This window comes from Capsicum annuum, chromosome 4 (assembly GCF_002878395.1).
Source record: "Capsicum annuum cultivar UCD-10X-F1 chromosome 4, UCD10Xv1.1, whole genome shotgun sequence".
Classification (NCBI taxonomy): domain Eukaryota; kingdom Viridiplantae; phylum Streptophyta; class Magnoliopsida; order Solanales; family Solanaceae; genus Capsicum; species Capsicum annuum.
Window position 1 is genome coordinate 131242377 of NC_061114.1, and position 72089 is coordinate 131314465.

Here is a 72089-nt window from a genome sequence, read left to right on the forward strand (position 1 = left end):
CAATTAATTGGGCTGGTCCATTTGTTATTTATTTGGGTCAAATATTATTGGGTCAATTTTTTTGTTTGGATTTGTAAGATGGATTGGTCCATCATGTATTAGACTGATGAATTATAAATAAAATTACAAATAAACCCAAAAAAAACTAATGATTCCTGACCTAATATTAATCTTTGGAAACCAATGAGAGCGTTGAAGCTGTTCAAATAAGTCATCAATTTTGGGGATAAGATACTTATTATTGATGCTGACCTTATTTAAATGTTTGTAATCTATACACATTCTGAGAGCACCATCCTTCTTGTAAACGAATAGGACTGGAGTACTCCAAGAAAAAACACTTAGCCTTAAAACCCTTGTCTAGGAGGTCCTTAAGTTGCTCTTTCAACTCTTTAAGCTCAGTGAAGGCCATTCAGTAGGAGGAATAGAGATAGGCTGGGTGTATAGAAAAAGATCAATTCCAAACTCTATTTTCTTATCGGGAGGTACCTCGGGTAGATCCTCTGGGAAGACACAAAGCATACTACTAATTATATTTAGGGAGTCCTCTTGATCTTAACGGGATGGCATAATATAAAACTAGTTCTAACACTGATCACCACCAATACTAGATAATGCATCCTGTTGTAGAGCTGGGTGACCTAACTGAGCTGCTGAAGTAGTGTATTGAGCCTGAGAATGAGCATCCTTGTTACCCATTTTTGAAAAGTGGAAGTCCCTTAACTTGTGGTCTATTTTCCCATATCAATAACACCCTATTCTAATATCCAAACACTCACTCTAATGATTTTTATCATATCTCTTGCAGGGTGGATAGCTAGGTTCCTCAGAAACGTTACTATAGTATCGAGAAATTTGTGTTCTACCCCACTGCACTTACTTAGTTCTTGGTGCAGGGGTATTGGCAGAAGATGGTGCAGGTGATAATGAATGACCCTAAAACTGACCGTACTCAAACTATTTGATCCTAACCTTCTTATTTTACCTCTTCATTTTCTTTAGTTTCTCAGCCTTTATCTACTGAGCATGAGTCATTATATGGGAAATATCCATATCCCTTATCAACATGATAGTCCTACACTCATTGGGTACTAAGTCAAACACACCAGTGACTAACTTACTCAAACAATCTCTAGAAGCTAGCAATAACCCTGGGGCATACTTATTTAGCTGAGTTAACTTGAGGCAATATTCCTTCACCGATATAGATCCCTACCTCATGTTTATAAACTTCTCTACCTTAGCCTTCCCCATCTTATGAGGAAAGAAGCTATCTAGAAAATCCATCTAAAACACATCCTAACTCATGGGAGCTGTATTCTCACCTCTACCTTCCTTTCTATAATGACTAAATTTTTGATAATTTATGTGAAATATTCATTTCTATATAATTTGACCATTTTATCCCTCCTCGTGGTTGTATTGTAGTATTTTTCTAGGATTAAAGATGCTTGGCATAGTTCCCAAAGCCTTTTAATGTTATATGTGTAAATATTATAGTTTTGGTGGCTTAAAAAGTTTTATGTTGACTTTGGTCAGCATTTATTGATCTGTATGTCGGATGGAAAAATGGACTATGCCAACAGATCCATAACATAGATTTTAGGTTGGTAGCGTGTTTGGTGTGGTTTTGCAGATTTTATATCTCATTTTGACCCTCAATTCAGAAAGTTGTGAAATTGGGTATTAGGGGTCAACATTATGAAAATGATGTTCCTTCAAAAATCTGATATCACCATTAATTATGGAGCATTGAATTTGATAGGGTAGCATAGTTCATTTATGTTTACGATATTCTGAATGAATCTCAAGGGGTCTATAGAGTCTTAGAATTTTCCATGTATCAGCTGGTGCACTCGCTTTTGCAAACCAGAAGCCGCAAATTCGACTGATCAGGTAGATGTGAGTATTTCATATGCAATATCTCAGTTATGATTGCAACAGTCGTATCCACAAAGGACAGGTCACAAATGTAATACCTACCATCAGGCTAGGTACTACGGATGTGACACCTAGTTGTGTATTAGATGCCTGGACTATATAGATAACTTATTTTTGCTATTTTCACCATTTTGAGGCTTGGAGTTTAGGGTTTTGTGATTTTGAGCAATTTCTTACACTTTTAAGCATGGGTAAGATCCTAAACACCTATTTCAATTGGATATGGAAACTCTCATTCTAGCTGGTTTGATTATTACATCCTCATATCATAACATTCATGAAATATTGGTACCACCATGAAAATATTAGAAAAACTTATATTAATTGGATATGGAAACTCTTATTCTTGTTGGTTGTGATCATTATATCCTCATATCATATACATTCATGAAACATTGGTACCATCATGGAAATATTAGAAATACTACCTTTTTTAATAAAAAATATGACATCATAAAACCCTTTATTAAAGGATATGATGGAGAGGAGTTATATATATTGGTATTTCATATTGGTTGCCTACGAGTTGGCGAACCCCCATGGGTCCTATATTGGGAAGCTTTATCTCTGCAGGTGTATACGAAGGTTGTGAGACAACCTTGGGTATCTTGATCATTATCACCATCTTTACCATTAAAATTATCATCATCATGTCCATTGTATTTGTGTTTACTTTGTTTATTTTTGTGATGTATATTTTACTTGATGTGATACCTATCTATGTGTATTTCTTCCTTCGTATTCGTATATGTGATACCTGTATACTTGTACTTTTCTTTTGTATTACTATTATGTTTGTGAATATTATAGAATTGTTAGTAAAGACGATGTTGTCTACCATTTAGGATATTTTCTGATTGTAGGTGACGTGCCCTTAGTGTGTATTTTATATACTTTATTTTCTAATTTTCTTAGACAACCTATGGTACCTCCCGAGTATAAGTGGACCATACTCACCGGTACTGCATCGTTTCAATATAGATCCAGGTTTGAGTGCACCTCACAATGGTTGAGTTCGGGCGATTCTTTGGAGCTATTTGAGTTAGTGATTGAATTCTTTCTTTCAGAGTCTACTACTTCCTTTTTTTATTTAGTCTGTCTTTATTTTGCATTCAGAGACAAAGTTGTTCCTATTTTTGGATATCTTATGTATTTTGATCACGAGTTGTATTAGTTATTCTTACATTGTGACACTAAGTTTTGGAATTATGGTATGATACCTTTGGTTATATTCTTCCATATTTATTATATTGTGCGGTTTGACTTCATTTTAGAAGCCTTACTTAAGGTTATTGTTATTATTTTTCCTTTTGTATCAGTTTGTGTGATAGGCTTACTTGTTAAGGCTTTTTGCAACAAGTGTCATCATAACCCTTAATTATTTTTAGGTCATGAAAAATTGGTATCAGAGCAGACAAGTTCATTGATCTCAATAGTGTAAGAACATGGTGTCTAATAGAGTCTTACGGATTGATACATAAACATTCATATCTATCTTTGAGAGGTTATAAGATGCCTTTAAGAAATTTCCCTTATTTTGTTCCTTATTGTGTAGATTTATTTCATACCCTGTGTTCTAAGTAAAATTTCACTATTTTTCATGTAGATGGTGATAATTTGTTCTCATGAGGTCAGAGATATGGAGCCTTTATCCAAAGAGAGAGCCTAGTCTAGAGGGTGAGTTATGATTCATGGACAAACTCAAGGTAATGGATGAGCACGTGGATCTACACCATCTAGGATTAGTGCTAGGGGACTTTCCCTTGAGTCTCGTGTTAAGGTGTTGGGGTTGTGGGTCCTACTTTGGTTCCATCAAGTTTTTCTACCCCAGTCTTAGAGGGGTTGTTGATTCTCTTGTTGACCCATTTGGAGGGTGTTCCTTTGAGTATTCCTTGTGTTTCCCCAACTCTGAGTATTATACCTTTGTCTATGTAAGAGTCTGCCTATGGTTTTTCTTTAGCCCCGAGTGTGGATCCTCCAGTAGTACCTACTTCTGATTTTGGTACTCTATAGAATTTGAGTGTTATCACTCTTTTAGAGCCTACATCTGAGTATGGTACTCTGAGGTTGGGAGTTTAACCTTTATCTATGTTTTCTTCTCAGGTGAGATCTCATTCTTCCATATTCACCATGCCTCTCATTATGAGTATAGTTATTTCCTCTAAAGATTAGAAGATATTTGAGAGGTTCACTCATTTGGGTCCTCTTTGGTTCAGTGATGCTGTGGGTAAGGATGCTTACGAGTTCTTGACTTAATGTCATCAAAATTTGCATAACCGTTGTTTTCTTAAGTCGCGTGGTATTTCATATAGCACTTATCTGTTGAGGGATACCATTAGAGATTGGCGGAGGTCACTTATTAGTTGCAGACCTCTCTATTCTCCCAAGATGACTTGGGATCAGTTTACGAAGGCCTTTTTAGAGAGGTTCATGCCTCACAGTCTATAGAATTAGATGAGGAATGAGTTTGATCACCTAGAGCAGGGATCCATATCGGTTACTGCGTATGAGGCATGCTTCCATGCCTGGTCTAGAGATTCCTATACCAGCATTGTCATCGAATCTGAAAAGATTTGAATTTTTGTGAAGGGGTTGGATGTTCTCTTCAGCTAGCTATGTCTTAAATGGTAGTGTTTAGAGAATCATTTTAGAGTATATTGGATCATGAAAAAATGACTGAGGGTACTCTTCGAGCATCTTAAGGAGGCACCAATAGGGTACGTCGGCTGAGCGAGTTTAGAGGTCACATTTCTTGAGGTAGGGATTATAGAGGTTTACATGGTTATTATGGTAGACCAGTGTAGTTATCCTTCTAGAGTTTAGGTAATGTGTCTTCTGGTTTAGCCATTTAGAATGGATGCTCCTATCCAGTCGTACCTCTTTCTATTAAATCGGGTAGTAGAAGTTGCTATGTATGTGATGAGACTGGCCATTTAGCCAAGGACTTTCCTCTTGTATGTTCAAAGCTACTCCTATTTTAGTTGTAAGGGGTAGAGGTTCTACCAAAGGTGCACAAGACAGAGGTAGTGGATCCCTTGGTGGTGGTCTCGAGGCTACTCAACCAGTTGGTGATCAAGGATAGTGCTATGCCATACCCGCTAGACCAGAGGTAGAGGCTTCCAATGTGGTTATCACAGATATCATCCCTATTTTTTCAGACCTGTATATGTACTATTTGATCAGGTATCAAATTTTTCCTATATGTCTGCATACTTTGATTTGGGTTTTGATTTAGTTTGTAAGCCTCTTGATGTACCTATTTGTGTATTTACCCCCGTAGGAGACTCTTTAGTGGTGGATTGGGTGTACTGATCTTGGGTGGTGACTTTTGCTAGGCGTAAGACCTGGGTAGATCTGATTGTATTAGATATGGTAGACTTTGATGTCATCTTGGGTATGGAATGATTGGCTCGTAACTATGTTATCCTAGATTGTTGTGCTTAGACTATGACTTTAGCTTCACCAGGTGTGACACAGATAGCTTGGTAGGCTGCGCTTTATTCAGGTCCCAAAAGGGTCATATCATATGTTCAGGCTCATTGCTTGGTTGAGAAGGGATGTTTATCTTATTTGGATCATATTTGTGATACTAGTGTTGCTTCACCTTCTTCTTTAGATTATGTTCATGTAGTTCGCGAGTTCATGGATGTCTTCTCTACGGATTTTCCTAGTATACCTCCAAATCATGATATTAACTTTGCTATTGATGTTGAGCCGGGAACCATGCCCATTTTTATTCCTACCTATAGGATGGCCCCAACCAAGCGGAAGGAATTAAAGGATCAGTTGCAGGAGTTGTTGGATAAGGGATTTATCAAACCTAGTGTTTCACCTTAGGGTGCACCTGTCTTATTTGTGAAGAAAAAGGATGGGTCTATGCGTATGTGTATTAATTATCGACACTTTAACAAGTAACTCTATATGGTCCTCTCTACTATGACCTTAGCTTGCCTAGAAGCAACCTTAGTTTAGACTTTGATAGCAGTACCATATCGCCTGTGGTGAATTATCTTTTATATATTATGTGATCATGGTACAATTTCATTCTCTCCATGCACAAAGCCGACAGTTCATATGCGCAGACACAAAATTCATCCATCTCAATCAACTTTTCAAGTCTCATCTTAACTGCATCACTCTATTCTAGATTCAACATCTGTAGTGCTTGCAACGCCTTATACTTAAGTTCAATAGGAAAGTAGGATGATTTTCCATACACAAGCATATATGGGGAAGAACTGTTAGGGGCCTTGAATGCTATACAGTAGGCTAATAGTGCATAACCTAATCTTTTTTCCTAATCTGTTTGGTTAGCATTTATAGTCTTTACCAAAATGGATTTGATCTCATAATTGGAGATCTCAACTTGCTCGCTTGTCTGATGATGGTAAGGCATTGTCACTTTATGCTTAACACCATATTTCTCAAGAAAGGCTTGGAATAGATGATTGCAAAAGTGTGAGCCCCTATCACTAAGATAACCCTTATTGTCCCAAATATGGAAAATATGTTCTTTCTTAGAATGTCGTGACACTCTTTCCTTCATGGTTTGAAAGCACAAATGCCTCCATCTATTTTTAAATGTAGCCAACAACCACCTAAATATACATCATACCACGTGATCTCACTAAAGGTCCAATGAAGTTGATACCCTATACATCAAACAACTCAATCTTAAGAATAGTTGTCATTGGAAGTTCATGCCTACGCGAGATACTTCCTTTCCTTTGGCATTGGCCATAAGCCTTTCCATAGTCATGTGAATCTTTATAAATTATGGGCCAATAGTATCCATGTTATAATATCTTGTGCACAGTTTATTCACCACCATGATGACCTCCAATTAGTGGCGAGTGACATGCCTCTAAGATACTTATCATCTCAACTACAGGAATATATTTGTGAACTACTCCATCAGCACAACTTTGGGCAAATATGGATCCTCCCAAAAGATCTTCCTTACATTAAACATGAGTTTCTTACATTGCTTAAATGATTGATCTTCAAAAACCACACCATATACCAAGTAATTTGCAAAGTCTGCATGCTACAAAATAACACTTATGTTGCAGCTAATGCTTGTTCGTCCAGAAAAGTATCATAAATCTTAAGATCACCCTTCTGTTTCAGCATGACCTCTTCTTCGAGGTGTGAGAAGCAATCAGCCACTTGATTCTCAGTCCCCTTCCTATCCTTGACCTCAAAGTCAAATTCCTACAGTAGAAGTACCCAATAGATTAACCTTTGTTTCGTATATTTCCTTATCGTAAGGTACCTAAGATCTTCGTGGTCAGTATGCACAGTTACTTCTGTACCATGGAAATAAGGTCAAAATATCTCAAACACGAACACTACAAATAACAACTCTTTTTTAATCACTATATAATTTTTATGAGAAGGGTTAAGCGCTTTGCTAGCATAGTAGATCGGATATAAGATCTTCTCTCACTTTTTGAATAGGACTTCCGCTAGTGCCACTCTACTAGCATCCCACATTACCTTAAATTAGACAGACCAATAAGGAGACACAATAATAGGGATTGAGATCAACTTCTCTTTCAGGAACTCAAATGCCTTGAGACATGCATTATCAAACATAAATTTCACCTTCTTCTCTAATACTTGCATAAAGAACTTGCAGTTTTAGAGAAGTCCTTGATGAACCTTTGATAGAAACCCACATGCCCAAAAAATCTACGAATACCCTTCACAGATATTAGTGGATCCAACTTTTCAATCACCTTAATCTTCACCTTGTCAACGTTAATTGCTTTCTTTGAAATCTTTTGACCAGGATAATTCCTTCTTTCACCATGAAATGGAACTTCTCCTAGTTTAAAACCAAGTAACAATCTTTGCATCTCAATAAATCATTAGCAAGATAAGACAAACAATCTTTGAGTAAATTACCAATAATAGAGAAGTCATACATAAACACCTTAATAGTGTCCTTAGCCTTATTAGAGAAGATAGCTATCATGAAATATTAAAGAGTTGTGGGTGCATTACACAACCCATAAGGCATCCTCTTGAACGTGAAAGTCCTATATGCAAAAGTGAAAGTGATCTTCTCTTGGATTCAGGAGAAATATAAATTTGACTGTAACCCAAACAACCATTAAGAAAATAGTACCATCCTCTTCCAGAAAGATAATCTAACATCTGATTTATGTAAGGCACTGAAAGTGATCCTTCTCATTCCATGCTTTCAACTTTCTATAGTCCGTGCACACATGCCATCTAGTGATTGTCCTTATAGGAATTAGCTAGTTCTTATGGTCTGAACCATAGTGACCCCACTCCTTTTTGTCATACATTGGACCGAGCTCACCAACTTGCTGTCTACAATCAGACAAACAAAGCCTGTATCTAACCACTTGATGATTTCTTTCTTCACTACCTCTTGGATTGGCGGATTCAATCTCCATTGATCCTTAATACTAGGCACACATTCCATCTTAAGTTGGATTTTGTGCGTACAAATTATAGGTATAATCATAATAATTTCAGTAACGGACCATCCAATGGCCCTCTTGAGACTTTTCCAAAGCCTCAACTTGGCAATCTATCAAATCAGCTGCAATAATAATTGTCAAAGTATTGCTAGCTCTTAAAAGTATACAATGAAAATGTGAGGGAAGATCTTTAAGCTCCTAGAATAGAATCTCCTTATTGGAAGGCCAAAATGGTGGGGTCACTTTATTCTTCAAATCAAAATCTAATGCATAATTGTATGAACCCCTGCCTTCAATTACGCTAACCATCTCATCATAACCCTTAAAATTCTGAATCATTACTTTAAGGGCTTCACTCCAAATCTCTCCTTAGTAAGAGCAACCAAGTAATCCTTGTTGACTATATCTATCATAGATATCATAGGAATATTGTTCATTTTCTTCAAGTACTGACATACATTAAAGGTAACCTATTTATTATTCAACTAAAGTTTCATATGCCCCATCTCCATATCAACCAATTCACGCCCAGTCACAAGGAATGGTCTCCCCAAGATAACGGGGAACCTCAAAGTCAACCTCGCAGTCAAGGATGGCAAAATTATCTAAAAGATAAAGGATGCAACTCTCTCCCAAATATCGCATAATATTTCCATTGACTTTTTTACAATTTGATTTGCCATGAAAAGCCTCGTTGAAGTAGATATGGGTGCCTCCAACCCTAACTATCACTAAATTTCTAGTAGCATCAAGTTAATGCAAGTATCCAAATCATATAAAGCTGTTGTGAAGTTTAAGGGCCCAATAGTTCATGGGAAGGTGAAGACTCCACGGTCTTCCTTCTTCTTTCAAAAGTATCTAGAGTCTATTTCACTACAATGGTGCACATTGTCAATGGGCTCATAAATCACCATCCTCTTTTTAGTCACAAAATCTTTCAGACACTTCACGTAAGCTGGTGTTTGTTCAAGTGCCTCTACTAGGGGGATATTCACTATCAACTCCTTCAGTATGAATAAAATTTTAGTACTTTCCTTCTTCAACTTTTTTCTTTAGTCTTTGCAAAAAAGAAGGGGATCGTGTGATGAGAGGTAATACTTTTGGGGCCTTCTTTTCTATACCTTTTCTTAACTTGGCCTCATGTTTATTGATTAAAGGCTTTTCAGATGACTTCTCATCCATCACCAAGACTTTAGATTGGGAAACTTTCTCATAATTTATGACCACCAATTCTACTTTATCATTAATAACCACTGGTATAGATGGATCTATGGTCATCTTGTGACTTCTAGTAGTGATATCCAATCAATGACTATCATTATTTGAATTTTGGATTGTGTTTCTTTGAAGTGTACCTTGTTTATGTTGATTTAATATTGCATAAATTTTGCCAAACGATCAAGCTATTTTATGGTGATAGTATTCAATTCAACCTTCTAATTCATCCCTAGAATATATGCCTTAATCTCCTTGAGACAGTCTTTTATTTTCTGTATCCTCTTTACAAACTTTGCAAGCATGTATTCTATCCTCAAATTGCTTAAACCAGTATCTCAGTTCCCAGGTGGAACATAAATTCCACTCTATCATTGTGTTATACTTTCTCCTCCAATAACCATCTCAATCCCCACTTTTATCTTTATACCTAGACTTATCATAGTTGTTGTCTTTATAGTAGTTTCAACCTTTATTTCCTTACCAAAATTTTGTATTATCTTGATTAAAAGCTTGGACCTTTACTCAAAAACCCGCCACCTCTTTGGTTAGATACTTTTCCTCCTCTTCAAAATCTGAATCTTCATACCTAGTAGACTTAACTTGTGCACCAACCACATTCACTTTATTCGCTCCCGCAGTAATAAATTATTTTGTAAGTAACTTAATCTCACTCCAAAAAGATTGTAGAAAGTTTAAATACCCACAAAGTTCATTATTTTCATATTCAAATCATTTGTAGATAGGCCTAAGAAATACCCTCTTCAAGTTTGACAAATGGATCATAGCACTAGTAATGTCAAACTTATCCTTGGAGGCAATTCTAGTGGGATGATAGAACCTGCCTGAATCAGATCCAAATAAACCAAATATTCTTTTGGATATTCATAGTGAGGGAGATACTATTTTAGAAGCTACTGATACTATTCCTTCTCTTCTTTTCTCTTTCATCAAACGCAGGTAGATGATTTCCATTATCTTTTCTAAAGATATCTTTCCTAGTTGCTCTCTCGGTAGCTTCTTGCCTAGCATTTTCATTAGTCACCAATCGACTAGTAATCTATTTTGTAGTTTTATAACCATCATGATGATATGGTGGCTGATTCAATATTGCAGCCTTACCATGAATGCCCTCAAGCAAGGCTCCTTTATCATGAACTCCTTCGTTTACTATTTTTTAATTATTTCTCAGATTTCTCTCAAGATCCGTATCAAGTGGAATAAAGGGATTGAGTTAACTCTGAGTATTGGGAATACATTGATGTGTACCCTAAAAACAACAAAAAATTAAAACCAAGAAGCAATGAATAACCAAACAAACACAATCAAATCAACTCCGTAAATGAATTCCTTGACAACGGTGCCAAAATTTGATGTCACTCAAATTATACCCTGTAGTGAAGAATAAAGCTGTCGCTATCAAATTTAGAAACCACTCAAGGTTGGGGATAATCCCCTAGGAAATAGTTCAAAACACTAGTCAATATATAGTTGAGGCAATCAATAATAATCTCCAATCAAAGAGGGGTATTTTTTAAATAAATAATTCAATAGTAACATTTGTTGATTTTTTGGATTTGTAATTGGTATGAGAGAGTCACTAGCGCTGTGTTTCCCAATAACATCATAACTCTGATAGGTTTTTTGTATTTCATAATCTCACCCAGTGTTCGGTATGAAGAATTAATAGGTTATGTATACTTAGTACTACTTTATGCTCTTATCTAAGCAATATCCTCAAGTAAGTTTTCTCTTCTCTTGAGACTGCTTTACCAACCCCTATCTTGGATCTTAGATAGCTATCCTAGATTATTGGATCAAGATATTAAGTGGAGGTGGATTTCTCTACGTCTTTGTTTTTCATTCCCTTCTTCCCATCCATACTCTCACTTTCATCCAAAGTAAGGATAAGGTGATTTCTAACATTATACACCACTAGAAGATAATCACACCTAAGAAAATAACAATACATGTATGAATGCCAATTGAGAATTACTTCATACTTTAAATATTGCTTCATCAATTTGTCATAGTTCCTATAATTCTAGTTGTTGTGTTTAGCTACTCATAATTGTAAGAAAACAAGATGAATTCTGATATGAAACCATAATTATGAACTTACACTAAGAATATAAAAAACTCCAAGAACTTACTTTGATATAAAACCCTAATAATTGATATATGTAATTCTAAGACCAAGAATGTGCCTTAGAATCTTTACAATAATGCAAAAATGTCAACTCATACAAAAGAACACAAAAGAGTATGTTTAGATAAATATAATACCTATTATAAGGATAACATAATTTTTGTGTCGGTCAGCTCAGACAAAATAGAAGGTATGATCGTGGTTTTATTCCACAACCGTCCTTGGTGCTCATGGTTTGGTTATATACTTTGTCATCGTTTAGTTTTCTCTGCTATAATCCTCTGCATGACTCTGTAACTTCTACCTATGATCGTACAATATGGTCGTTTAATCTTTCTATACTTCAACTCCTGCAGAATTGTTTTTTGAACATTCCTTCCATGACAAGTTGGTACAACTATGTTTTCTAGGTGTGGTCGTGGGATCCAGTCATCTAATCTTCTTCTTACTTAGGTCTTACAAATTTAATTTCATGTTGTCCTCCCCACCATTAGGTTGTATGATGTGACATCAACCTACGATTGTGGGGAACTTCAATCTAATTTCTTCTGAGACAAATCCTGTGCTTCTTCCAACAATGCTTGAGTACAACCATGGTTAAGTTCCACGGTCATGACATGGGGTCTTCGTATACATTATTTGTCTAAAATCCATCACTCCATTCTTCCAAACCTATTTGACTTGTAAATGCCCAAAAAGTTATTATATCCACATAATAATACCCTTATACTTGCATATATTTACCATATTAAGCATAAACAGTTTCATAAGTTCACGACATATTAGGATGGAAGAACCTTGAGCTTAAGAACATGAGGCTCCTTAATAGAAGGTCTAGTCGGTAGGGTCACTTCATTCTTTAAATCAAGTTTTAGCTTCTTTGGTACAAAAGTGTAGGAACTCAAATTAGCAAGTGCGCTTACCATTTTATCATAACCATAAATATCATCACCTTCTAAATTTATGATAACTGCTGCAAGTGTTTTGACTCCAAGTCTCTCCTTTATAACAGCTACTAATGCATCCTCACTGAACGTATCAACCACAGAGATCTCAAATATGTCCTTCGTCTACTTCATGGATTGGCATACATTAAATTTTGCTCCTTCATGATTGAATCAAAAATTTATTTTCCTAGTCTCCATATCAACCAATGCTCATCCAGTCACAAGAAATGGTCTCCCCAAGATAATGGGAACCTTAAAGTCAATCTCACAATCAAGGATGATAAAACAATCCCAAAAATAATGCAACCCTTACATAAACATCATATCAAATTCCCTTAGGCTTTGTTATAGTGCAGTCTATCATAAGGAGTCTCATCAAAGTCAATTTGGGTAAGCCTAACAAAAACTATCTATAAACTACTAGTGGCATCAGATTAATGCTAGCACCTAATTCACATAATGCTTTGGAAAAATTAAAAGATCCAATGGTACATGGAATCATCAAATCTCCAGGATCTTTCTTTTTCTCAACTAGAGATCGGGAAGCTATTTCACTATAATGGTGAAAGTTATCAATGGGCTCAAAACTCAGTCCTCTTTATTGTTACCAAATCCTTTATAAACTTTGCATAATCCGACATTTGCTCAAGTACTTCCACTAGAGGATATTCATCGATAATTATTTTAATATTAAGATGAACTTGTGATATATTCCCTCTTCAGATTTCTTCTTAATACTTTGTAGAAAAGGAGAAAGAGGTCATATATAGGACACAATACTTATGGTACATCTTGTTCCTTTCTTTTTTAGCCTTATCCTTCTTTTCAACAATTGGAGGCTTTTTAGATGCATTCACATCATCAGTTAGATTTTTAGATTCAATTTCTTTATCATTATTGATAATTATTGATTTCACATCATTCACTATCGTGGTCATAGGTGGATCAACAATCATCTTGACACACCTAGTTGTAATAGCTAAGCAAGAACCCTCATTTTATAGATTTTAGACAATGTTGCTTAGAAGTGTACCCTGTTGATGCTGATTTATTGTGGCTAGAATTTGTCCAAACTTCTACTCAAGTTGTTTAATAGTGGTAGCATATGATTTTACTTTCTAACTTATCTAAAAATATTTTATCTACACTTCTTGAGGCAGTCTTCAGTCTTCTCCGCCCCTTTTCCACTATAGCAAATATGTTTTCCATCATTAAATTACTTAAATCAGTATCATGATTCCCCGATGGAACATAAAGTTCACTTTTGTCTTTGAAATCATTCTTATTTTTCCAAACACCATCTCTCTCTCTACGCCTATCTTTGTACCTTGCCCTGTTATAGTTATTATCTTTATAGTAGTTTCAAAATTAGTTCCCTTGGCTAAAGTGCCAATTGTCTTAGTTAGACCCTTGTACTTTGGATCAAAAAATCACTACCTAATCTATCTAGATACTTAGCCTCCTTCTCAGAATAAGAGTCATCATGGCTAGGTGACTTGCTTTGTGAACTAACTATATTTACCTTTTTTGCCCCTGCTGCTACAAACTATTTTGTGAACAAAATAAATTTGGTCCTCAATTATGCTATCTCCTGGGTGATAGAATCATCAATCATTCAATGTTCTATAGATTCTCCTATCATATTATTGCCTACTATACGTCTACCTCTCGAGTGTGCCAACCCCAATTGGTTTTAGTAATTTTGTCTAGAATGTTAAAATCCTACTCCCAAGTAAAGCTCAAAATCACTCACCAGTCATAGTGTATTCCACAACCTTTTTGTTTGCGTTCAGAACTTTATAGAAAATTTCAAGTAAAGTTTGGCCCAGTATTGTGTTATTTCGGACATTCTTTAGCTTCTTCTTAAATCTCAACCAAGTTTTAAACAATGCTTTCAAATATAACTGCCGGAAGTTATAGATCTCATATTTTAATTACAATATTTTTGAAGGTGGGAAAAATCACTCCAAAATTTTGTGTCTTCAAAATTTGCTAAATTAGTGATTAATCGATCTGGTTACTCATACAACCATAAAGTGGCTTCTCCAATCAGAGAGAAGATAAAAACTACATTTTAATAGTATCCTAACTCACACCTGGTAGGTTGTAGGAAGTCTAAATCCCTAAAAATTTCATCAAATAAAGTTTCCATCAGTAGTAGGAAGGCCCATGAACACTACCTTCAAGTTCTATAATAATATTAAGGCACTGGTAATGTCGAACTTCGTTTTGGGTGGCAATGGAAGTGGAACAATGATGCCTATTTCAGTTACGTCAAGCATATCTAGATCATCCTTTGCATAATCAAACTAAGGAACATAATGCTGGCGGGGATATTCTCCTTCATTTCTTCTCTACTCCTTAAGTATGGCAAGAGAAGCTATTTTAGCTTGTCTAGCTCATTGTTTCCTTGATGCATGTTTGTTAGCTTCTTACCTTTCATTCTCTTTAGCATCTAGTTGAGTAGTTGTTAGCTCTAGAATCTTCTGATGCCCTAGATTCTACACAACTTAGTTCAAATCTCACTCATCATGAACTCCTTTGTTAACCATTCTTATTTAAGCTGTTAGAGTCCTTTCAATCTTAGGATAAAGTGGATTTAGGGATTCCCTTGACTCCAAGTGTTGGGCATGAACTAGTGTGCACCTCAGAAATAATAAAAAAAGTAAAATTAGAACAACAAAACCAATAGTCAGACAAATACAATCTATCAACTCCGTAATCGTATTTCTTGGAAATGTTGCAAAAATTTGATGTCGCCTGAATTTCACTTCTGATAAAAGTATAATATGGTCACTGATGAAATATAGAACCCAACTAGGTTGCTGTCGATCCCACAAGGAATATGCCAAAATTTATATCAATGTGTCTATCTAAACAGTCAATAAATAATTTTTTGTAAAAGAGAGGGGGGGGGGGGGTTATAATTCAGAATTTTAATAGTAACAATTACTGATTTTAGTGGGCTTTTAATCAATTAGTAAAAAAATACTAGGACTGTGTTCCCTATAACTTCATAAATTCATAGGTTCTTCATATTGATATCTCTTGATACTTGGTATGTACAATCGATTGGTTATTTTTATCTAAACAACTTTATGCCCCTATTAGATGACTATTCTCAATGACTTATTATCGTATTTTTGACTTTTGCACTACTAACCCCTAACATGGATCATAGATTAGCTATCCCATTTACCATCTCAAGCTATTAAATAGGAATTGATAGTTCCAAGTCTCATTGAAAATTCCCTTTTCCCATCCATTACACCTTTTTTCATTGTAAGGATAAGTGAGTTTTAATATTGCACACTATTAAAAAGAAATCAAATCGAAAAGAATAAGAATACAGTCACACACACCCTTCAAGAATTAGTTCATACTTTGAATACTACTTTGTTAATCCATCATGGTTTCCAAAACTCTATTATGGTGTTTATCTAGTCACAATTGTAAGCACAAAACAATAATTTTGAGAATAAATCATAATTATGAACTTATGGAGAAGAAAATGAAAACTATAAATCTCAGTTTGAATTAAAATCCTCAAAACTGATGTTTGTACTTCAAAGAACAATAATATGCCTCAAAAGTATCAAGAGAATATAAAATAATGCAATAATACTAATAAAATTATTTATATACAGAAACAAAACCTATCCTAAACACATTAGGACTTGCAGAGTCCGCGCCTCGAACGAAGGAAGGGACAATCGTTAGTAGACACCAAAGTCGTTCTTTCTTCTCATTGGTTGGTGGATGAATTTTGTACACTTTCAAATGTTATTAGAATGATATTTTTGATGAAATCATTATTTCAAGGGATTATTGTTACTTCCTCTGATTACATCCACCTTTGATTATTCACTTTGCAGGATAATCCTCCCACGATCTTCAGGACGAGTCCGTTATACCATCATATGATTGTAAGATCCTCTTCATATATATTCTTCTTTTTTTTACTATTTTATTCATCCAACAAACCTCATTGGATGATCGTTTCAGATCCAATGGTCATTCCTTAGTTCGTCTATGCCTTTTAGTTCAAATTTCTGCACTTCACTTTTCTAGATCCGTTCAACCCCAAAAACCATAAGAAAACATTATACGCACATATAATTTCCTTTTAAATAGCAATTAATCATTGAAGGTATCATAATTCCATGACACATCAATGGACCAAAACACCTTAAGTCACACTATCTCTCAAATAAAAATTCTACACATTTATCTAGATTCAAACTCTCTCTTTTCATGGGTTTTATTTGTAACAAAGGATTAAATAAGAATATAAATGCATATCATATCTGGTTCAACAACACTATTCATACAAATAAGGACATAATCTTTTGAATTGAAGCAATAAAACACATTAACAGGATCGTCTCAACGCTTTTATATGGTTTTTGAAGTGTCTAATGGTTTTAACTGAGAGCACAAGAAATCAAGGTTTACTACTTTTATTACCTCAAAGATGAGGCATAGTCAGGGGAATTAGGAGCAACTCTTGAGTCTACATAAGTTTCTTAGTATACATAGTATCTTATTTGTAGAAGTGTGGCCCTCACAATCATAAATGTTATCCTACTAACACGACTTTATCGAATCCCTAGGACACATAAACTCTGGGATCTGATATTATGTTTTCATGCCTCGAGTCTACACCCTATACGTAATCGTAATCTTGTATGGTATAATTTTAGAATGACATGCATGATATCAAGGTAGAATCTAAAATCATGGCCTAACTTTTGAAATAAAAATATATAAACTTTTATGGACTAAGACAATAAATCTTTAATACCTGGTTACTTCTGACTTCAACTTGCTTGTATGTCTATGAAGCCTCTACTATAATTGAATATGACAAACTTTGTGTTCACAAAAAAAATAGATAACTTGTTCCTATGAAAAATCCCCTGGAACAATAAGGACTCACTCAAGATGAAAGACGAAGCCTACTAAAGAGCCTATTTATGTACATGCATATCTGACAGTTGCATCAATGAGGATTTAGCACAAGGGGAATTTGAAAACTTCAATAAGATCTTGTAATTTACTAAATAAAAAGGGCAATATGAAAGTGGTATTATAAACCCTAATGAAAAACGTAAATTCATGAAAAAACATAGATTTTTAGACACGAGCATTAAAGGAAATCCTCATCAAAGTCCTACATACCTAAATTTGGAGAATTCATAAAGAAAAGCTTTGCTCTTAGAACCTTGGAGCTTGAACTTGAGAAACCCTTCTATGGAGTTCTTGAAAGAAGAGAGAAAGAGAATGAGAAATTAATTTAAAAATCTTGAATTCTCACAAACCCTAATTATTTTATGGATTAAAACTAAAATTAAACTTGATTATGGTGAGGACGGGGTTCCTACACTTGATAGATTTACTTTACATACCTTGGAGATGATGTTTAGGGAAGAATCTTTAAAAAAGATCCCTAACTCTTGATTATTCTTAAAACTTGAGATTGGTTGTTTGAGAAAAGAGAGTAGAGGGTATTTGAATGGTACAGTGATGAATTCTGATGAGTGGGGACATTTTTAGTGTAATAGGAGTAGTTTCTAAGAGGTTATTTATCAAAAGGGACATTAAAAGACCAAAGTTTGATGAAATTTTACATGACTGAGGGATTGTATAGTGCGCAACCTAAAGAGCTCTTTGTATAGTTCCTCACCAAAATTCCCATTACTATTTGGTCAAAACTTAAATTCATAAATGATCGGTGGTGCTAGAAAAAAACACTCAAAAAACTTTAATTTGGTAAGTAATAGACCACATAACTCTCTATATTCTAGGAGGAGTGATCAATTGAATTTGACCCTAGTAAGAACTTATACAAAAACTCAATCGACAAAGAAGTTTTCAACACAACATTATGTTTGGGGTTTCTTGTGACCATAATCATATTCAAAGCACTTATCATACTACAAAATTGATCTTAACATCTATTTACAACACTAAATTATTGAATTTAGACCTATACACATATGAAGAATGATTCAAACCTATAACTTTGGTCAAGATTCAATGATTAGGTGTCATATGACAATTTCATTAGTTTTATTAACTTTAAAATGTTATTTTTGGTTAAAAGAACCTTTAGTATAGATCTCATGAAATTCTAATGCATTTTGAGTAGTTAGATGGAAATGTTAAAGGTCAACGCTTAGAGTTGGCTTCGGTCAATATCCATTAATAATGACCTCCATTTGAAAATTTAGATTCCTATGAGTTTGGAATAACAATTTTGACTGAGTATCACAATTGATTTGTATTCATAGGGTTCCATATTGATTTTTGGGGTTCGTTTCATGAATTTTTATCTTATTTTGGTTATTGGTGCACCAGTGCTAGTATGGAGGAATTTGCCCTTTGCATTCATAATAGACCTCTTGTGATCATTACAGTCTATCTCCTCGTGCATTGCTATCACATGGTAGAGAAACACAGACAGGAAGAGTTATGTAATGGGTCTGGGTAAAATGTCGATAATAATAACAATAGGTTTGGCTGGGTCATCCTATAGTTGAGGTACAACTTAAGGTAATAGTTTTCCACTTATAGTTGCTTTTTTGATTCATGAACTCTCACTATGCATGCATGTTCTATGAGTTCTAGTAGAGTTTCTATTCATAGTCAATTAATTTTTATATTTGTATTTCAGATTCAGGAATAAGTTTCATGATTAGTCGCTCTTTCTCTTTCAGTCTAGCTCACCTTCAGTATTCATTTGAGGATAAATGATCCTAATGAGGAGATATTGTAACACCAACAATCTACTGAGGAGATATTGTAACACCCAAAAGTTTTCCATTCTTAAAATCAGACTTAGACCAAAAATCCAATTCAAAATTAATGTTTTAGACCAGTATTACTCACCACACGATCTGCATACTGAGATAATGAGTTATGTTATGAATCATGGTAAGCTGTCCAACATTTCCCAAAATTCCAGTCACTACAACTAGGGACTATACATCGTGGAGTAAAAGTATGAGTCATATACTGACTCATACTGATAAGGACCAGAGAGATGAAAGCTTCTCTCAAGGATCATGAGTCCAATCCAGGACTCGTGTATCCACATCATAAATCGTAGAGTCCAATCATAGCCCAAGGAAGAATAAGACTCCAGTAATAACGAGTCATGGGACAACTCATGCTATCAAAGTATGAGCCGTATCATTGACCGTGATGTTTGAAGTAGAACCTATCTAATTCATTCCCAGAAGTTATGAGGCACACCACAACTCGGGGACTTATAGTACGGGTCATAGATGTGACTCATAGAATGTATCTAGAAAATTTTGATTATAATTTTAAAGGGAAAAATATTCTTTTCTCGTTCTTTTAAGCCTATACTATGTTGTTTAAGGTTCTTTTAAGTTTTATAAAAGGTAAATCAGTTGACTTATCCCTTATTTACTCAATTATAATCACGTAAGTCAGAAAGAAAGAACGCTCTCAAGTCTCTCAAGCTCTAAGTCTAGGGTTCCTCTTTAGGCCTCTAATTCAGATTCTAGTTCAAGTTTTATTAGTAATTAAGTATCTAGGAGTTCAATAAGGATATCATTTCACACTTATGCTCGAAACCTCAACTTTTAAAGTATGATTTATCATGAACATATGATTCAAGGTTATATACATATATGCAATTCCATAATTTTAGTAATAGCATGTTACCTCATAATATTCAAGGTAATTTTGTATTATTTATATGGTACAAACTATCACAACTCGATACTACCCGCTAGTTACACCACGGTGCTTGGAACCACAAGTGATCCCAAGCAAACCCATTAACTTATATACTATTGAGCAACTAATTTATAATAAATTAAATAATAGGTTCTACTATGCATAAATATAATCATGACAAAATCTAGGTAAAAAAATAATGATAAAGTTTACAATCTAATAAAATTGAAGAGGGAACTGAAATTACAAGACTGACTTTGACTAGCATCTATGAAGCCTCTCCTATACTGAATATAGATAGTTGGAACATAAATCCAGCTTCCACTAATTAATACATATGAGTAATAAAGTTAAGTAGATAAACAACATCTAAATGAAGTCCTCAAAATAGGAGAACTCATAACATGCTGGATGAAACTACAACTGTCTGATCATGGTGTGTGGACTACAACGGGTACCTACATTATGAAACAATGTAGCTACACAGACATATATGTGGATTAGTACTTCTGGAACGTACTAAGTACGCGGAGGTGAATGGAATAAATAGAAAGATGATTTCATACATAATCTTAAAAGATGCATGCTAAGTGTAAGTAGACTCACAAGAAGACTGGAATAAACTAAAAGCTGAAATACCTTAAAACATGAGTAACAAACATAATCTGATAAGTTGGTGAATCACTACTCTTAGTTTCTTAAGACTTTACTTTTATAATATAAGTAGAACTTAAGTTGGAAGACAGTAAAAGATAGGTATTATATGAATAATGGGTCTGAAACTACGGAGTGGAAACTGACATAACTCAAGGATCTAAATTCACAAATATACTGAGCATGAATGCATGAAAAATATGATATCTAAGAATGCAAGACCAAGTGTATACCTGTTATGTCACTGAGATAAATTTGAAATTTAAAAGACTAAAATCTGTATAATTTAAGAATGCATGGCCAAGCATATAACATGATTCTAAAATATCTGTAAACTAAAATACTAAAATTTGGTTACGAAATAACTAATGAACTATATGCTATGGTCAAGCAAACCTGAACTGAATTCAGTACTGAATATTTAACAGAGACTGTGGGAGGTATCATCTAACTGACATGCCCCAATCTGAGCAAATGGGGATCCAACCCGTAACCCAAGTTGAAAGGGTGTCATTACCGTGCCACGGGTACTAACACATGCCAATGTGGATCCACTAAACTAATGCCCAAAGAAATAATAAGTCACCGTCAACTGGCAGTTGCTCTAATGAGATATGTGTTACCCTCAACTGGCAGGTAAACACCTTGTCAACCCTTAAATGGCAAGTTGATATATCTTACCTACTCTAGATACATAGTTCTGGAACTCAGGGGATACTACTAAAGTCACACCCTCTACTATCAAGTGATCCCCCATCCCTGAGTTCGCTCGAGCTAAATCCTACTTACTAAATGACACCAAAATAGTAACTGGTGCATGCACTGTTAATTGATAAGCTCAGGTCATAGTATTTCAAAAACAATACTGCATACAGATTATGAAGTAATTGAAAATACATAAACTATAAAGGTGATAATCTAACTATGAGAATAAAATCATGATTCTGTCTCACTCATTTCTTGAAAATGAAAATCATGTAAAGCACATAGGTAGTGGGTGTTCATAACACCATCACTGAATGAGTACAACATATGATATCAATCTTGAAATACTAAAATAAGTGAATATGGTTCTAAGACCCTAACATGGGCAAATAATCAAACACATGGGGATCATGACCTTGAAAATGGGAATATGATGTACATATGAAAAAAATAGGGGCGCATGACTAATTTCATAACTTGGGGATTTAACATGAAATCAATGGGATAGGACATGGAAACTTGCAACTCAAAGCATGAATAGATTATTTCACTTGGAAACACTTGTAGACATAGCAAAGTTCATAATTCGATATTATAACATGAAATTCAATTGGATATGTCATGGGAATCAAAACTTAAAGCACGCAATAACCTAACTTTTCATGAAAACATCCTTGGACATGAATTTAGGCAAATTATTGAGAAAATCATGATTTAAATTCATCTTGAACACATGATACTTCATAAATAAAAGGGAAAGTTCATATCTTTAATTAAATAAAAGCTTTTTGGGCTCCATGGGTGAAAGTTGACCCATGGATGAACTCCCACATACCTGAAACCCTTAATCTTGTTAAGGAAGCACCATTCTTGAAGCTTTCTTGAAGGTTCTTGAACTTGGGGAACTTGAATTCCTGGTTTCCTTGGAGTGAAAGTAATGAAATCGATGTTCTTGGAAGAGGATTAGGGTTTCTTTAATAGGAGAATTGGAGAAGAAGGCCAATTACGACCTAAAGTGTACCCCAAATCCTATGATGGACGATGGGGTTGAGGGGAAAAGACACAATTGCCCCTCAAAAAATTAAATTCGCAACATGAATGCAGTTTACAGGGTCACTGTGACGCAGTCTTATTGCGGTGGCTTTCTAGTTTTGACTAAAATTTTCATAACACTTCGCTCAGTTATTGGATTAAGTCGAAATTGGTATAGTTGGAATGATAATTCAATTATATACAATTTGGTGGGTCTTGAGCTAAAAAGTTCCACATATATCAAAAGTTATACACGTTTAAAGTTGACCTTTGTAGAATCGAATACCTAACTTTGGACGAATCAAAGGCTCTTAGCTCAACTTTTTTCTATGAGTTTCCTATGAGCATCACCTCATAAGTACTTCACACATAAGAATAAAGATCATGACACATGAATTCAATTATAATGAAAAACTGGGTGAAAACACCTTCACCACAATGCAATGCACGTGCCAAAGGGAATGTCACCGCGATGCATCCCTATCGTCGTGACTTGCTGGATTCATGATCAAAACATGCCTCAAAACTTGTTTGAAAAATCCAAAACTCCCCCAAGACATACTTATTACATCCCTGGACATGAATTAACTTAAAAACTAACGTCTCGGGGTCGGGAAGACCTAAATGAAAATTCTCAAAGTTTAGGGGTCTTGAAAATGACCAAGTCCCCTAAACTTAGTGAAACTTTTAAGACTTAAGACCCTTAAGCATGTAACTAAGTGCTGAATCGAGCTACGATAAGTATGGTGTATGATAATATCTCTCCCTCTTGGGAACAATCATCTTTGAATGAGACTGGTTAGACTGAGAGTACTGACTTGGCTGAAATTCTAAGGAAAGACTGAGACAATGCACAGGACAATTACTGACTGAATTATGAATGAAATCTTATACTCAACTATACATTCAACTTCAAAATTTCACTTTACTTGATGCTACTTAAAATATTCACATGGGCGCTGATAACTATGTCGACTGAAGTCTGAGCTGAACTAAATTCTATCACTATGTTCAAGCCTATTCGAATCTACAAAGTTCTCATGTAGCACGGTAATACTAGTCTAAATCATGAATTTAATACATCCTATGGTTTCACAACTTCTCATCTCAAGAATAATTTTTATTACCACTTCAACAACTACATTCAACCTCTTACAAGGAATTTACTAACGTTCAATGCATTCATCCATTTATACACCAACATAACATTCAAGCCTATCATTATAAACATATATGAACATGGGAAAACACCCATAAAGGAATCTTTTTCATATTTTGTAAACCTCTATCAATAACAATGTTCATGCACTACACCTAGAAAACACACATAAAATTTCAACTAACCATGGTATGAATTAAAAACTTGGTCTCAATCTTACTTCACACTTACAACGTTAGCTTAAAAGGAGCATACATTAATAATTCAACAACAAGAAATATTTACTCTCTCCCATATAAACAACTGTTTATCATCACTATCTTGACCTAAGGAAAGGTCACTGAAAGGTTAGAACATAAGGACCTGAAGCATGAAACAATACTATACATAAATTGGACAATTAATTGAGGCTTAAGAAATATAGTATCAAAAGGATGAATTCATCAAAGAGAGCTAAACTAAGGATATACATGACATAATCTGAATTTCGCTAATCATTAAGAGTGTAGCGTGAGTATCTGGAACTGAACATACTATAAATAATGAGAACATGAGTCATGAGCTGCATGACCTGAGTTGGGAGTTCATAAATTTGGTGGAATATGATTAGTACTACTGAGTGAACTGGAACTCCTCATACTAGGAACTGGAAGCGTACATGATTCTATAGAAAGTGCGTGAATATGAGCTATGATCATGGAACTTACATGTAAGGCATGCATAGATATCATAATTACTAAAGTATAACACTCTGCAGTGAGATAAGAATGGGTTGGGCATCATCCTCCCTTACTGCTGTTCTACAACATACTGGCACCACTACTAGAATATGAGAGGCTGACTTGGTTACTTACTCTATTATCTCCCTCTTAGCTTTAAGCCACAATTATAAGTCCGTAGGCCCCTTTAAATAAAATTTAAACTGAACTGCAACAACTTTATTCTAGAGCCCGAGATATAATAACACAGATAAATAATAAACTCAACCTGAAAGACTACATCTAAAAGTGTAGAACCCGCTACTAGTACTTCCTTCTAAGATACAATTCTTAACTTTCTATAGCCCAATAGCCATCATATAATAACTTGAACACTTACTAACTTAGAATATTTATGAGTATCACCTTACCCTGAGTTCACAATATCTAGAGTTTCAACTCTTATTTCTATTTGCTCAATCTTCAAAGATTCAAACTTAGATTCTAACTCTTAATATGGATATTTCCAAACTATAATTAACCATACTACTTCCATCATAGTTTACTAATATCACATCTCTAAACTTATATTTTTTCCTAAACCATGAGAATTATCATCACACCAGAACATCTAACATGAACAACATATAATTTTGAATCAACAAACTTAAATTCTTGCATATACTATTTCAAGCCTACTAGCTCACCATCTATACAACTAGCCCCATGGTTACATAATCTACTAAATTTAAATAAAACTATCCCCACTTTACTACTGCTAAACTTCTAGTTTCATGCTTCAAACTCTAGATCATATGCTATCATAGGATTCTGAAAAGAGATCTGAGGGTACATCTGACTTCTGCTCAATATATGATTTTTCATGAACATGAATAAAATATTTTAAAATTTAGAACATAAGTGCACTGATGGAATCCCTTTAATCCTATGTGTCATCCCTCATAACTGTCTATGGGGACTATCTGAGAAAGTTCTATCTGTAGGGATTTGAGCTTGACTATTTCTGTTACCTCTAAGTAATTTCCTTAGAGAACACTTCTACTGCATGATCTGAGACATGAAAGAAGGGAAATATTTTTTAAATGCCTTGTAGCCTCTCGAAGAAAATTACAGACATCTTCGTACTGTTCTGCAAGACTCTACTAGATACGGCATCATAGATAGCCTTAGTCGTAACACGGTGCTTGGAATCACAAGTGATACCAAACTAAATCATTAACATGCATACTGTTAAGCAACTGATTTATAATATTTTACATAACTAGTTCTACAGTGCAAAAATATAATCATTAAAAAATTTGGATAAAATAATACTTATAAAGTTTACAATCTGATAAAACTAAAGAGAGAATTAAAATTACATGACTGACTCTGACTGACATCTATGAAGACTCTACTATACTGACTATAGATAGCTGAAACATGAATACAACAACCTCTAATTAATACATATGAGCAATAAAGTAAAGTACATGAACAACATCTGAATGAAGTCCCTGAAATAAAAGAACTCATCACATGCTGGCTGGAACTGCAACTTTATGATAATGGTGTGTGGACTACAATGGGTACCTACATTATAAAATAATGTATCCACACAGTACTTTTGGAACGTACTGAGTATGCTGGGGTGAATGCAATAAGAAAATATTTTATTTCATACGTAATTTTAAAACATGCATGCTAAGTGTAAGTAGACTCACAAAGAGACTAAAATAAACTGAAAGCTGAAATATCTTAAAACATGAGTAACAAACATAATCTCATAAGTTGTTGGACCACTACACTTAATTTCATAAAACTTTACTTTTATAATATATGTAGAACTAAAACTGGAAGATAGTAAAACATGGGTACTGTATGAATACTAAGTCTGAGTCATGAGATGCATGACCTGAGTTTTGAGTTCATAAATTTCGTGGAATATGATTCGTACTACTCAGTGAACTGGAAATCCTCATACTAGGAACTGAAAGCGTACATGATTCTATGGAAAGTGCGTGAATATGAGCTACGATCATGGAACTTACATGTAAGGCATGCATAGATATAATGATTACTAAAGTATAACACTATGCACTGAGATAAGAATGGGTCAAGCATCATCCTCCCTTACTGCTGTTCTACAACATACTGGCACCACTGCTAAACTTCTAGTTTCATGCTTTTAACTCTAGATCATATGCTACCATAAGATTTTGAGAAGGGATATGACGGGACATCTAACTTCGGCTTAATGCACGATTTTTCATGAACATGAATAAAATATTTCAAACTTTAGAACATAAGGGCACTAATGGGATCCCTTTAATCTCGTGTCTAATCCCCCATAAGTATCTATGGGGACTGTCTGAGAAAGATCTATCTATAGGGATTTGAGCTTGACTATTTTTGTTGCCTCAATAATAAGGTAGAGTTGGTACGAATGGACTAATGTGAAAATATGCATAAGTTCCTTAGATAACACTTATACTACACGATCTGAGACATGAATGAAGGGAAATATTTCTTAAATGCTTTGTAGACTTTTGAAGAAAAGTACAGACGTCTCCATACTGTTCCGCAAGACTTTACTAGACATGGCTTCATACACACCCTAGAACACTTGAACTCTGTGTTTTGATACTAAGTTTGTCACGATCCAAGACTACCCCTAGTCGTAACACGGTGCTTAAAACCACAAGTGATCCCAAGCTAACCCATGAACTGGCATACTGTTGAGTAACTAATTGATAATATATTAAATAACTGGTTCTACTATGTGGAACTATAATCATGACAAAATTTGGATAAAGTAATATACTAATACATTTTATATTATGATAAAACTAAAGAGAGAACTGAAATTACATGATTGACTCTGACTAACATCTATGAAGCCTCTGCTATACTAACTATAGATAGCTAAAATATGAATCCATCTACCACTAATTAATACATATGAGAAATAAAGTAAAGTATATGAACAATATCTGAATGAAGACCCTGAAATCGGAGAACTCATCACCTTTTTGCTGGAACTGCAACTGTCTGATCATGGTGTGTGGACTACAATGGGTACCTACATTATGAAACCATGTACCCACACAAACATATATATATTTATCAGTACTTTTGGAACATACAGAGTAAACGGGGGTGAATGCAATAGTAAAAAACCAATTTCATATGTAATCTTAAAACATGCATGCTAAGTGTAAGTAGACTCACCAAGAGACTGAAATAAACTGAATGCTTAAATATCTTAAAACATGAGTAACAAACATAATCTGATAAGCTGGTGAATCACTCACTTAGTTTTTTTTAAAACTTTACTTTTATAATCTAAGTAGAACGAAAGCTAGAAGACAATAAAAATGGGTATTATATGAATACTGGGTCTGAAACTATGGAGTAGAAATCGACATAACTCAAGGATCTGAATACCCAAATATACTGAGAATGAATGCATTAAAACTGTGATATTTGAGAATGCACGATAAAGTATTTATCTGTTATGTCACTGAGATAAATTTGAAATAAAAAAGATAGAAAGCTAAAATATTTGAGTTCACATAATCAAGCATATAACATGATTCTAAAATAGTCTGTTAACTGAAATACTGAAATTTGATAATTGAATAACTGATGAATTGTATGTTGTTGTCAAGCAAACCTGAACTAAATTCTGTGCTGAATATTTAATTTAGATTATGAGAGGTATCATCTAACCAACATGCCCTAATCTGAGCTAATTGGGACCCTAGTTGGAAAGGTGTTAGTACCGTTCTATGGGGACAAACACATTGCCTTTTGGATCTACTAAACTAATGTCCCAAAGGATTAATAAGTCACCCTCAACTGGCAGTTGCTCTAATGAGATATGTGTTACCCTCAACTGGTAGGTAAACACCCTGTCAACCCTTAACAGGCAAGTTGATATCTCTAAACTACGCTGGCTATGTACTTCTGGAACTCAGGGACTGCTACTAAAGGTCACACTCTCTACTGGAAGGTGAGCCCCCATCCCTAGGTTCATTCGGTGCTAAATTCTACTCCCAACTGAATGACACTGGAATTATAACTGGTCCATGCACTATTAATTAATAAGCTCAGTTTATGGTATTTCGGAAACAATAATTCATATAGATTTTAAAGTAATTGAAAATATGTAAACTAATGTCTTTAATATGAAATAAAACTGGAACTTTCATTATAAAGGCGATAATTTGAATTTGAGAATAAAATCATGATTTCGTCTGACTCGTTACTTGAAAGCAAAAAAAATGTAAAACACATAGGTATTGGATGTTCATAACCCACCAGCACTGAATGGGCATAAAATACGATATCAATCTTGAAAAACTGAAATAAGTGATTATGGTTCAAAAACCTTAACATGGGAAAATAATCAAACACATGGGGATCATGAACTTGAACATGGGAATATGATGTACATATGAAAACAACAGGGGTGCATGACTAATTCATAGCTTGGGGATTTAACATGAAATCAATAGGATAGGACGTAGAAACTTGCAACTCAAGGTATAAATAGATTAATTCACTTGGAAACACTTATAGATATGGCAAAGTTCATAATTCGATATTATAACATGAAATTTAATTAAATATGTCATGGGAATTGAAACTTAAAGCATGATATAACCTAACTTTTTATGAAAACATCCTTGGACATGAATTTAGTCAAATTACTAAGGAAATCATGATTTCAATTCAGCTTGAGCACATGATACTTCATAAACAAAAGGGAAAGTTCATATCTTTAAATAAAGAAAAACTTGTTGGGCTCCTTGAGTTAAAGGGGACCCATGGATGAACTCCCACATACCTTAAACCTATAATCTTAGGAAGGAAGCACCATTCTTGAAGCTTTCTTGAAGGTTCTTGAACTTGGGGAACTTGAGGTTTTGGTTTCCTTCGAGAGAAAGTAATGAAATTGATGTTCTTGGGAGAGGATTAGGGTTTATTTGAGAGGAGAATTGGAGAAGAAGGTCAATTACAACCCAAAGTATACCCCAAATCATTTTATGGACGATGGGGTTGAGGGGAAAAGACATAATTGCCCCTTAGAAAATTAAATTCGCAACTAGAATATGATTTATAGGATCACTGCGACATGGTTTTATCGCGGTGGCTTACTAGTTTTGATAAAAATGATCATAAATTTTTGCTCGAGTATCGAATTAAGGCGAAATTGGAATAGTTGCAATGATAATTCAATTATCTACAATTTGGTGGGTCTTGAGTTGAAAAATTCCATGGCTATCAAAAGTTATCCACGTTCAAATTTGACCCTTGTAGAATCGAATACCAAACTTTGGACGAATTAAAGGCTCTTAGATCAACTTTGTTCTATGTGATTCCTATGAACATTCTTCACCTCATAAGCTCTTCACACACTAGGATAAAGATCATGACACATACATTCAATTATAAATCAAGAACTAGAAAAAATACCTTCACCGCAATGCGATGTACATGCCAAAGGAAATGTCACCACAATGTGGCCCTATCGCGGTGACTTGCTGGATTCGTGATCCAAATGTGCCCCAAAACTTGTCCGAAAAGTTTGAAACTTCCCAGAGACATACTTATTACACCCTTGAATATGAATTAACACAAAAACTAATATCTAAGGTTTGGGAAGACCAAAATGAAAATCTTCAAACTTTAGGGGTCTTGAAAATGACTAAGTCCCCAACACTTAGTGCAAATTTCAAGCCTTAAGACCCTTAAAAAAGAAACTAAGAGCTGAAATGAGCTAGGATAAGTATGGGGTGTTACAATATCTCCCCCTTGGGAATATTCATCTTTGAATGAGACTGGTTAGACTGAAAGTACTGAACTAAGGTAACTGAGATCATACACTAAATATGCATGACTTGAAATATGATTGCATAACCAAGTCTGAAATATGATACATAAACTGAATATCATGAACTAAACTGATTCCTTGAATACATGCAATGACAAAAGAATAGTTATAAGGCTGAGATAGAAATGAGAGATTCAACTTATGAGAACCCATTTACTTTAGGCTGGATCTGATTTAATGAAGAACAGCTGAGAGGTTTAGGACATGAAAACTTGGGGTATTACAACACCCCCCATCGGGATCGTTCATCCCCAAATGATACTGACTTGGTTAAAATACTAAGAAAAGACTGCGATGATGCATGGGACACTTATTGACTGAATCATGACTGAAAGCTTATACTCATTTATACATTCTACTTCAAAACTGAACTTCACTTAAGGCTACTTAAAATATTCACATGGGTATTGATAACTATATCGACCGAAGTCTTAGCTAAACCAAATTCTCTCACTATGTTCAAGCATACTCGAATCTACAAAGTGCACACATAGAATTGTAATACTAGTCAGAATCATGAATTCAATACATCCAGCGGTTTCAAAACTCCTCATCTCAAGAATAATTCTTATTCCCACTTCAAGCCCTATATTTAACCTCATACTAGGAATTTACTAATGCACAATGCATTCATCCACTTATACACTAACATAACATTCAAGCCTATCACTATAACCATATATGAACTTATGGGAAAACACCCATAAAGGCATCTTTCTCATATTCTCTAAACCTTTATCAATAACAACGTTCATGCACTACCCCAAGAAAACACAAACAAAATTTCAACTAACCATGGCATGTATCCAAAACATGGTCTAAATCTTACTTTACACTTACAGCCTTAGCTAAAAACATGCATGCAAGAATCTTTCATCAACAAGAAATATTTACTCTCTCCTATCTAAAAAATGTTCATCATCACTTTCTTGACCTAAGAAAAGGTCACTAAAAGGTTAGAACATGAGGATCTGAAGCATGAAACAATACTATGCATAAAATGGACACTTAATTGAGGCTTGAAGAATAGAGTATCAAAAGCATGAATTCATCAAATAGAGCTAAACTGAGGATATACATGACATAATCTGAATTTCTTTAATCACTAAGAGTGTAGCATGAGTACTTGGAACAGAACATACTATAAATCATGATTACATGAGTCATGAGTTGCATGAACTGAGTTTAGAGATCATAAATTTTGTTTAATATGATTCGTACTGCTGAGTGAACTGAACTCCTCATACTGGGAACTGGAACCGTACATGATTCTATGGAAACTACGTGAATATGAGCTATGATCATGGAACTTATATTTAAGGCATGTGTAGATATCGTGATGACTAAAGTATAACACTCTACGTTGAGATAAGAATGGGTCATGTATCATCTTCCCTTACTACTGTTCTACAACATACTGTCACTACTACTAGAATTTGAGAGCCTGACTTGGTTAGTTGCTCTATTATCTCCCCCTTAGCTTTAAGCCACAATTATAAGTCCGTAGGCCCCTTTAAATAAAATTTAAACTGAACTGCAACAACTTTATTCTAGAGCCCGAGATATAATAGTACAGATAAATAATAAACTCAACCAGAAAGACTACATCTAAAAGTGTAGAACCCGCTACTAGTACTTCCTTCTAAGATACAATTCTTAACTTTCTATAGCCCAATAGCCATCATATAATAGCTTGAACACTTACTAACTTAGAATATTCATGACTATCACCTTACCCTGAGTTCACAATATCTAGAGTTTCAACTCTTATTTCTATTTGCTCAATCTTCAAAGATTCAAACTTAAATTCTAACTCTTAACATGGATATTTCCAAACTATAATTAACCATACTACTTCCATCACAGTCTACTAATAGCACATCTCTAAACTTATATCTTTTTCCTAAACCATGAGAATTATTTTCACACCAGAACATCCGACATCAACAACATATAATTTTGAATCAACAAACTTAAATTCTTGCATACACTAGTTAAAGTCTACTAGATCACCTTCCATACAAATAGCCCCATGAATACATAATCTACTAAATTCAAATAACACTATCCCTACTTTATTGCTGCTAAACTTCTAGTTTAATGCTTCTAACTCTAGATCATATGCTACCATAGATTCTGAGAAGGGATATGAGGGTACATCTGACTTTGGCTTAATGCACAATTTTTCATGAACATGAATAAAATATTTCAAACTTTAGAACATAAAGGCAATTATGGTATCCCTTTAATCCCATGTGTAATCCCCCATAACTATTTATGGGGACTCTCAGAAAGCTCTATCTGTAGGGATTGGGGTGTGACTATTTTTGTTGCCTTTATAATAAGGCAGAGTTGGTACGAATGGATTAACGTGAGAATCTATATAAGTTCCTTAGAGAACACTTCTACTGGACGATCTAAGACATGAAAAAAGGGAGATATTTCTTAAATGCCCTGTAGCCTCTCAAATAAAAGTACAAATGTGTTCGTACTATTTTGCAAGACTTTACTAGGCACGACTTCATAGAAACCTTAGGACACTCAAACTCTATGCTCTGATACCAAGTTTGTCACGACCTGAGACTATACCCTAGTTGTAACACAGTGCTTGTAACTACAAGTGATCCCAAGCTAACCAATAAACTGGCATACTATTGAGTAACTGATTTATAATATATTAAATAACTTGTTCTACTGTGCGGAAATATAATCATGATAAAATCTAGGTAAAACAATACTGATAAAGTTTACAATCTGATAAAACTGAAGAGAGAACTAAAATTACATGACTAAATCTGACTGATATCTATGAAGCCTCTACTATACTGACTATAGATAGCTGGAACATGAATCCAGTTACAACTAATTAATACATATGAGCAATAAAGTAAAGTACATGAACAAAATCTGAATGAAGTCCCTGAAATGATAGAACACATCACCAGCTGGTTGGAACTACAATTGTTGGATCATGGTGTGTAGACTACAATGGGTACCTACATTATAAAATAATGTAGCTACACACACATCTATGTGGATCAGTACTTCTAGAACACACTGAGTAAGTGGGGGTGAATGAAATAAGTAAAACACTGATTTCATACGTAATCTTAAAACATGCATGCTAAGTGTAAGTAGACTCACCAAGATATTGAAATAAACTAAAATCTATAATATCTTAAAACATGAGTAACAAAGATAATCTAATAAGCTGGTGAATCACAAGACTTAGTTTCATAAAACCGCACTTTTATAATATAAGTAGAACTTAAGATGGAAGACAGTAAAACATGGGTACTGTATGAATACTTGGTCTGAAATCACAGAGTGGATATCGGCATAACTCAATGATCTCAATTCATAAATATACTGAGAATGAATGCATGAAAACTGTGATATTTGAGAATGCAAGACAAAGTGTGTATCTGTTATGTCACTAAGATAAATCTGAAATCTAAAATACTGAAAGCGAAAATATCTGAGAATGCATTACCAAGCATATAACACGATTCTAAAATTGTTTGTAAACTAAAATACTAAAATTTGGTAATTGAATAACCATTGAACTGTATGTTATTGTCAAGCAAACCTGAATTGAATTCTATACTGAATATTTAGCTGAGATGGTGGGAGGTATCATATAACGAATATGTGCAATTTGAGCTGATTGGGATCCAACCTGTAACCCCAGTTGGAAGGGCGTTAGTACAGTGCCACGGGTACAAACACATGGCTATGTGGATCCACTAAACTCATGTCCCAAAGGACTAATAAGTCACCCTCAACTGGCAGCTGCTCTAATGAGATATGTCTTACCCTTAACTGGAAGGTAAATACCTTGTCAACCTTTAACTGGCAAGTTGATATCTCTAATCTAAGCTGTCTATGTAGTTCTGGAACTCAGGGACTACTACTAAAGGTCACACCCTCTACTAGTAGGTGAGCCCCTATCCCTGGGTTAGCTTGGTGCTAAATCCCACTCCCAACAGAATGACACTGGAATACTAACTGGTTCATATACTGTTGATTTATAAACTCAGGTCATGGTATTTCTAAAACAATTGTTCATACAAATATTGAAGTAATTGTAAACACGTAAACTAATGTCTTTAACATGAAATAAAATTAGAACATTTGTTATAAAAGTGATAATCTGAATATGGGAATAAAATTATGATTCTGTCTGACTCTTTACCTGAAAAAGAAAATCATGTAAAATACATAGGTATCGGGTGTTCATAACCCACCAACACTGAATGAGTACAAAATACGATATCAATCTTGAAATACTGAAATAAGTGTTTATGGTTCAAAGACCCTAACATGGGCAATTTATCAAACACATGGGGATCATGAACTTGAACATGTGACTATGATGTATATATGTAAACAACATGGGCGCATGACTACTTTCATAAGTTAGGTATTTAACATGAAATCAATGGAATAGGATATGGAAACTTGCAATTCAAAGCATTAATAGATTAATTCACTTAGAAAAATTTGTAGACATGGAAAAGTTCATAATTTGATATTATAACATGAAATTCAATTGGATACATCATGGGAATCGATACTTAAAGCATGAGATAACCTAACTTTTCATGAAAACATCCTTGGACATGAATTTAGTCAAATTACTAAGGAAATCATGATTTAAATTCATCTTGAACACATGATACTTCATTTACAAAAGGGAAAGTTCATATCTTTCAACAACAACAACAAGAAGATATCCAGTATATTCCTACCAAGTGAGGTTTGGGGAGTGTAAGTGTATGCAGTCCATACCATTATCTCAAATGTGAGATAGAGAGGCTATTTTTGATAGACCCCCAGCTTAAAATAGAACAATCTAAGATAAAGAGCATTAATAATAAAAATAGTAAAAGAAAAAGACATAATAGGGATTATCAAACACAATAATACGATAAACAATATACTACAAGTAACACACCAAATAATACCATACCCTAAAATCTGACTAACCTTCTACCTAATCTACCTCCTCCACAACTTCCTATCTAGGGTCATGTCCTCGGTAAGCTGGAGCTGGTCCATGTTATTTCTAATCTCCTCCCTCTAATATTTCTTTGATCTACCTCTACCACATTTGAAACCATCCATAGCCAACCTCTCACACCTCCACACTGGGGTATCCGTGCTCCTCCTCATCACATGACCAAACCATCTCAACCTCGCTTCTCTCATCTTAGTTTCCACCAAATCCACACCCACCTTATCTTGAATAATATTATTTCTAATCCTATCTTTCCTCGTACACCCACACATCCACCTAATTATTCTCATTTTGTCCATCTTTATCTTCTGGATATGGGACTTCTTAATAGGCCAACACTCCGCCCCATACAACAATGCCAATCTAACCACCACTCTGTAAAACTTGCCTTTAAGTTTGGGAAGTACATTTTTGTCACATAAGATTCCATAGGCGAGCCTCTATTTCATCCACCCTAACCTAATTCGATGAGTGGAATCTTTGCTAATCTTTCCATTCTCCTGAATCATAGACCCTAGATACTTGAAACTATCTCTCTTACTTATAGAATGAGTACCAAGCTTAACAATCACATCAGACTCATGAGACACCTTGCTGAACTTAAACTCCAAATATTCTGTCTTGGACCTACTCAACCTAAACCCGTTAGACTCAAGAGTTTTCCTCCAAACTTCTAATTTAGCATTAACATCACTACATGTCTCATCATCAAGACTACATCATCCGCAAAGAGCAAACAATAAGGAACCTCACCTTGAATGTGCCACATCGAAACATCCATCACCAAGGTAAAAAGAAATGGACTAAGTGTCGAACCATGATGTAACCCTATTAAGACAGAAAAATGCTCCGAGTCCCCTCCCCCAGTCCTACTCGAGTCTTGGCTCCATCGTACTTATCCTTAATTGCCTTAATATACACTATAGGTACACCTCTAGCCTCCAAACACCTCCAAAGAACCTCCCTAGGAACTCTATCATAGGACTTCTCTAAGTCAATTAATACCATGTGCAAATACTTCTTCTTATCCCTATACTGCTCTACTAGTCTCCCGATGAGATGGATGATTCAGTACTCGAGTGCCCTAGCATAAATCCAAACTAATTTTTAGAAATAGTAATAATCCTCTGCAATCTCAACTATACCACCCTTTCCCAAACCTTCATAGTATGACTCAATAACTTGATAGCCTTATTGTTGCAATCCTTAATGTCGCCCTTATTCTTATATAATGGAATCATTGTACTCTACCTCCAAAGTTCAGGCATCCTCATGGTCATGAAAATTATGCTAAACAACCGAGTCAACCACTCTATACCTACCCTTCTTGTACATTTCCAAAAATCCACCAGAATCTCATCAGGCCCCGTCGCTCTATCTCTACACATCCTATGAATAACCCCCTTAACTTCCTCAACCTTAATGCGTGTACAATAACCATAATCATGAAACCTATCAGAATGCTCCAAATCTCCTAACATAATTCTAGTATCCCTTCCTTTATTCAGGAGTTTATGAAAGTAAGACTGCCATCTCTTTCTTATATAACCCTCCTCTACCAAAACTTTGCCTTCCACATCCTTAATACACTTCAGTTGATCCAGGTCTTGAGACCTCCTCTCCCTAAACTTGGCGAGCCTGTACAAATATTTATTCCTACCTTTACTATCCAACAATATGTATAAGCTCTTGAAAGCAGAATCCTTAGCCCTTGTGACTGCTAACTTTGCCTTTTTCTTAGCAATCTTATACCCCCCTATTCTTCCATTTATCTTCTTCATCCTTATTCTAAACCAACTTTGCATATGCCCTCTTGTTAGCCTCCACTTTCTCCTTCACCTTTTCATTCAACCACCAGTCCCTTTAGTGCTTGCCCAAGTGGCCTCTCGAGACCCTAACACCTATCTAGCTGTCTCCTTGATGCAATTGGCAGTCTCATCCCACATACTATCAACATATCCTCCACTCCCCTAAGACTTCCTCGCCATCAACTTATCCCCTATATCTAATGCACTAGCCAAAGTCAGACTGTCCCATCTAATACTCAGTTGATCCTCCACCCCTCTCCTTCTCTACTCCTTTCTGATATCCAAGCCCATCACCAAAAGCCTATGTTGGGTCGAAAGACTCTCACTCGATAAGACCTTACAATCCTTACAAATACCCCTGTCTCCTTTCCTGAGGAGCAAGAAGTCAATTTGAGTCTTAGACACCGAACTACAAAAGGTAACCAAGTGAACCTCCTTCTTGGTAAAGGTCGAATTGACTACCGCCAATCCAAATGCCCGAGCAAAATCCAAAAGTGCCACTCCTTCAACATTTCTTACACCAAACCCATAGCCTCTATGCACATCCCTATATCCTCTTGAATAAGACCCTATGTGCCCATTGAAACCGCCTCCTATGAAAAGCTTCATATTACTAGGTACACCCCTCACTATCTCTTCAAATCCTCTCGATAATATCTTCTTATTTTCATCATCTAGGCCTATATACGGTGCATACCCACTAATAATATTCCAACAACTCCCTCCAATAACTAGATTAATTGACATCATCCTATTATTGACCCTTTTAACCTCTACCACTTTCTTTCTAAGCTTGTCATCTACTAGAATACCTACACCATTTCTGTTTGTCACGCTTCCTGAGTACCACAACTTATAACCATCTACTACCCTCGCCTTAGTACTTATCCATTTGGTTTCTTGGAGATACACTATATTAGTTTGCCTTTTCCTAAGAATTTTCACTAGCTTTAATGACTTCTCCAATAAAGACCCTCTGTTCCACGACCCTACTCTCAACCTATAGTCATCCGTAGCCCCTTTACCCTTCCTAATCTTTGCGCCTTCCCCTGCCCTACCCATGTCCTAGTCCCCGCCCCAACTTCACCCCCGACCTAAGCCCCGCCTGACGGCTTGACCCTACGCCAACACCATCTACCACAGCTACCAGAGACAGTATAGTCTAATAACACTAAGGGCACAATGCTTAGACAACAAGCAAATAAATCAAGTACTATTAAGCCTACACTATGAAACTACTAAGAACAACAAAAATGGCTAAAACACAAGTAGAATAAACAAGTAAAACACTACTATGAAATACAGAAATAAATAAGTAAATCATCACCCATACACAAGATAGTCATCCAAGATGCAAAGAAAATGGAACAAAAATAAAAATAGTAAACAAGACAGCCTGTAGCAGCGACTAAAACCAATAAAGCTATACACACTACTAGTAGAGATGGAGTGAGTGTACCTGATCGATAATGGGTCAGTTTACTTGGTTAAGTTGTTGAATACCAGCAATTTGTGGTGGAATTGGTCACCAAAATTGTGTTGTCGCCGCTTAAGATGGTATGCTGGATCTGAACTTGTAGTACCTGGAAGGGGTTAGAAAAATAAAAAAGTAAAGAAAGAGATCGGTGGAAATGGGTCGTCGGAGCTGTGGTGGTTCAAGAAGGAGTCGCCGGTCATTTGGGTCTGAACAGAACCAGGCGGTGGAGCGGTTAGGTCTGATCGAAATCTGTTTTGGTATTGATTATTAGAAACCCACTGTACATCAGAGATTCATTGGAGACGGTAACTGAGAAAAAGATCAAAGGGTCGTCGATCGCCGGTCACTTGGGTCTGACCGAAATTAGGATCCCGGCTAAAATAGTTCAATAATGGGTGACAGAGAAACCCATGGATGAACTCCTACATACCTTAATCCCTTAATCTTCGGAAGGAAGCACCATTCTTGAAGCTTGCTTCAAGGTTTTTGAACTTGGGGAACTTGAATTCTTGGTTTCCTTGGAGAGAAAGTAATGAAATTAATGTTCTTGGGAGAGGATTAGGGTTTTTTTGAGAGGAGAGTTGGAGAAGAAGGCTAATTACAACCTAAAATATACCCCAAATTGTGTTATGGACGATGGGGTTGAGGGGAAAAGATACAATTTCCCCTCAGGTAATTAAATTCATAACTGGAATAGGGTTTACAAGGTCACCGCAACACAATCTTATCGCAGTGCCTTAATAGTTCTGACGAAAATGATCATAACCTTTTGCTCGAGTATCAGATTAAGTTGAAATTGGTATAGTTGGAAAGATAATTCAATTATATACAATTTGGTCGGTCTTGAGCTAAAAAATTCCTTGTATATCAAAAGTTATACCCGTTCAAAGTTTACCCTTGTAGAATCGAATACCAAAATTTGGACTAATCAAAGGCTCTTAGGTCAACTTTGTTCTAAGCAATTCCTACGAATATTCTTCACCTCATAAGCACTTCACACACTAGGATAAAGATCATGACATATGCATTAAATTATAAATCAAGAACTGGATAAAAACATCTTCACTGTGATACGATGTACGTGCCAAAAGAAAAGTCACCGTGATGCGGCCCTATCGCGGTGACTTGCTAGATTCGTGATCCAAACATGCCCTAAACCTTGTCCGAAAAATTTAAAACTCCCCGAATACATGCTTCTTACATCCCTAAACACGAATTAACTCAAAAACTAACATCTTGGGGTGAAGAAGGCCAAAATGAAAATCCTCAAAGTTTAGGGGACTTGAAAATGACTTAGTCCCCAACACTTAGTGAAAATTTCAAGCCTTAAGCCCCTTAAGCATGCAATTAAGAGCTGAATCGAGCTAGGATAAGTATGGGGTATTACACAAACTTTATTCAAAATCTTATGTCACGACCCAACAATCAAGGGCTTTGATGGCACTTGTTACGACAAGCCTTAACAAGTAAGCCAATCACCCAAACTAATAGAAAATGAGAAATCAATACGAAAACCCTAGGCAAGACCCCTAGAACAGAGTCGAACTACACATTATAGTAATAACCAAAATACATGATCAAAATACCAAACTAAATCCTAGAACCTTGTATCACAATGTAAGATCCACTGATACAACTTGAAGTGAAAATACATAGGATATCTAAAAAGGAACCAACTCCATTTCTGAACACAATAAGACATAATCTAGAAAAGAAAATGCATTGGCCAACTCTGGATGCACAGATCAACCACTACCACAAATAGACTACAAATGCTGCTTGAATCAGCTATTCATGCAGTGCACTTATACCTGGATCTACACTGAAAGGGCACAGTAGGGATGAGTACGGTCCATTTGTTTCAGTAGGTATTATAGGCTGACTGAGTAAAGTAAAAAATAAAGCGTATAAACACAAACTATGGGCATGTCAACTTTAATAAGAATATGTCCAAAATGGCAGCCCACACCATCTCCTTCAATAGGCCTACTATATATACAATTAACAAATACAAGTAGGGCAAAGAAGAAAAAATATACACATATAACATATAAAAGTATAAAAAATAGATGAATGGACAGATATAAGGTTACCAAAAGGGATACAATCATGGAATAAGCATAACATATGGAATGTAACAAAGATAATGATGATGATGAAGCATGAGGTCATCGCATAACCTCTTTATACACCTACCGAGCTAAAGCTTCCCTAAGTGAGGCCCATAGTGGTTTGTCAACCTACACCTATTAGACTCAGCTACACACATAAGACTCTAGGGGGTTTCATAAACTCGTATATAACCAATGTTCGAGACCAATATCCATGACTTCTGTCCAGCACATCCCTTAGAGAGGGTCTATAAGATCCAATATCCAATACCAATATTCATCACTCCTATCTGACACATCCCTAAGAGAGGGTCTATAATGATGTCACAAGCCAATGTTTCCAATGTTCCCGGTGTTTCTAGTATTTCCAATATTTCCATAATGGTACCAATGTTTCATGATCACATATATGACATAAGACACAAATCAAGCACAACATACAACAATAAAAGTTGTATAACATATAAGATGCAATGCTCGCAAACAACCATAATAAGAATAGCTGATAGCTAATCGATATACCAACCATGCGAGCCAAGAATCCACTCAAATCCACCAAACATACATGATCCAATATGATCCATAACCATCAAGTACAACCTACAAGAAAAGATCCATTGATACCACATAATTCCCAAAGTGTAGGTTGTTTCCCACTAAAAGAGTGTAACCAAACATACACATATCAATACCAGGCCAACAACAACATATAAGACTCTACATGGTCACACATAGAAATTAATGTATCAAAACCACCAAATATTATCCTCGTAGGCCTCTAAACGGGCGATTAAATCACCTAAATACATTTTCCATGGTGAAACCGCATACCCATAGCATGCTTTTACATTATTATTAACTACCCAACCCAATTTGAAGAAAGTTAATTCATAACCTACCTCGAATGTCAAAAATTAGATCGGACAATATTCTACATGGAACCTTTCCCTAAAAAATAGAGCTAAAATCAACTAAAATATATAAATATAATATCTATAGGTCAACAGAAAATAAATGATACCTATATTGGACACTTTCAAATTGGGGTCAAAAGGACCCTTGAAAATGAATTTTCAAAAGAGAAGGTTAGAAATGTATTTTTTAACCAAAACATATTTTCCAAGATTAAAGGAACTAGTAGGAGAAAACCCAAGTGAAAACAAATTGAAATTGGGTTTTGAATCAGTGAAATGCTAATTTGGGCCTTTCAAGCCAAAATTCCCAAATTTCACCTTTAATTATGAGTTTAAACAAGATTTAAATGATGAGCATCAAAAGAAAATAATTGTAATATGGATTTGGATCTTACCGAATCTTAAAAATGGAAGAAAATGCTCAAAAACTCAAGTCCTAAGCTCCAAGTGTCGATCCTAAGCGACTATCGGGTCACTTAGGTAGCTATCGCTTAAGCGACCAGGCATAGCTTATGCAAAGTCCGCCTTACCACGTAAGCAACTTGGCTATCACTTAAGTGCCAGGCGTCTGGCATGCCCATGTCATTTAAGTAACTAGGCCATCGCTAAAGCGGCCATCGCTAAAGCGGCCATTGCTTAAGAGGGCTTGATGTTGCTTAGGCGACATTTTGGCTATCAGGACAAGTCCGTAAGAGACCAAAGCTTTGCTTAGGCGACTGCACCAGCTGAGTGGTGTACCAATTAGAGACTTGGAGAATACCAAGTCTCTGCGGACCCCTCAGGATTCATTCAGAATCTCGAGTATGCAAATGAACTATGATACCCCACTAAATTTTATGCTCCAAACTCAATAGCGATATCAAATTTTTGAAAAAACATTGTTTTCATAAATTGACCCCTGAGACCTATTTTCACAACTTTTTGAACAGAGGGTCGAAATTATATGAAAAGGCTATAAAACTATTCCAACCATATTACCAATCTAAAATCGATGTTTCAGGTCTACAAACACAGTTTATTTTTCCATCCGATGTATACATCAAAAGATGCTGACCAAAGTCAACTAATAAGCCTTTAACACCATAAAAAACCACAACTCCGCAAAAGCCACACCGAAATGCATTAGGAATCATGATAAACATCCCCATACCTCAAAATTACCATAATGAAACCACAGTGAGGGTAAAAAATAGTCAAATCACACAGAAATAAATACTACACATAAATCACCAAAAATTAAGTCATTTTATCATCCATCACTAAAGATGTAGTTCATCCTTGAACTAATGACAAGAGAAATACCTAAGACTGCAAAAAGCTGGGGATAGCTACTATGCATATTAGACTCGACCTCCCGAGTGGACTCATCTATAAGCCAATGCCTTCACTGGACCATAACCATAGGAATAACTCTAGAATAAAACTGTCTAACATCTCTAGCGAGAATGAAGACCGACTCCTCAATAAAAGACAACTGCTCATTTAACCAGGTTGTATTCCAATGAATGACATGAGACTCATCTAGAATATAACACTGAAGCATGGAGACATGAAAAATTGGATTAACAACAAATAAATCTTGGGGCAATGCTAACTCATAAGACATATCCCTAATAGTCTAAAGGATCTCAAAAGGTCTAATTTACCTGGGGCTAAGCTTTCCCCTCTTCCCATACCTTATCATGTTCTTCATGAGCAAAATATGAAGGAAGATGTGATCACCAGCATAGAACCACAAGAGACAAATCCTACGATTAGCATAACACTTCTTTCTACTCTGAGCCACTCAATATCTATCCTAAATAACTCAAACTCTATCAAACGACTCACAAAGAGAGTCTATGCCTCGAGGTTTAATCTCAGAAATATCAAACAAACTAACTGAAGAGCAAAAATGCCTCCCATATAAAGCATCAAAAGGAGCCATCTCAATATTGAAATGGTAACTAATATTATATACAAACAAAACCAAAGTTAGATGCTGCTTTCACTGACCTCGAAAGTCCACCAAATAAGCGCAGAGCATATCCTCCAAAACATGAATAGTTCGCTCTAACTGACTATTAATTTAGGGTAGAATGTTGTACTAAGATCATCTCGAGTACCCAACTACTCCTGAAAATTCTTCCAAAAGTGAGATATGAACACTGAACCTTGATTCGACATATCCACACTAGAATACCATGAAGATGGACTATCTCTTGAATATAGATGCGGGCCAACCTCTTTGTATTGAAGAAAACCCGAACTGGAATAAAATAAGAAGATTTGGTTAATCAATCCATGATGACCTAAACACTATCAAAACCACAAGAAGTATGAGGCAACCTAGTCATAAAATCTATAGTAATCCATTCCCATTTCCACTCAGGATTGGGTAACCCCTGAAGCAAACCACTAGGTGTCAAATACTCGGCCTTTACCTACCGACAACATAGGCAATGAGCTATAAATCAACCACATCCTTCCTCTACCACCTCACTAGTAATGTTGTCTTAAATTATGATACAACTTAGTCACTTTTGGATGGATAAAATATCTGGAACAATGATCCTACTCCAAAATCAATCCAATCTAATCACACACTTTCGGAACACAAACTCGGCCAATAATCCTCAAAACAATATTTGGATCAAGTGAGGCTTTCTTAATGTCACCACTCAACACCTTATTCAAAATCACTCTTAGCCCAGCATTTTCAAAGTAATGAACCCGGATATGTTCCATCAAGGAGGACCTAGCCACCGCAAATACCAAAAGACTGAACCTCTAAGGCTAAGGGCCTCTCATGGGTCAAAATATACACCAACCTACCCATGCAAGTTGAATTCAACTCAAGGCATGTGCAACCATATTAGCCTCACCCGGATGATAAAAAGTAGTCGTCATAATCCTTAGGCAACTTAAGAAATAGGCGTTGCCTCATGTTAAGATCTCACTGGATGAAGAAATACTAAAGGCTATGATGATCCCAAAAAATCACACAACGGACTCCACTCCATCTTGGAGAACTTAGCATACAACTTCTCATCCCTCAATCTCTAAAGAACAATCTTGGAATAAACTAAGATATCATATATAAATACATAATAAAATAGTCGAAATACCTGCTTTATCAACTCCATTAGTGCAACTGGGGCATTGGTCAATTTAAAGGACATGGCCAAGAACTCATAATAACTGCACCAAGTATGACACTGGTCTCAATCTAAAGGATATCATGTATAATGAACTCATAATATAATTTGATCTACACAGATCTCATGCCTAGCAAAAGTCATGAAAAAAGATTAGTACACCTGATCCACCACTAAAGGGTCTCCTACAGGGATAGATACACCATTATGTAATTCAAGAGGTTCCTAAGCATAGTCAAAAGTCGAAGAAAAATATGCATAAACATAAGAGAAATTCGATCCTCGATCAAATAACAAATATACAAATTTAAAACAAATTGGGATGATACCTCTGATGATATCATCAAAAGCCTCTACCTTTTGTCTGGAAAGTATAGAATAGCATTGACCATGTCCACCACCTGACTGGGTAATCCCTTGACGACTACCATGGCAACCAATAACTCTGCCTATCGCACCACTAGTAGAACCTTTACCTTATATAACTAATAGAGTATCTCTGAAAACACGATAGGGGCAATCCATATTGATGCTGACCACGGCTCGCAAGTTGCCCTCTCAATTGGGCTCTCTCTTCAGATAATGATTTCAAATCTCTAGCCTCACTAGATCTAGTCCTCACCATTGTGCAGAACAGAGTGAAATATGACTTAGAAGACAAGGTATGACAGATCTGCATGATGTAAAATAAAATAAGAAAAGTTTTCTAAAGACATATTATAGCCTCTCAAAGATAGATATAGACGTCTATGTACCGAGCCACAAGACTCTATTAGACACCCTTTTCTTACACTGTTGAGACCATGAACTTGACTGCTCTGATACTAATTTGTCATGACCTAAAAACCAAGGGTCATGATGGCACTTGTCGCAGCAAGCCTTGACAAATAATCCAATCATCCAAACCTTATACAAAATGAGAAATCGATTCTAAAACCCAAGGCAAGACCCCTAGAATAGAGTTGAACCATAGATTTATATAGAAAAAGCCAAAATACATAATCAAGATACAAAACCAAATCCCAGAACTAGTGTCACATTGTAAGAACTACTAATACAACTCAAAGTCAGAATACACATAAGATATCTATAAAGGAACCAACTCTATCTCTGAATACAATAAGGCATTTTCTAGATAAGAAAAAGTAGTTTCCAACTTAAGATGCATAGATAAACCACTACCTCGAATAGATTTCAAATGCCACTTGAATTAGCTATCTGTGCAATACATAAATATCTGGATCTGCACCAATAAGGTGCAGTAGGGATGTGCGTGGTCCAGTTGTACTCAATAGATAGGATAGGCCGACTAAGTAAAGTAGAAAATAAAGCATATAAACATACTATAGGAACTTAACATACAATTATAAAATGTCCCAAACGATAGCCCACACCATCTTCACTGATAGTTTTACTATATACGTAATTAACAAATACAAGTAGGGGAAATAAGATCAACCATACAATTACAACAAATACAAGTATAAAAAGATAGACTAATAGACAGATATCAAGACACCAATATGGATATAATTATGGAATAGGCACAACATAAGGAATGCAATCACTATAAAGATGATGATACGCGAGGTCGTTGACAACCTCCATATATACCTACTGAACTAATTCTTCCCAAAGTAGGACTAATGAGAGGTTCATCAACCCACACCTAATGGGCACAATTGTAGATATAGGACTCATAGGGGTTCATCAACCCTTATACAACCAATATCTGAGACCAATATCCATGACTCCTCTTTGGCACATCTCTTAAAAAGGGTCTATAAACTCTAATATAGAATATTAATATCCATCATTCCTTTTCAGAATCTCTCAGAGAGGGTCTACAATGATGTTACAACCTAGTGTTTCCAATGTTCCCAGTATTTCTAGTATTTCTAGTATTTCCACAGTGGTACCAATGTTTTATGATTACATATATGACACAAGACACAAAACAAGAACAACATACAACAACAACAGGTGTATAAATTATAAGATGCAATGAGAATGTTTATGTAATGCTCACAACAAACAAAAATAAGAATAACTAATATCTAATTATAATACTAACCATGTGAACTATCAATCCACTCAAATTCACCAAATATTCATGATCTAGTATAATCCATAACCATCTAGTAGATCAGGAAAGAAAAGTGTCATTGATACCATATAATTCCTAAAATCTAGACTTTTTCCCACCAAGCGAGTGTAACCAAACATACACATATCAATACCAGGCCAACAATAATATACAAAACTCCACAAGGTCACAAATAGCAATTAATGTCTCTAAACCACAAAATATTATCCACATAGGACTCCACACGGGCATATAAATCACCTAAACACATTTTCCATGATGCAACCCCATACCCATAAAATGAATTCATATTTTTTTTAACTACCAAACCCAGTTTTAAGAAAGTTAAGTAATAACCAACATTGAATACAAAAAAACTAAATCGGAAAACCTTCTACATGGAGCCTTTCCCTCACGAACGTACCTAGAATAAACTAAAGCATACAAATATATAATCTATGCGTCAAAATGAAACCAACACCCATATTTCCCACTTCCGAATTGGGATCAAAATGGACCCCTGAAACGAGTTTCTAAAAAAGAAGGGTAGAAATAGAATTTTTATCCAATAAATATTTTTCAACATTAAAAATGCTCATAGGATAAAACCCAAGTTAAAAATGAGTGAAATTGGATTTTAAATTAATGAAATGCTAATTTAGGCCTTTTGGCCTAAAATTCCTGAATTTTACCTTTAATTCTTAGTTTAAATGATAACATTCAAAAGAAAATAATTGTAATAGGGATTTGGAGCTTACCCAAGATTAAAATTGGAAAAAATCTCAAAAACCTAAACCCAAAGCTCCAAGTCTAGAAAATAGTGAAATAATCTAGAAAAAGGGAATAAATCCTACCCAGGCATTGCCTAAGTGACTACCGGGTCATTTAGGCGGCTATCGCTTAAACCACTAGGCATTATTTAAGTGAAGCCTACCTCATCATGTAAGCAACTTGACTGCCTCTTAAAATACAGGCGTCTGGAATTGCAATGTTGCTTAAGTGACCAGGCCATCTCTTATGTGTCTATTGCTTAAGTGGGCCCGATATCACTTAGGATACATTATTTCTGTAAGCCAAGTCACATAAATGACCAAATATTCACTTAGGCGAGTGCACAAGCTGGGTGGTGCACCAGATGGAGACTTAGAGAATCCCAAGTCTCCGCAGACCCCTAAAAATTCATCCAGAATCTCGAGTACGCAAATAAACTATACTACCCTACTAAATTCTATGCTCCGAGCCCAATGATAATATCAAATTTTCTAAAAGATATTATTTTCATAGAATTAACCCTCAAGACCTATTTCCACATATATTGATACCCTTGGGGGTTGCACTATACAGTGAGGGACCAGGTCTCTTAGAGTCAATCATAAACAAAATACAACAAAGTGACAAGGAATCAAAAGATAGTTTAAGAAGAGTAAAAACAAAAGATTTTAACATGGAAACCCCGTTCTCAAGAAAGGTAAAAAACATGACTTACCCTTACAAGCTCTCTTAAATCCACTGTAATCAATCTCTTGATTATAGTCTTCAATAAACCTAATGCTAGGTTCCTTTCACTTTTAGTGACTACACTTGTAATACACTGTAAGATCCTAAGCTCGATTTAGTTGTGGTTGCATGCTTAAGGGGGGTCCAAGACTTGAAATTTTTACTAAGTGGTAAGGACTTAGTTATTTTCAAGACCCCTAGACATTACTAATTTTTATTTTGTTCTTTTAGACCTCGAGATGTTGGTTGTTGAGTTGATTTATGTTCGGCATTGATAAAGGTATGTATCGAGAGAGTTTTGGGTTTTCGAATATATGTAGGGGCATATTTAGGAAACAAAAACAATGTACCCACCAAGATAGGCCTGTGCCTTGGGGGATAGTCTGTCGGGATAGGGCCCATACTGCAAGAGCTACTTTGCTGAGACAGGGCCCGTATTATGTGGTCCATTCCATCGGGACATGGTCTGCATTACAGGGGTGTATATTTTTAGCTTCATTATTTAAGGAGCCAAAGGATAGTTTGGTCCTTTTCCATCAAAACCAACTCCTCCTTAACACGATTTGAGACTTCCAAAAGGGCATTATTTTCTTCTTTTACTCCAAATTTCTCTCAAGAAACCATTCTCTTTTTTGAAGAACAATCTTAAGTTTTTTCCTAAGAAATCAAGAGTTCAAGATTCCAATCCAAGAAATCTTTAATAATTCGGTTGTTAAGGAACATGGAGTGTTCATCCATGAGACCCTTTCACACATGGATCCCCAAAACCTTTCTTTGATTAAAAGTATGAGTTATCCCTCATTATAAAGATGCATCTGTTCAAGATGAGTTTAAATTTATGTTTTTCCTTAGTAGTTTGACTCAATTCATGTCCTAGTATGATTCCATGGAAAGTTTGGTTATCTCATATTTCAAGTCTTAATTTGCCACTTCGTATTCAATTGAATTTTATGTCCCAATGTCGAATTGTGAATTTATCCATGAAATCATATTGTTTTCTCAGGTTTTAAGGCATTCCCATGCTCAAGTTAATGCTAATCACTTAGTTGGTGAAATGTTATGTTTTGGATTTTGAACCATGTCTCCCTACTATAGTTTTAAGCCTTAATATTGTGTTATATGGTTATTCAGTGACGATGGGTTATGAACACCCTATACCTATGTGTTTACTTATATTTTAGATCTTTCAAGTAATAAATTAGTTAAACCATTGATAATATTATTATTTTACTCAGTTGATATAATCATGATGAGCACTATCAGAAGTAATGTTAAGTTAAATTTAGTTTAGTTCAGTTGGGAGTAGGATTTAGCATAGAACGAACCTATGGATGGGGGCTCACCCGCTAGTTAGGACTAGGTTCTTAGTAACAGTCCCTAAGTTCCAAACTATGTAGCCAGTATAGGTTTATGAGATGTCACTCACCAGTTTAGAAATGACACTCTCTTAGGGGTCACCCTCCAATCAAGGACTAACTCCCTAATATTTCGGGACACTAAATTAGTGGATCCACTTAGCCAGTGTTAGTATCTATAGCACGATACTGACACCCTTCAGACTAGGGTTGCAGGTTGGACCCCGAGTAGCTCAGATTGGGGCATGTTGGTTATGTGATACCTCCCACAATTTTAGTCAGTATGTCAGTGTATCTCAGCTCAAGTTTGTTGACCAGTTGTATAAATTTATCAGTTATTTAGTCACATAGATTTTAGCCTTTTAGATTTTAGAATATTTTAGTAACACGCTTATGTTTTTCTTGCATTCTAAGGTATTACATGTTTATGCATTCATGCTCAGTTATCTCATGCATTTTAGTCAATCCTTATCTGACATAACAGTACATTCAAAGTACTGACCGCAAACTTTTCTTTGTGCTATATTGTCTAATAATATAGGCTCAGACGCTCAGTTTCCTGACTGTTCTTAGACAACTCAACATTACCCAACAACAGTAGTGGTGAGTCCTTATCCATCGAGGACATGGTAAGTTTTCTCAGTTATTTTAGTATTTTCTTATGTTCAGTCAGTCAGAGTTAGTTGGGGGTTTGTCCCATCAAATCCTCATGATGTTTAGAGGCTTTCAGATAGTCATACAGTTAGTTAGTGAATAGTTATTTAGTTTTTTAGTATTATCAGTTGTTATAGATAGTTCATACTTGTCTCTTACATATATTCAATATTTATATTTTTGGTATTTTATTAGCTTATCTTTTGTATATTCTATTTTAGTGTTATTTTTAGTACTCACAACAGATACCATCTCATGGGTTAGCTTGTGATTACTTGTGACCGTAAGCACCGTTGTCGCGACTAGGGGGTAGCCTCGGGTCATGGAAAAACTTGGTATCAAAGATTAAGGTTTTAAAGTATCCTAGGGAGTCTAAAAGTCGAATTGAGTAGAGTCTTGTACATGGGTGTGAAGCGCTCCACATTTATGGGAAAGAGGTTACTAGATATTTTAGGAATATTTTCCTTTTTTTAGTGTTCATTTCATAAGAAAGAGTGAGCTCTATTCAATTCCTCTTTCTAACTTATCCTTCATTCCATTTATAGAGAATGCCTCCTAAAAGAAATAATGGAAGAAGGAACAGGAATTAACCCGCACCACCACTTGTTTAGGATAATCCCTTGAATGAGAATGTCTCTCACACTGAATTCAGGGCCACTTTCAATACCTAAGCCTATTTAGTAGTTGCTTAAAACAACCAGTAGGTTGTTGGTCTAGCCAATATAGTGAAAAATATAGCTACAATTAGGATTTAGGAATTCACTCGGATAAATTCCCCTCTATTTTTAGGATCTAAGTCTGAGGAGGATCCATATAATATTTTTGACATGGTGCAGAAAGTGACAGATATCATGGGCATCACTGTAAGTAAGAGTACAGAGTTGGCTGCATATCATTTGTAGGATGTAGCTCACACCTGGTTTAAGTAGTGGAAGGAGGATCGAGGTGTTGATATAGGGCCGGCAGAATAGAAGGAGTTTGCCATAACTTTCTTAGATAGGTTCTTTCCCCTAGAGTTGAGGAAAGCTATGGTGCAGGAGTTCACCAATTTAAAGTAGGGAAATATAAGCGTGTAGGAGTACTCACTTAAGTTAACTCAGTTGGCGAGGTATGCTCCTACTTTGGTGGCGGATAATAGGTCTAGAATGTGTAAGTTTGTGTCTGGTGTTTCTGATTTTATGGTCAAGGAGTGTAGGATCACCATATTGATTAAAGATATGGACCTATCTAGACTCATGGTTCATGCTCATTAGATTTAGGAGAAGAAGCATAAGGAGATAAAGAAGGAGAATAAGAGGGACAGAATAGGTAGTTTCAACTTTTCTCAACCAAGGTCAGAAGACTGTAATCATTCTTAGTTCCGCCAGAAGTTTTCAGCCCTGCTCCATTTTCAGCTAGTGCGCCAGTGCCTAAGTTAAGAAAAGACAGTCGGGATAGATCACCAATGTAGTATGAACAGTGGTTGCACTAATCTACTTTGTCAAAAATGTAAAAGGAGTTATTAGGGTGAGTGTAAGGCTGGTAGTGATGTATGTTTTAAATGTGGTAAGCCAGGCCACAGGATCCGAGAGTACTTAGTGGTTGCCCAAAAGGGAAAGGATTCATGCCAATAGGGCTAGTCTAAATTTTTTATCAACTCCAGAAGGTCTCCTAACTCATCAGGGTGCCACGTTTAGTGCCACCAGTGGATAGCGTCAAAATAAATGTATGCTCTCCAAACTCACTATGATCAGGAAAGTTCTCCTAATGTGGTTACCGGTACATTACAAGTATTCTATCTTCATTTTTATGCATTTCTAGATCTTGGATCTTCACTTTTCTTTGTGACTCCTTATATAGTCATCAATTTCAATGTTAGTCCCAAAACATTAGCATAGCTTTTCGTAGTGTCTACTCTAATAGGTAAATCTATTATAGCTATATGGGTATACAAAAATTACCCCTTTTTAGTGTCCCAAAAAGTTACTTTAGTTACCTTTTTGGAGTTAGAGATGATGAATTTTGATATCATTCTCAGCATAGATTGGCTCCACTCATGCTATACCTCAGTTAATTGTGGAAATAGAGTCGTTCAATTTTAGTTTCCTAATGAACCATTCACTGAATGGAGGGGTAGTACTTCAGTGCTTAGGGGTCAGATTGTTTCATATCTTAAAGCCAGAAAAAAGATAACTAAAGGGTATGTTTACCATCTTGTTTGAGTCAAAGACTCAAATTTGGAGACCTTGAGTTAGTTCCTGTAGCAAGTGAATAAACTGTTAGAGTAAGGAGTTGATGGGATATGCCCCCAACTAAATCCAACTAATAAATTCATTAATGAGATAATAGGGAAATAATCATGTCCTCAAAAGATGAGGACTCACTTCTAACTCTATCTGATATCTGGAATCTACTATTGCTCTGGAGCTTGTGTCTCTGAACCTATGGTATAAGACATCATAGGAAAAATGTATCAGTACTTTGAATATACTGGAATGCATGTGAGTTAGTCTAAATGCATGAGGTTCATATGCATGAACAATAATAATTACTGACTAACTATCATGAGCGTGAGAATACATGCATGAGACATAACAACTGACACTAATACTATGATAACATGATTACTGAATCTGAATATAACTGATAACATGAGTGACTATATCTAACAGTCCTAAATCTGATGGAGCTATCTGAGTTTCGTACTGCATTTGAGTTGACTGTATCTGACAGTCCTTAAATCTGAAGAACTATCTGAGTTCTATTAATAAAACTGATTGACTGTATCTGACAGTCCTAATTCTATAACATGAAACTGTGGGAAGTAGTTATCTAACCGACATTCCCCTGATACACCATTATGGCTGAGTTGGGGTCCAATCTGTAACCCCAATTGGAAGGGTGTCAATACCATGCCCTGGGTAAGGACAAGCTATGGCCTACCCTCATCTGATAGTGTCCCCTATACGAGAATGGTGGGACCCTTATCTAACAGTGCTTATCCACCTCATCAAACCTCATTAGACAGTGTTCATGTCTTAACCTATGCTGGATACATGGTTTCGGAATGCAAGGATGACTTCTAAGAATCACATCCTCATTTGATAGTGAGTGTTCCCATCCTTGGGTTCACTTAGTGCTAATTCCTAATCCCATCTGAATAGACTCTGAATATGATTTACTGAACTGAACATGGGCTAAATTACTGATCTGACAACTGACTGAGTTCATGAGATCATGGAGATTTCCTGAGTCATAAGACTGTCTGAAGTCTAAGGATTCATATCTTGGCTGAGAGTATCGTGAAAAAATGACATGGCTCTAGGCACACAGCTAATATTTCGGGTACTAGTACCCCCAAGACTCGATGGAAGAAAACTAACCGAGCATAACTTACTTGAACATATAACTAACATCATAATCCATAATACATTTATAGAAGCATTTCATCAAAATATGTGATAGGCATAACTTGTACATACATGGGGATTTCATGGTATTATGCTAGTTAGGCACTTTTCCTTCATCTTGGCATTTAATCAAACATATTGTAGGCATGGTACATGTAAACATACTTGTACAATAATTAAACATCATGGTTCAATTCTAATTTCATCATTCAAGGGTTTAGTCATAGGTTTGCATGAATCTGTATCAATAATAATTTAACCCACATAGAATTTATCACCCAACATGGAGTAAAATTCAATTTTTCATTATCCACATGAACAAGAGCAGCCCAATCATCAAATTCATAAGAAAATCTATAAATTTGAATTTAGAAAAGGGATTCTTGGGCTTCATGGATGAAAAGAGTCCATGAATAAACACTACGCATACCTTAGTTCGTGATTTTGTGAGGATTGACGGTGAAACCTTCTTGAACTTGAATCCCCAATAGAAACCCTAGCATGTTCTTGAGAGAAACTTGAGAGAAACTAGTATATTTTGGGTGAAGAATGGCTAAATCACGTGTTATTGGGTTAAAATAGGGGTAGGAAATTGACCCTTTTAACACTTGGATGCGTCTTTTAAAATTGTAAAAATTTCTCAAACTGGACCATTGGCGTGACGCGGCACTATCGCGCTGTGTCAATGGTTTTTGAAAATTAGGAAATTGAGGGATGGCATGATGCAAGGCCATCGCGTTGCCTCTTTCTTTTTGACCTTGAACTTTGGTGCGACGCAGGGGAAATCACACTGAGACACTAGAAAATGGATAATTCTAAATTTGGGCCCTGGAGTGATGCGCCATAATCGTGGACACCTACTGGAATTTGACAAATGCCATTTCCTATTGCGGCGCAGTGTACCACTTAAGAATATGGCACTTTTTTATTATAGAAACTTGAAATAACGTAACTTCTGACTCGGTAATTGAATTTGGATGAATCTTATATCGATGGAAAGCTTATTGAATTTCCCACATGATAAAAAGTGAAAATCTTGAAAATTCCTCATGAAATAATCATTATTAAACTTAGAAGCTAATACTAGACATTTTTGAGATGAAATTTGCTAGGAAAAAGTATAGGGTATTACATACATTGTCTTAGAATATAGGTTCAGGTGCTCAATTTTAGTAGTGTGATTGACTGCGAGCATCTCTATTTACATCCCGATAGTTGGTGAGTCCTCATAGTTTGGGGACATAGTGATTCAGATTTCTAGCTTTCCAGATTAGTTTGTTTAGTTATGTCAGACAATTCGAGCCAGCGAGGGTTTTTCCCTATGACTCTCTAGTAGCAGTATTAAAAGCTTGGCCGACTGTTAGATACATTTTAGTTATTTAGTGTTGGTTGTTTCAGATTTCCTAGTTAAGTATTTCTGGACATTATGTTCTATTAAACTCAGTCCAGTTCAGAAAATATTTCAACATTTTAGCATACCACATACTTACATTATGTTTACTTGGGTCTTCAGAATGAGTAACAGGCTTTCAGGGTTAGTTCAGAACTACTTGTAGTTCGGAGCACTATGTGACATCTCGGGACCCATTTTCAGGGTGTTACAAACTTGGTAGCTAAGCCTAAGGTTTAAAGAGTCCTAGGGAGTTAGAGAAGTTATGTTACGTAGAGTCTTGATCATGGTTATGAAGCCAACCACAGCGAAAGGCTACAGGATATTTTAGGAAATTATCTTTTTCTTTCATAATTTATTGTTCTTACAGTGTCTCTATCTGCTTTTAACTCATACTCTTATATGACAATTGAATATGCCTCCTCGCTAAGCTAAAGCACATAAAAATAATAACCAGACACTAGCCTGCTAACTCTCTGAATGAGAATATATCCCATGCTGAATTTTGGGCTACCTTTCAGGCGTTGGCCCAAGATGTGACTGCCAATGTTTAGGGAAACCATTAGGCGGTTGTCCTACTTCAGTAAAATAGGGATTTAGAAGCAGCCAGAATTCATGACTTCATGGGAATGAATCCGCCTGAGTTCTTTGGGTCAAAGAAAGGTGAGGACCCATAGCTTTACTTAGATGGGGTGAGGAAGATCACCCATATTATATATATTACTGAAGAGGAGAGTGTAGAGTTGGCATCCTATGGCTGAAGAATGTGGCGTGTGATTGGGTGGTTATTTGGAAGAATGGTAGTGGTGAGAATACAACTCTTATGAGTTGGCAGGCATTTTAAGATGCGTTTCTAGACAGGTTCTTTCTGTGTGAAATAAGAGAACCTACGGTAGAGAAGTTTTTGAACCTGAGGTAGGGCTTGATGACATTAAAAGAGTACTGTCTTAAGTTTAATCAGTTGTCTAGTGTGGCTGACCCTAGGTAAAGTATGAGTAAGTTTGTTACTGGAGTATCTGGTTTGGTAGTCAAGAAATGTAAGACTTCCACGTTTATTAGGGATATGGACCTTGCTAGACTGATGATTTATACCTAATAGATTAAAACAAAAAAGTTGAAGAGGAGAGAGAGTGAAAATAAGAAGGCTAGAACCGATCAGTTTGAATATGGCCAGACAAAGTTTGGAGGGGGAAATCATTTGTAGTTTCATAGTTGTTCATCTATGCCAGAGCCATCTTTAGTTATTTCTCCCACCCCCATATCTAAATAGAAGCAGTGGGGTAAAACTTCTATGTCCAAATCTTAGAATAGTATAAGTGGAAAACCCAGTTATCCTCCATGTGCTAAGTATGGTAAGAATCATCTTAGTGAGTGTTTTTTGGGTCAGAAAGGTTTATATGGTTGTTGTAAGTTTGGTGATGGAATTAAAGAGTATTCGTATTTTAGGCAGGGAAACAGGAATGCTCATCCCCAGACTCAGGCTACTAGCGCACCAGCTCCTCTGGGTCACCCAGTCCCTCCCTAGGGCGCATCATCCAGCATTGGTGACGGTCACCACCAAAATCAGTTTAATGCTTTACTATCCCATCAGGAGCAGGAGAGTTCACGAGATGTTGTTACCGGTATGCTTTGTGTTTTTCATCTTAATGTTTACGTGTTGTTAGACCCCGGGTTGAATCTTGCATATGTTACCCCATTAGTTACAGTAAATTTTGAAGTAGGTCCTGCAAAACTCCCTAATCCCTTCTTAGTTTCTACCTCTGTGGGTAAGTCAATTATTGTAAAATAGATCTATAGAAAGTGTCCAAACAATATCCTTCATAAGATCATATTAGTAGATTTAATAGAGTTAAACAAGGTCGATTTTGATATTATTCTTGGTATGGATTGGCTTCATTCCTGCTATTCATCTATAGATTGTCACACCCAAGTGGTAAAGTTTTAGTTTCCTGATAAGCCAGCCTTTGAGTGAGAGGGTAATTCAGTGTCTCCTAAGATTCATTTTATATCCTACCTCAAAGCTAGAAAGTTGATATCAAAAGGGTGCATATATCATCTAGTTCGAGTGAAAGACACTCAGTCTGAGGCTCCAGCAGTTCAATCAGTCCGAGTAGTCAATGAGATTCCTAAAGTTTTTCTTGAAGATTTGATAAGGATACCTCTAGATAGAAAAATAGAATTCGATATTGACGTTCTTCCAGATACTCAGCCCATCTCCATTCCTCCATATTGTATGGCTCCATCTGAGCTTAAGGAGTTATAAGAGCAGCTTACAGACCTCTTAGATAAAGGTTTCATAAGGCCTAGTGTTTCTCCATGGGGCTCTCCCATCCTATTCGTACGAAAGAAAGATGGTTCTTTCTGAATGTGTATTGACTATCATCAGCTGAATAAAGTCACAGTCAAAAATAGCTATCCTTTTCCTTGAATTGATGATTTATTTGACCAACTCCAAGGTGTAAGTTACTTCTCCAAGATAGACCTTAGATCCAGTTATCATCATCTTGGAGTAAGGGAATATGATATTCCCAAGACAACCTTCAGAACCCGCTATGGTCAATTTGAATTCCTAGTCCTGTCCTTCAGGCTAAAAAATTCCCTAGCAGCCTTCATGGATTTGATGAACCATGTGTTCAAATAGTACCTAGACATGTTTGTCATAGTCTTTATGGTGAAATTCTTGTCTATTCTCATATTGAGGACGACCATGCACACCATCTTTGAATTGTGTTGCAAATTCTTAGAGACCATAAGTTATTCGCCAAATTCAGCAAGTGTGAATTTTGGCTAAGGTTAGTAGCTTTTCTTAATCATCTTATTTTTGGTGATGGCATTAGAGTTGATCCTCAAAAGACCAAAGTAGTGATAAACTAGTCTAGACACATCTCTCCATCAAATATCAAGAGTTTCTTAGGTTTAGTTGGCTATTACAGATAGTTTGTTGAGGGGTTTCGTCTATTGTATCCCCTATTTATAGATTGATTCATAAGAAAGTTAAATTTCAGTGGTCAGATTCTTGTGAGAAGAGTTTTCAAAAGTTGAAGGCTTGACTTACTTTAGACCCAGTTTTAGCATTATCTGATGGTACAGATGGATTTATTGTATATTGTGATGCTTTTAGAGTTGGTCTGGGTTGTGTTTTGATGCATAGAGGTACAGTCATAGCTTATGTATCTAGACAATTTAAGCCTCACAAAAAGAACTATCTGACTCATGATCTTGAATTAGCTGTGGTTGTGTTTGCTTTGAAAATTTGGAGGCACTATCTTTATGGGGTGCATGTTTATGTGTTTACAGAACACAAAAGTTTGTAGTATATGTTTATGCAAAGAGAGTTAAGTCTTCATCAAAGAATGTGGCTAGGATTGTTGAAAGATTATGACATGGGTATTTTGTATCATCGGGGCAAGGCCAATGTTGTGGCAGACACCCTTAGTAGACTATCGATGGGTAGTGTTGCTCATGTGTAGAATGATAAGAGAGAATTAGTTTGAGAAGTTCACCGGTTAGCTAGACTAGGTGTGAGGTTGGTTGACTCAGTTGAGGGGAATGTTTGGGTCCAGAGTAGTTCAGAATCTTCTCTAGTTTCTAAGGTGAAAGGGAACCAAGATAAGGATTCTAATATAGTCAAACTGATGGGGTTGGTTAAAGACCAAAAGATAGAGGTTTTCTCCTAAGGGTGAGATGGTGTGTTGAGATACCAGAGTATATTGTGTGTGCCATGTGTGGATGATTTGAGGCAGCGGGTTATGGCAGAAATACATAGTGCGCATTACTTCATTCATCCAGGAGCCACCAAGATGTACCACAATTTGTGGGAAGTCTATTATGGAGTGGTATAAAAGAAGATATAGCAAAATTTATAGCCAAATGTGCAACTTACCAATAGGTTAAGGTAGAGTACCAAAGACCTGGTGGCACATTATAGGAGATTGGTATTCCTACTTGGAAGTGGGAAGAGGTAAACATGGACTTTGAGATAGGATTACCCCATTCACGTAGGTAGTATGATTCAATTTGGGTTATTGTAGACAAATTGACCAAATCAGCCCACTTCTTACCAGTTCACACATCCTACACAACTAAGGATTATGCTAAGTTTATTTTTACTTGGGTCTTCAGAATGAGTAACAAGCTTTTAGGTTTAGCTCAGAACTACTTGTAGTTCGGAGCATCGTGTGACGTCTCAGGACCCATTTTTGGGGCGTTACACCTAAGAACTCTCTATTAAAAAAGAAAAGTTCATTACTCTTATAAGATGGGTAATTCATATACAAATCAGACTCACTTAAGAAAATTTCTATTTAAGCACACATGAACAAATAAGAACTTGAATAGTGTTGAAATGGATTTTTATTATCTCTCTTCACTCTTTGTATTTTCCAAAAACCATTTTATGAAGAAGAATCTTTTTCTTTTTATAGATGAGTGGTGATTAAGGATGAAATATCATTGGACCAGATGTATTATTCAGTACAAATAACACCTGCAAGGTTGTTACATAAGAGGACAAAACTGTGCAGACACGCGTTCTAGCTGTACTGTACCATGAACATCCAGGGATCTAGTCCCTTGCAGTTAGCTATTCATTTTCAAAACTACATGTATCAATTTTACCTCTTTTTGATGATGAAAAACCAACCATAAAACTTTGAGCACATCCATCACATTTAGTCAGTGTGATTACCACTCTGAAGATGAATGTTCCCTCTATCATCATGCTTTCATCATCATGCAACACAGGGACCTGGTCCCTTATTGTCATTTGCAACAAAAAACTCTGAGTACATGATTTCTTTCCTCTATCATTATGACTTACCATACTTCCCCCTAGCCTTACATATGAAATCAGTATTCCCTCTTTATCCATCATTGAAAAGGAATAATAGTAAACTAAGAGTAAAGATAAGTACAAGTTAATTAACTCATGGCCACTAGGGAAACACTAACATAAAAAACACCTTTAAACTAAAGGAAATAGATAAGGCCACAAATACAAATTCATTCATGATTAAATAGGATAAGCATCATTATAATATACCCAAAAATTTATAAAAGTACTATTTGCAAAGGCCACAATAGAAACTGACACAAGAAGCTGACGCACTAGGAATTAGGTAGAAGGGATATTAGAGAAGAGTGATTTGAGCAACATGTCCATTATAGAAGCCTCTACAGCATGAGCGTCCAGCAGTTGTTTGGTGAGTGTTTTAACTTTAGCATTTAATCCTTTAACCTCACTAGTTAGTTCTGCATCCTTGCGATTTAGCTTTATATTTTCTGCTGCTAGTTCCTCAGTGGCACTAGGTCCCTCTAATGATAATTTTTGATTCTGTAGTTCTAGATTACCTAATTCAGTGTCCTTTGCAGTGAGTTGAATCCTTAACTCTTCCATTTCTTTTGTTCAGACTTTCTTGAGCACCCAAGAGTTCTAATACTTGGGATACAATTCCCACTTTACCTTCAATGCATCCAATCTCCATGAAGGTTGTCAAACTAAAATTCTATTAAACTATTCCAGGGATTCTTTTTGTCCCAATCACTACAAAGTGATTAAAGACTTTGTTCAACAGGTAACCATATGACATCCCATGCCTTTCTTCATTTTCTTGAACCACCTTGTACATATTCTCTATCATTAGAGTAGGCAGACTCATCATCTCAAACTTACTCAGGCATTCAATTAAAAATAGATCAATACCAGAGTCAATTATTCTTTTCTTTGATCTTGGTAGCAGGATCTTGTTAATTAATTCAAAAACCAACTGAAACTCATTCTTCAAAATTTTTTGTTTACAACGGCTATTAAGGTCCCACCTACTCTTGAGGTTTTAATCAAAACTTCAGTTGTGGGTTATTACTTCAAAACTGTGCTTATACCTATAATAGGTACATCTAAAACTTCTCTCAAGGTTTTTTTATCCAGTCTTATTTTTTTTCTTGTACTTGTACAGATAAACTCAATTCATATTTTAAGAATTCTATTGAATAATAGAATTCTCTCGCTCCATTTTCAAAAACCACTAGTGCTACTTTCGCAAATAAATGCATCCACCCTTGCTTTTTGACATGTTCTACCAAATTCACCATTCCAGGTTTCACAGAGATTTTGGGATCATATATTCTTCTTGACAACACCTTTTGTGTTTTCAGGCTTCCAACCCTTCTTTCTTTAGACATATTTTTCTTTTCCTCCACTCTTTTCATTCTTTTGGGATCATTACTTGGTTCTCCCTTTTTATCAATTTTTCTTTTCTTGGGATCAGGCCCCTTAGAGACTTTATCCTTTTTTACAACTATGTGCTTCTTTCTAATTACACCATGACTACAAGACTTTGGATTAGAGGACTTGGTTACTTTATCACCATGAACTTCTAGTCTTTTCTTCTTAGATTCAATAACAATATCAGAATCAATGCCCTTATATTTTCTCACCTCTACAACTTTAAAATTCTTTTTCCTCTAAAGTAGTTTTCCCGAGTCTTTTTATTTTAGTGGTAAAAGACTTAATCTTCTTCATTGCATCTACTAGCAATTTTATGTCAAACCCTCTAGTGGAGTAAGATCTTGTAACTTCTATACTAGAGTCAATCACTTTCTCCTTTCCTTTATTGTCCTTTAGTTTCTTTATTTTCCAAATCAGAGGTTGTTCATCCTCATCCTTTTTATTTTCCTTATTTAGAGGTAATATAAATTCCCTATCCTTTTTCAAATCATCCTTATATCCTGCTATTTTATATTCCCCATTTGCAGAGCTTTCTTTAGGAACATGACCAAGTAAAAGCAATATTTTAGCTACTGAATTTAGGCTGATGAAAGGATCAGACTTCTTTATAGAAATTTCCTCATTAACCAGCTGGGCAAATATAGGGTTTGACTTAGAGGGGATAAGAGAACTAGGTTTTTGTAAATTTTTGAGAATTTTTAATACCTTTAAATTCCTCAGAGGGAACATGGATTTAAGGAACATTAGAGGAATCTAGTTTTTCTATGTAAGAGGGATTTTTTGATTATGAAGTTTCTTGTTAAATTCGTGAGTTAGATCGTTGATTTAAGTCAACTTCCAAAGCCAACTCAACAAGATTTTTACTTGATCCTAGAGGTTCAACTGAAATGGTTTCACCAAGGATCTCAGGAATTTCAAAAGGACTGATGGGTAAAGCACTTTATCAATCTTGGGGATGATTAGAGGATAATTCTCTCATGGGGTTTAAAGTAAATGACATTTCAGACATTTTTCAATTTTTTGTGAGAGTAAAAAAAGGAATTAGCTTAGATCACAGAGGAAAATAAGTTTAGAAGAACGTTCTAAGTTAATTTGTAAGGAAAATGAATAAGGGATTTGAATTTATAATTAAAGAGGTGACTTTTTGACATTTAAGAGATACCTATTTGAATAGATATGTTTGATGACAATGGTGTGACTCTTCACATTTGAGCCAAATTTAAAGCTTTTGTTCATATGGGATAGAACATATGGCCTTTTTAAACAAAATTTCATAATAAATTTAAGGCACATTATTTTGGTACTCACTCGAGAGATAGGACAAGGTCCCTCTTTTTCTTGAGTGAATTTTCAATTTATGGTTGCTTTAGCTGTTTTCCTTCAAAGCTGTCTCCATGGGTGTATATCTATAAAGGTATGATATTGAGTTAGATTATTATGCACCAACTCTATCATGGATACCTGTCTCCTTGACATGGCAAATTTTGAGGAGTGACACTGACTCAGATGTTAGGTCAGGGTGTTTTGATCAAGATCAGTCTCAATTTGCTATTTTAGAATAGGTTTGAGGACTAGGTTCCAGACTTTACTTCACTTTTAATTCCTCAAGATTTTTCTTTTAGGATGAATTCCTTTTAGACCAGGTCCCTTGAAATCATCTCTTTCAAAATGAGAAACTTCCACTTTGAAGTGTTTTGAGAGAGAGAATCTAGTCAGATCTTCCAATATTGAGTTTAGAGAACATACTATCAACAAACCATTCCTGACTGCAATCCCCTTTCTTATACCTGAAATCATGATCACAAGTTAGATTTGGGAACCCACTTAAGCTGGAGTTCCCAATAGAAAGACAATGGTTTAATCAGATCCTTCTTAGTCCATCTAGGTAGAGAATTCCTTTTTATATTTCTCAACAGTTTAAAAACCTTAGAATGTGAATTATCCTCCTAAAAATATTTGATACCATTCGTTTTTGCTCTAATCCAACTTTGACAATTTTCCTTTGTGTACCAATCCCTTCCACAATGAGTACTTGATGGTCTACGAGCCTTAGTCCTAGTATCATTACCAATTTTTTATCTAGAACATAGAGGTTGTGATTCTCCTTGATAATGAAGCCCCTTACCATTATTTGCACCTTGACTGGTTAAATTAGAAAGGATCTGTGAAGATACAATCTATTTAGGAGAATTGTTAAGTTCTTCTCTTAGGCGGACTAGGTAACTTTCTAACCCTTTATATTTGTGAAGTACAGATATAAGGTGTTTTTGAGAATTCTTTAATTTTTCTTTAAGTTCATTCTAAAATTTGAGGGTTCTCTCTTTCCTTTTCCATCTAAGTCACCCACCATCTCCAGTCGGCTCACACAACTTAAGATTTTCACATTTTAATTTAGTGACCATTTCTTCAGTTTCAGATATTTGGAGGGTTAAGGAAATCAATTATAGCTATTGATTTCATCTTTCTCCCCTAGAGCATTTTTCTCAGCAGTTAGTTCATACATAGAGTCAATAAACACACCAACAAGCTTCTTTATCTTCCTAGCAGAATAGTTATCTATATTTTCCTTTTAATAAAAAAGAGTTACCTCTCTTTCCTTTCCATATTTAGTGTTGCCCTTTAAGGAAAACAAGGATTCATAGATAACTAGACTCTCTTCCATAGCTAGAATGGGCACATCTTCATGCTTTTCATCTTTATCTGGTTCGATTGAAGAGTCTCCCCATCCTACCAAAGCTTATCTCCCCATCCTACCAAAGCTTATCTCCCCATCCTACCAAAGCTTACTTTACTGCATAATCATCTGCAACCTTTCTTTTTGAATTTGTAGGGACTTGGTCCTTGTTCTTTCCTCTGTCACCAATAGTCTTGAGGTAATCCTAATAATCTATTTTGTGCATGAAAGAATCCTCAATGAAATGCTCCAGATTTCCATATTTGTGACAAACCTGAACATTGCCTCTTTTTTTGCTGCTTCTTCTTCTCTTTTGGAACTGACCACTCCTCTTCATGACTCTAATAATTCTTTTTTCCAAAAAGGCAACATTAGTGTCATCTTTATCTGAATCATGTCTAGAATCCTTCAATGATAGGGCATTTTTACTTTTTATTTCCTTCTTCTCCGTCCCTTGCTGCTTCTTTGTGGATCTTTAAATTTCCAATCAGTTCATCCATAGTGACTGTCTTCAGGTTTTTGGCTTCAGTTATGGCATCTATTTTTCTTTCCCATGACTTCGAAAGAACACTATGAATTTTTATCACTTGATTATACAATGGAATCACTTCTCCCGAGAAGTGAAGCTCATTAGTGATAGAAGTGAATCTTGTATGCATTTCTTGAATTGTTTCTCCTTCTTTAATGGTGAAGGTTTCATACTGAGTAGTTTGCATGTCTAATTTAGAATCCTTCACATCAGTAGTACCTTCATGTGTAGTCCTCAAACAATACCAGATCTCCTTGGCATTTTCACAAGCAGAGATCCTGTTATATATATCAGGCCCTATGCCACAAACTAACAGTTTATTGTCCTTGTAGTTTGTTTTTTCAATTTTCTTTCTATCTTCATCATCCTATTCCCTCCAACTTTTTACTGCCATTCTTGTTATTTCTCCTTCTTTGACTTCTTTAACTGGAACATGAGGACCATCAAGAATTATATCCATAAGTTCACTATCTTAATCCTTAATCAAGTCAAATATCCTGGTTTTCCACCACCCATATTATTGTCCATTAAATCTAGGTGGTCTAGTGGTAGATAGCCATTCTTTCAGGTTAGGTGGAGCAACCATGATAACCAAATCACTATAGGTGTTAACCTTTTAGAGTGTTATGGCTCTAATACCCCTTGTTGAGAACCTTGGGGGTTGCACCACGCAGTGAAGGACCACATCCCTCAGAGTCAATCACAAGCAAAATATAGTAAAGTAACCAGGAATCAAAAGACAGTGCAGGAAGAGTAAAAACACAAGATTTTTACGTGGAAACCCTCTTGCTCAAGGAAGAAAAAAACCAAGGATTGCCTTCACAAGCTCTCCAAAATCCATTGTAATCATTTTTGATTACAGTCTTCAATGAACCTAACTCTAGGTTCTTTCACTTGTAATGACTCCACTACAAGATTATCTTGACAACTCTGCTAAGGACTCTCTACACCAATTAACTCTAATTAGTATCAAAATTAGGAAACTCTACCTAAGAACTCTATACACAAAGAGAAAAGTTCTTTACTTTCATAACACGAGTAATTCACTTAAAAATCAGACTCACTCAGGAACAATTTTGATTCAAACACACATGAACAAATAAGAACTTGAGAAGTGTTGAAATGGGGTTTTTGTTGTCTCTCTTCACTCTTTGTATTTGCCAAAAACCATTTGATGAAGAAGTATCTTTTCCTTTTTATACAAGAGAGATGAGTAGGACTGAAATATCATTAGACTAGGTGTCCCATTCATTACAAGCAACACCTGCAAGTTTGTTACACAAAAGGACAAAAATATGCAAACGCGCATACCAGCTGTACTGTACCATGAACATCCAGGGACCTAGTCCCTTGTAGTTATCTTCTCATCATCAAAACTACATATAACAACAACTTTCTGAATGGAGGGTCCAATAAGATAAAAAATCCATAAAACCTCATCGACCATGTTACCAACCAAAAATTTAAGTTTAAATATGCTGGTGTAGTACGTTTTGCCATCTAACACAAATAAAAAAATGTCAACCGAAGTCAACTAATAAGCTTTTAAGACCATCAAAAATCAAAATCTAGCATAAACCACACAAATACATTGGGAACAGCGCCAATCATCCCCACACCCCAGAGTTACCACAACTCAACCACGAGGAGGGGTAAATTGGTCAAATCACATAGAAATGAATATTTCACATAAATCACCAAAAATTAAGTAGCTACATCATCCACCACTAAAAATATAGTTTGTCCTCAAACTAAAGGCAAGAGAAATACTTGAGACTACAAAAGTTGGGGATAACTACTATGCATATTAGAATCGACCTCCTAAGTAGACTCATCTGCAGGCCAATGCCTCCATTGGACGTTAACCAAATGAATAACTCTAGAATGCAACCGTATAACATACCTAGCTATAATGGAGACTGGCTTCTTAACAAAAGATAACCACTCTTCTAACTAGACTGAGTATCAATGAATTTTTTGAGACTCATCTGGAATGTAATGTCGAAGCATGAAGATATAAAAATTAGATGAAAAATAGCTCATAAGCCACATCCCTAATAGTCTAAAGGATTTTAAAAGGTCCAATATACCTGGGGATAAGCCTTAATCTCTTCCCAAATCTCATCGCGCTCTTTATGGGTGACAAATAAAGAAAGACACGATCACCAATACTTAACCTTAAGGGACAAAGCCTATGATTTGCATAGCTCATCTGCCTACTCTAAGCTACTCGAAGTCTATCCTAAATGACTCAAACTCTATCCAAAGACTCATGAAGCAAGTCTATACCTTGAGGTATAATCTCAAAAACATCAAACCAACCAATTGGAGAGAAAATGCCTACCATACTACGCCTTGAAATGAGCCATCTCAAGATTAGAATGGTAACTATTATTATATGTAAACTTTGTCAAATCTAGATGTTGCTCCCACCGACCTAAAAAGTCCATCACATAAGCATTGAGCATATCCTACAAAAACTAAATAGTCTACTCTTACTGACCATCATTCTGGGGTTGAAATGTTGAAGTAAGTTTGATTTAAGTACCCAACTCCTCCTAAAATGGCTTCCAAATATAAAATGCGAACACCATGAAGACAAACTATATCACAAATATAAATGCGTTCCAACCTGTAACACCCCGATTTTTTAAACCAAAATGTTACACGATGCTCATAACCCCGAAGGACCACAAGATAATCCATGATTGATATTTGTACCTGTATACTACATAATATATCATAAAATGTGGAAACATTAACATTAAAGGCCATAAGGTTCGAACTAAGTAAATGTCTAATAACAAAATGTCTGAAAAAGGTATAATAATACCAAAATAAGTCATAAATACTACAAATGATGAGATCTGAATATATAATCTGACATCTAGTCTGAAAGCCTCTAATTGAGCTGAATAAGGAGTTGAAGGAACATGTCTCCAACTAACTCTATCTAGCAACTGAATAGTAAATGTAGCAATAATCATATCATCCTCGAATGAGAAGGACTTACTGCAAACTCTGAACACTGAAATGCTACTTCTGATCTGGAGCTCATGCCTCTAAACCTATGGTATAACATAAAAGAAAGCACCATAGTGCAAATGCGTCAGTACGTCTGAATGTACTGAGTATACAAGTGAGGTAGGCTAAATACAAAGGGTTATATGCATAAACAATGCTAACTAATATGAACCTGAGAATGCATACATGTATAAACAACTATAACTAAACTCGTGATGATGCTGATTACTAAGTCTAAATACTGACGACATGACTTTACTGTTACTGAGGTCCTGAATAGATTATTAACTATTTCTGATAGTTAAAATTATGAAGAACTGGTTTGAATGACTGTCTCTAACAGTTTTGAAACTGAGTACTGGTAACATGAGCTATGACAACTAATATAGCTGATATAACTGTAATGATCAAACTAATCAATATAACTGGTACTGAGTGCTGTATCTGACAGTCTAAGTTCTGATGGAACTATCCGAGTTCCGTTCTACTTGGAGTAACTAAATCTGAGATCAGTCCTATTTAGCGGGTGATCATGAGTATACTGATAATAAGGATGATTTGACTTAGTCTGAGATCAGTCCTACCTAGCGGGTGGTCTTTAAATCTAATAATTCTAATACTGATTAATCATAGTTGATATTAGTCCTAGCTAATGGGTGATCTTGAAGTCTATTTACAATGATAAGCATTGAATATATCTAACAGTACTGAATCTGTACTACAAAGCTAAGTTGACTATGTCTGAGAGCCCTGATTTTGTAACTGAAATTATGAGATGTATTCATCTAACCGATATGCTCCAAGCTAAGCTGACTGGGGTCCAATAGCTACCCTAATTGGAAGGGTGTTAGTACTGTACCACCAGTAAAGACATCTGCTGTGGAGTCAGTCCTAATCTAGCGGGTGACTCCACGAATCAGTCCTATACATAAAAATGTGCTCATGGGTAACCCCTAAGTATATTAGTCCTATCTAATGGGTGACATCTCTTACCTACGCTGGAAACGTAGTTCTGGAACTTAGGGGTTGCTTCTAGGGATCGCAGTCCTATTCTAGCAAGTGATCCCCTATTCCTAGGTTCGCTTGGTGCTGAATTCAACTCCCATCTGAAAGACACTGAACTGAATAACTAGGCTAAACTAAATAACTTAACTAAACTGATTTACTAAACTGATACTAATTAACAAAACTAAAAATAATGGTATTGTTTAGCGGAGATAAAACTGAGTTTACTGGATTATAATGATGGATGGAATATAATGAGTTCTAAGGACTGATTAAGAGTACTAAAGTTACAGAGATTTACTGTGATTACAGAGGTTACTGAGCATTGAGATTACTGAGAATACTGAACTACTGAAATTACTAAGTTTTCCTGAGTTACATGACTGACTGATTTCTATATATCATGGCTTGACTGAGAGTATCATGAAAACATGACATGGCTTTAGGCACACAACTATATTTTTTGGGTACAAGTACCCCCAGGACTCGATGAAAGGAAACTGAGACACATGACTGACTTGATCATAAGAGTAGAGTCCATAATCCACAATATCATAAATATGGGATTTCATACTAAGCATGGTTCTCAACAATTTATTTCATGGAAGGGAATTTCATACAACATGTATATACTTGCATAGCTTTCAATATCATGCTCATTACATATTACAACCACAATACATAATATCATAACTTGGGGAATTTCATGAAGTACATGGGTATTCTACATCTTGTACATGAGTGGGATTTGCAAGTAAGCATGGCATAATTCCACAAGACTAGTTCATAAGTAATCCAACAGTGTTCACAAGACACATTATCAGCATGGATGACATTGAATCATAGAGGCCTATCATGAATCCTTCACTTAGTCACAATTTAGCTATAATGCATGATTTCTAGTCTCTTAGGTATTTTATCAAACACCTTACATGCACAACTTAGGCATAGGCATAAATCATACAATTATACATCATAAATAATCAAACTTACATGTTTTCAACTCATATGATGTCATGGATTCATAATAACACATAAAGATTCTATCTTGGCATTATTTAACATATAAACATGATCAACAACCCATTTATAACATGAAAACCATAATATATAGTTTTAGAAAAAAAAGGGTTCTTGAACTTCATGGATGAAAGGAGTCCATGAATGAACACACGCATACCTAAGAAAGGAAACCTTGATGATTTGCTGGAGAGCTCTTGGATTGGAAAACTTAATTCTTGATTATATTGAAAAAAGGCTTGAATCTTGCTTTTGAGAGATGAGTTTGATGGAAACCCTAATTTTGTGATTGAGAGTGTAAGAGAGGGCTTTTAAGATGCTTAACTGAAGAAAAATGGGAAAAATTATGCCTCTCTAGGGTTATAAGTTGTGGATGGTGAAGAAAAAGACCAAAATACCCTTATGAAATAATTTCCCAGTTGCTGAAAATAATAGCTAGTGACATTCGTGATGGGGCATCACAAATGTGATAAGCTATCACAAATTTCGTCACTTAGGGGTTGGTTTCTGCCTAAGGCTGATGACCTTCGTGATAGGGAGTCACATATATGATAAGCTATCACGAATGTTGTCACTTAGGAGCTAGTTTCTTCCTAAGGATGACGAACTTCGTGATAGGGCATCACAAAGGTGATAAGCTATCACGAATGTCGTCACACTGTTTCCAGCCTGACATGCTGGAGTAAAATAGGCATAACTCTTTGCTCCAATATCAGATTTAGGTGAAATTGATATCATTGGAAATATAATTCAAAGATATTTCATTTGATATATAGTAAACCACCCAGTTAGTTATATACAATGAGTTATGGTTGATTAAAGGTTATCCAAGTTTTGACGCTCACTAAAACTTGAATGATAGGAAAGCTTTCAACTTGTACCTGAGTTAGGGGACCTCTATGATCTAAATTTATGCTCAAATATATTTCCATACTACATAATTGATTAGCGCACTAAATTTATATAGGATTTGAGGCTTTTGAATTATCCACGCATAGGAATGAAGGATTTTTATTCTAGTCCAAAATGTGGGGTATTACAATATCTCCCCCTTGGGAACATTCGTCCTCGAATGATACTGGTTGAAATGAGAGAAAATAAAACTTACACGAATATATAGCATGAATGAATGATCATAATTTCATGGTTGACATGACTAAAAACTGAGCATATCATACTGTACATGCATATCTAATGGATGGGTAGCTGATTTATGAATGTAGGACAGAGTGTTCCGATAAACTGAGTTTCTCAAACTAAGAATGTATATCTGATGCTTAAATGATAAGTTGAATCCATGCATATCTGATGCATAATTATATGATTGACATGATACCTGAATGCATGACTGAAAGTACTAATAAGCTGACCACGCATATCTGATGCGTGAATACATAACTGAACTGACTCACGAATATGCGACTAAACATACAATGGTAAAGGCACTAAGATTGAACTGAAATATGAGAACATGATTGATTCTGCTACATGACATATGGACTGAACATCATGAACTGAATTGAATCTTTGAATACTTGACTTACAGCTGAGTATCTAACTTGAAGGTCAACTTATGATTACCCTCTATTCTAGACTGAATTCGTTATGCAAAGAGAAATTGAAGGATCTAAGGCATGTGAGCATTAAGAGAAAGCGGGGTATATCCTCCTTGGGATGCTATTTCTCTCTAAGAACGCTTACCTTACGGAGATACTGGGTGATGCACAGGGCATCTACGAACTAGATTATAACTAAACTTTGGGAGTCTGAAACTAATGCATGATGTATGAGATGAACTGAACTTGTAACTACTAGGAAGTTCTACCTTGAAATAGTTACATTCTCCTAGATTTTGCATAGCATGAATAGATGGAAGGATCAGAAAACAAGTCATACAAATCTGACTGCTCACTGGCACGACATGAATACTAAAAGAAGGGAAACTGCTCCTAAAACATCTCATAGCCTCCTGCACATAGGTGTGGTGCACAACACACGTATGTACAAGACTCTACTAGATGTGGCTTTCAGACTTCCTAGGACTCTATTGAACCTTAGGCTCTGATACCAAGTTTGTAAGACCCCATTTTCTAAACCAAAATACTACACGGTGCTCATGACCCCGAAGGACCACAAGCTAACCCATGACTGATATCTGTATCTGTATACTGCATAATATATCAAAAAATATGGAAACATGAACATGAAA

General features: G+C 35.7%; 1 protein-coding gene across 1 annotated transcript; it reads right to left on the reverse strand.

The window, feature by feature from the left end:
• Positions 1–37656: 37656 nt before the first annotated feature.
• On the reverse strand, positions 37657–38454 carry LOC107868919. Its single transcript, XM_016715528.1, has one exon. The coding sequence runs from the start codon at positions 38452–38454 to the stop codon at positions 37657–37659; it is 798 nt and encodes a 265-aa protein (XP_016571014.1).
• Positions 38455–72089: the final 33635 nt, after the last annotated feature.

What these genes read in the sequence shown, in the direction of transcription:
- LOC107868919 (XM_016715528.1), bottom strand. Translation starts at nt 38,454, where the DNA reads ATGGGTAGGGCAGGGGAAGGCGCAAAGATTAGGAAGGGTAAAGGGGCT.